Source organism: Oncorhynchus kisutch, linkage group LG28 (genome assembly GCF_002021735.2).
Source record: "Oncorhynchus kisutch isolate 150728-3 linkage group LG28, Okis_V2, whole genome shotgun sequence".
In the NCBI taxonomy this organism is placed as follows: Eukaryota; Metazoa; Chordata; class Actinopteri; order Salmoniformes; family Salmonidae; genus Oncorhynchus; species Oncorhynchus kisutch.
This window is the reverse complement of record NC_034201.2, coordinates 18,285,014-18,345,961: the sequence shown is the minus strand read 5'-3', so window position 1 is coordinate 18,345,961 and position 60,948 is coordinate 18,285,014. Positions and strand designations below refer to the sequence as shown.

At 45.4% G+C, this 60,948-nt stretch overlaps 2 protein-coding genes across 20 annotated transcripts; both read left to right on the top strand.

Moving 5' to 3' along the window:
* Positions 1-991: 991 nt before the first annotated feature.
* Positions 992-11,472, top strand: LOC109875673 (protein sprouty homolog 3). The gene is made up of 2 exons (XM_020468091.2): positions 992-1,763; positions 10,333-11,472. The coding sequence occupies exon 2, from the start codon at positions 10,422-10,424 to the stop codon at positions 11,376-11,378; it is 957 nt and encodes a 318-aa protein (XP_020323680.1). The 5' UTR covers positions 992-1,763; positions 10,333-10,421; the 3' UTR covers positions 11,379-11,472.
* A 576-nt stretch (positions 11,473-12,048) lies between these two features.
* On the top strand, positions 12,049-19,250 carry LOC116358119 (uncharacterized). 19 transcript variants are annotated; one of them, XM_031807997.1, is made up of 5 exons: positions 13,227-13,312; positions 13,714-13,809; positions 13,875-14,068; positions 14,135-14,264; positions 14,338-19,250. In XM_031807997.1, exons 1-5 carry the CDS (start codon positions 13,229-13,231, stop codon positions 14,803-14,805), a joined length of 972 nt encoding a protein of 323 aa, XP_031663857.1. In that variant the 5' UTR covers positions 13,227-13,228; the 3' UTR covers positions 14,806-19,250. The 19 variants fall into 19 exon arrangements, with proteins under 19 accessions (XP_031663852.1, XP_031663861.1, XP_031663862.1 ...); XM_031807996.1 differs by having other exon boundaries at positions 13,875-14,264; positions 14,338-14,491; positions 14,558-19,250; XM_031808005.1 differs by having other exon boundaries at positions 13,875-14,264; positions 14,338-14,540; positions 14,575-19,250.
* The last annotated feature ends 41,698 nt before the right edge of the window (positions 19,251-60,948 follow it).

The following is a 60,948-nucleotide window of genomic DNA, read 5'->3' as shown; positions in this document are numbered from 1 at the left end:
TTTCCAGAATGACACCGGACGTTATCAAATACTGAAGTTTTCAAAATAAAGCAACTTAGAGCAACCATTTTGTCTTGAGGGTGTTTTAGGCTCTCGGGGCAGTGTCTGTGGGTGAGAGGACTCAGAGAGGCACAGAACCAATGACGTCTTGTAGAGTGGCACAGAACCAATGACATCTTGTATAAAGGTTGAGTGACAGCTTTGTGACAGGAGTGTCTGACCTGTGTGTCTTATGAGGGCTTTTGATAGTTCCTGTGGCTCCCCAACACCACTAACCTCTCTCTTTCCTGCTCACTCTCTTTCTCTCACTCTCTCTCTCTCTTCCCCTCTCTCCCTCCCTCTCCCTCCCTATCTCTCTCTCTCTCTCTCTCTCTCTCTCTCTCTCTCTCTCTCTCTCTCTCTCTCTCTCTCTCTCTCTCTCTCTCTCTTTCTCTTCCTCTCTCTAATACGGTCAGCCTAGTGAGGCTTTTTATGACTTAACCCCACTCAGTGCATTCCCCTCCAACCTCCTTATTTTCCTTTTTCTCCCTTGCTCACCCCTTGCTCACCCCTTGCTCACTCCTTGCTCACTCCTTGCCCACCCCTTGCTCACCCCTTGCCCACCCCTTGCCCACCCCTTGCCCACCCCTTGCTCACCCCTTGCTCACCCCTTGCCCACCCCTTGCTCATCGCATGCTCTTTTGGTCTCCCCTCTCTGTCTTCCTCGCTGTCTCCCTTTTTCTCCCACTCTCACTTCCTCTGTCTTTTCTCTCCCTCTCTTTTCTCTCTCTTTCTTGTGCTCACTCTCCCTTTTTCTCCCCTTCTCTATGTTATCTCTCTCTCTCTCTCTCTCTCTCTTTCGACAGGCTCTGCTCATAGACTCATATGGAACAGTACCTGAGGGAGAACAAATGAGAGATTCAGTTTCAGCCTGATGATGCCACTTAGCCATTAACTATCTGCAGCAAACATGTAACCTCCACGCTGAACAGAAGCCTCCCCTGCTTCCCTCTACCATTCATGTCCAACCCCCTCCCGTCCTCCCTCCCTCCATCTCTCCCTCTCTCTCTGTGTCTCTCATGCACTCACTTACACACACTCTCAGCTCGCAGCGAATGAGAGGATAAACGCACAGACAGGAAGGACTGACCCGAGAGAGTTAGAGTGAGAGACAGAGCTAGAGAGAGAGAGAGAGGGAGCAAGAGAGCAAGGGGGAGAGGAACAGAGAGAGTGAGAGAGACTATCCAGCATTCAGTCTTTATGCTTTCAGCGAGAGGAGAGAGAAACTACAGAGCCATACTACTGCAATCTCCCTGACTGCTGGGATATTGGAACTCCTTCACTTTTATTTGTTAACTTTTTTCACAAGCTTTCCTTATTTTTTAAGATTACAATTATTTGTTAATTCTGAAGCGGAGGACCTGGCTGTTACTTTTTCTTGTGTTCTCTGGGATATTTCTCACGACACTCTGCCCTCTGGTCTCCACACTGTGGACCAGAGACCTCTCTGCCCCTGCTGTGCCCCTGACAAGGCATTGTCGAACGGCTGCTTGTCATTTGGGCAATTGGTTGATTGTCGTCAGGGCTGGGTTGTTGCTTCTTCATCTTTGCGGGGAATGACCCTAGGAGGCGTGGGATTGGTTGCACTCCAGGGACGCTCCTGAAAAGACTGTGGAGGGGACTCAAGGCGCTGTGGCCCCACGGAACTGAGAGAGCCGCCCCTCCCCCTCATCAATCCCAAGACGCCCCATTTCACTGCAGCATGGATCTCCCCCCATTTAGAGGTAGGTACAAAACAACCCCCCTCCCAAAATACTGTACCAACCCACCCATCTCTATTTTATGAGAAAAACACTAAAAGCAGGTGATCAAAGAGCTTTTACCAGACTCTTACATGTATTCTTTATATTAAATGTAACTCTGTGTTGAAGTGGCCTACTTTCTGTAGGTTCTTTGCTATCCCTACTGTTTAAAGCTTTATATTGCTGGGATAGTGGTGTGGTTTGGTGTGTTTAACTGGGAGAGTGGTGTGGTGTGGTGTGGTGTGTCTAACTGGGAGAGTGGTGTGTTGTGTCTAACTGGTAGAGTGGTGTGGTGTGGTTTGGTCCGGTATGTTGTGTAACTGGTTAATTTTGCTGTGTCTAACTGGGAGAGTGGTTTGGTGTGGTGTGTCTAACTGGGAGAGTGGTTTGGTGTGCTGTGTCTAACTGGGAGAGTGGTTTGGTGTGTTTAACTGATGTGGTGTGTGTAAGTGGGATGGTGTGTAAACTGTAACTGGGATAGTTTAGTGTTGTGTGTTTAACTGGTGTGGTGTGTGTGTGTGTGTGTAAGTGGGATAGGGACATGTGGGGTTGCCATTGATTGTTCTCAAGGTCGGATACTGTATGTCAATACCCATCTCCGCTGTGCCTGACTGGAGGGGTGGATGGATGAACGAGGGATAGAGGGATGGCATGAGTGGAGAGGGTTTTTTCTAACACCAGGCCAGAGGAGTGGCTGTTTGAAAGAATACTCTTGTGGAAAGTATTGAATTTGACAATTATGTATAAGTTTGGTTGTAAAATGCATACATATGTATCTCTTCATGTTCCAAGGTTTAATGTTTGGAAATAGGGGCTGATATAAGCGAAATACGTACATACAAAATTATTAGGTCGATTTAAATAACTAATACGCTTTTAAGAATCTGCAAATTGAGTTTGATTTTTGTTTCTGCCTATTTTATAATGTTGCTGAAAACATCATTTTTTTAGAGAAGTGAAGTATCATAAGTGTGTGTATAAGTTGTGAGAGAGAGAGGATGTTGCGTGGCATGACTGGTATTACTGTTTGGAACCATTGGCCCACAGTGGAAAGGGGAAATCACTCACTGTGTCAGACAGGGTGATGTGAGGGGTGACTTATCTTTCTTACTCCTACTTACACAAGATGGTGGGTTACACACATACATACATGCATGTGGACGCACACACACGCACAAACGCATGGTTTCTCTCTATGCCTCAACTCCTTCGGTCTTTCTTATCTCTTACTGTCTCCAACTACTTCCAGTCTCTCCCACATTCCACGTTTTGTTCACGTTCACTATCTGCTACTTTATCTTTATTAGTATCACCCTCTCTCTCTCTCTCTCTCTCTCTCTCTCTCACTCACTCACTCACTCTCTCTCGCTCTCTCTCGCTCTCGCTCTCTCTCTTTCTCGCTCTCGCTCTCTCTCTGACGTGGTCTTCCTATCTCTCTGTGTGCCTCCCTCCCTCTCACCTCCCTTTCTCTCTCTCCCTCTCTCTCCTGCCCGGACTTGCTGGTCTGCAGTGTCTATTTCAGTCCTTCCTGGGGGTCGGATTCGGGCACATCCGGAATCTCATACAGTTTATTGTCATTCAATCCTGCTGCACTCCCGGAGGGGCCAGAGGGTGGCCCCTGGGTCCCGCTGCCTGACAGCTCACGCACAGTGGAACCAGACACACACACACAGACACACACACACAGGCAGACAAATAGCAAGGGCCCCCATTCAAATGTAGGTGGGTTGTTTTCGTGTCTGCGACCCATCAAGTGCCAACCCAAATGAAGGCCTCAACTGCAAATATGCAAATCTGGAGGGGAGGAACGAAAGAGGGAGAGGGAGAAGCTGTGTGTGTGTGTGTGTGTGTGTGTGTGTGTGTGTGTGTGTGTGTGTGTGTGTGTGTGTGTGTGTGTGTGTGTGTGTGTGTGTGTGTGTGTGAGAAGAGAGAGAGAGAGAGGATTGGAAAATGGATATATCTAATGACATATTCCCTGTAGGAAGCTGTGGGCTGAGAGGAGGAGGGGAGAGAAGAGAAGAGAGACGAGGAAGCGAGAAGAGGAGAGAAAGGAGGGGGGGAAGAGAAGAGATGAGGGGAGAGAAGGAGGAGGGGAGCGAGGAGAGGATAGATGAGGGGAGAGAAGAAGAGAACTGTTCCACTGTTATCAGCAATACCATCAGATCAGATCGGAGTATAAAGAGAGGAGGGCCAGGGGAGGGCCAAGGGAGGGCCAGGGGAGGGCCAGGGGAGGGCCAAGGGAGGGCCAGGGCGACGGGCAAAAATAGCTCAACATCATGTTGTCATCTGCCATGCCACCCTCAGCCATTCACATCACCATGAACACCATGATACCACACTGGTCCAGCAGTCGAACCAGTATTTTGACTCACTGTGTGTGGGGGCTTTGTGTGTGTGTGAGAGACACACAGTAAATGAACACTAGGCCATCACTCTCTCTTTCTGTTTTGCACTCCAGATGTTGCTTTGGAGTCCCTCTCCCTCCCTCTCTAACTGAGCTGAGCTGAGAGGAGCAGGGTCCTATGTGGCGATTGTTGTGAGTAATATGTGCTGTGCAGCTCTCTCTAGTCCTCATCCTGTTCCTGCCACAGATTGGATTACTGTGCCAGGGAGGGCAGGGGAGCAGGGGAGCAGGGGAGCAGGCCCTGGCTGCAGAGAGAGAGCCCCAGGGCAGAGCAGCGAGGCAGGGCTAACTCACCACTGATACTCCCCTAGCGCACGGCCCTGTCTTCAGGTTACCTCTGACGGCAGACTGGCCCAGTAAACATCAGCCCTGAGCTCTCTCGCTTATCCTCTCTCTCTCTCTCTCTAAATACACTGAGTGCACAAAACATAAAGAACACCTTCCTAATATTGAGTTGAACCCATTTTGCCATCAGAACAGCCTCAATTCATCTGGGCATGGACTCTACAAGGTGTCAAAAGCATTCCACAGGGACGCTGGCCCATGTTGACTCCAATGCTTCCCACAGTTGTGTCAAGTTGGCTGGATGTTCTTTGGGTGATGGACCATTGTTGATACACACAGGAAACTGTTGAGAGTGAAAGACCCAGCAGCGTTGCAGTTCTTGACACAAACCAATATGCTTAAAAATACTTATTTAAACTGTCTCCTCCCCTCATCTACACTGATTGAAGTGGATTTAACAAGAGACATCAATAAGGGACCATACCTTTCACCTGGATTCCACTGCTCAGTCTATCTCATGGAAATAGTTTTGTACAGAAGGTATATGTATATACAGTATCTCCCTTGCTTTCTTTCTCACTTTCTCATTCCCATTTGCCCTCTTGCTTACCGTCCCCCTCACTCTCTTTCTCTCTCTCTCTGTTCTGTGCCTTGCTCTCTCCCTCACTACTCTCTCTCTTTCTCTCTCTCTGTTCTGTGCCTTGCTCTCTCCCTCACTACTCTCTCTCTTTCTCTCTCTCTCTGTTCTGTGCCTTGCTCTCTCCCTCACTACTCTCTCTTTCTCTCTCTCTGTTCTGTGCCTTGCTCTCTCCCTCACTACTCTCTCTCTAGTCATGTAATTGTTTCACTCTCTTCTTTCTCAATCCCCTTGTCTTTTTTACTCTCCTTTGTTTCTCTCTCTCTCTCTCTCTCTCTCTCTCTTTATCTGACTCTTTCTCTCTCTCTATCTATCCTGCATCCCCTGTATCGATGTGCCTCCTGCCCAGACCTGAAAGGCGAAGTCTTGAATTCCTTCTCCTAATTATTATTATTATTATTTTATTTTTTTACATCTGAGGGCCTGAAAGTTGTGTGAGGGGCACACACAGAACGACAGAGTAAGGAGGAGGTGAAGGGATGAACAGATGAGCGAGAGGGAGGAGTGTGAATGCTGTTGATATCATGGAAGGAGTGAGTGTTGTGTCCCTCTGGGTTTGCATCCGACCCAGATGAAAAAAGCAGGAGCAGACACATAAAACAGACCTCCCAGAGCCAGGCAGATACAGCAGGCAGAAATAACTCAGCCAAGTATAGGAGAGGAGCCATGTCTTGGCTAGATGCTGTATTGTAGAAACAGATCTGGGCTGTTCTACCTTTCCTCATGTTGCTGTATCTATGCTTTCTCACTATGTACTGACACCATGTGCCCCAGCTGCCCTAACCCTAACCCTAACCCCAGCCCCTGCCCTAACCCTAACCCTAACCCTAACCCCAGCCCCTACCCTAACCCTAACCCTAACCCCAGCCCCTAATCCTAACCCTAACCCTGATCCTAACCCCATCCCTTTCCCTAACCCTAACCCCAGCCCCTAACCCTAACCCTAACCCCAGCCCTAACCCTAATCCTAACCCCAACCCTAACCCTAACCCCAACCCCAACTCTAACCCTAACCCAAGCCCCTAACCCTAACCCCCTGCCCTAACCCTAACCCCTTCCCTAACCCTAACCCCAGCCCCTTCCCTAACCCTAACCCCAACCCCAACCCCTGCCCCTGCCCTAACCCCAGTCCTGTCCCTAACCCTAACCCCAACCCCTGCCCTAACCCCAGTCCTGTCCCCAACCCCTGCCCTAACCCCAGTCCTGTCCCTAACCCCAACCCCAACCCCAGCCCCTGCCTTAACCCCAGTCCTGTCCCTAACCCCAACCCCTGCCCTAACCCTAACCCCTTCCCTAATCCCAACCCCAACCCCTGCCCTAACCCCAACCCCTGCCCTAACCCCAGCCCCTGTCGTTATCCCAGTCCCTGCCTTATAACCCCCTTCCCTAACCCCCTGCTCTATCCCCAGCCACTGTACTGAGCCTGGCCCCAATACGCTGCTCCTGCCACAATCCTATTCCCCATCGACATCCCCACCCACAGCCTGTGAGTGTCAGTTATCGATCCTCTGGCATCCACACTGGTTAGATGAGAGAAGGGGATGAACATGGCTGGCTGCATTCTCTCTTACATCTCACTTTACAGAGCAGTCGGCCTGCTCAGCTGGTGGCGTTAGGGTGGGACGGAGCCTGGTGGGTAGGTGGAGGGGGAGAGGGAAGGATTCTGGGTAGTGGGAGTTGACTTCCCAAACATGGTTTCCAGGGCAACAGCTCCCACAAGGACAGGGCTTCCGACCCCTTAAGTGGGGGGAAAGAACAGCCAAGGATTCTAATGCTGCTCCAAATGCAACATGTAAGCATTGCCGTACTGAATGAGTCAATAGTATTCACGCACAGCTGTCGCTCTCAGAAAGCATATCTGTTCTGTTATAAAGTGTTATAAATGTGTAATGCAGAAACAAATGAAACAGTAAAATGGAAAGTTTAACACTTGAGATAAAATGTCTGTGTGATTGACATTGTTGCAGATGCTCCTATCCAGAGCGACTTACAGTAGTGAGTGCATACATTTTCATACTTGTTCATACTGGTCGCCCGTGGGAATCAAACCTGGTGTTGGAAGTGCCATGCTCTACCAACTGAGCCACACGGGACTGTGTGTGATCAGAGCAGATTGAGTCATGTATCCAACAGGAAGTAAAGCAGATGTCAGTCTAGAGCAACAACAGGGCTAGCCCATCTTACTCCTCAGGGGATACTCCCCTGGCTGCAAGGTTTGGTTCCAACCCAACTATAATACACCTTATGCTAATCAGCTGCTCCTCAGGACTCTGATTAGCCCTAGAGTCAGGTGAGTTATAGTAGGGTTGGAACAAAAGCCTGCACTCTATCCTCTTGTGACGCAGACCTAGACCGGTTTATGAGATCTGTGAGGAGACCAAGACCAGCTGAAATGTTTTTAGTTGTATTTTATCGGGAGTGGTCCAAGCCAGAGAAGGGCCCATCTCTTGCTCAGCGGTGAAGGGCTTGGTCACACGTTTATAGCCTGAACCCTGCCCTGGTCCGGACGACTCTACATGATGAGGTCATGGAAAGAGTCAAGCAGCCGGCTTCTCTTAACAATTAGATGGTCTGATAGCTGTGTAGTGGATGGGTGCTGCTTCATTTGAAGTGGTTACTCTGAAGGACTTCCCTTCCCTCCTCCATCTAATTTGGAAATGCATTCTGAGCTTCCGGCCTTATCTTCACTGTATGGCTGCGGGGGGGTGGTGTGTCTGGGAGTGTGTAGATATATATGTGTATCTCTGCACTTTTGTGTGTCTGTCTCAGTCTATCGACGTGTGTCTGTCTCAGTCTATCTACGTGTGTCTGTCTCAGTCTATCTACGTGTGTCTGTCTCAGTGTGTGAAGACATGTGTACGTGTAATCTGTCTTTGTCTACAGTATGTGTGTGTGAGGTTGGATTTTATCGTACCTTTTGCGAGAGCATTGTTGCCAGAAATTCTGACGGCAGATCCCCGGAAGGCTGGTTCATGTACAATATATACATTCTGTGGGCTGCCACAATTTTTTTTTTTTTTTTTTAAAATAAGTTCATAAGTACAAAGTATTTAATAATTTTACATTGGAAACTGTAAAAATTTGCACCAACCTCTCATCCCATTCCACCACCCCCACCTATCCAACATGTCTCCATCAACCACATCCAACCGCCCTTCACTCTGCTATTCTTAATGGCTGTTTCTGACTATGGATTTCCGTTCCTGGCTATGTCCGTCCGTCCTTCCATCCCTCCATCTGTCCTCTCCCGTCTCTCTCCTCCATCTAATCTGTTTCTGACTATGGATTTCCGTTCCTGGCTATGTCCGTCCGTCCTTCCATCCCTCCATCTGTCCTCTCCCGTCTCTCTCCTCCATCTAATCTGTTTCTGACTATGGATTTCCGTTCCTGGCTATGTCCGTCCGTCCTTCCATCCCTCCATCTGTCCTCTCCCGTCTCTCTCCTCCATCTAATCTGTTTCTGACTATGGATTTCCGTTCCTGGCTATGTCCGTCCGTCCTTCCATCCCTCCATCTGTCCTCTCCCGTCTCTCTCCTCCATCTAATCTGTTTCTGACTATGGATTTCCGTTCCTGGCTATGTCCGTCCGTCCTTCCATCCCTCCATCTGTCCTCTCCCGTCTCTCTCCTCCATCTAATCTGCTCATCTGGCTTTCTGCTTTAAATGCTTCTCCATTTGGCCTGATTACTCTGATTACGCTCCTGTCTCCCTCCCTCCCTCTCTCTTTGTCTGTCTCTCTCTCTCTCTCTCTTTGTTTGTCTCATTCTCTGCGAGGGCTTGCTGGCCTCTCACAGGGAAATGAAGGGAACTATCCCCTCAGGCCATTTGGCACGGGTGCAACAAGAGGAGAGGAGGAAAAGGACCTAAAAATCAGAACCAGATGTATCAGGGTATCGAATAAAGCACGTAACAGCCTGTTGAACACATAACAGAAGATTCTGCTGCATCTGTTGTCGTTAGGATTTGTAGCAGATATTCAGAGGGTATTTTTGTAGGTGCAACATCATCTTTACTAAAACTCACATACTGTATTATTCAAATAAAATATGAAAAACGTTATTGTCCACAGAATGTGGAGTCGTTCCCTGCTACATTATGTCCCTGTGATGAAACAAGCCAATGTGTTTCTGTGTTAATCCCAGGATACTAATGTTTTCCATCTACATTCCAATATCCACGTTGTTCTAGTTTGTGGAGGATAAGGCTGAAACAAAAGGCAATTTCTCTCTCCCTTCCACACCCCAGATTGGGTTACTACAATGACAACCTAGGACCTTGGTGACACTCATAGCAACTAACACACTGCAACGTTTTCCCCAATTCATCTCTGTATATCTTCAGATAGGCGGACGGACAGGCAGGCGGATCCAATGCCCTTCCTTTCTTCAGAGTTAGTGTGTGAGTGAGTGGGTGTGAGTGGGTGTGAGTGTGTGTGTGTGGGTGTGAGTGGGTGTGTGAGTGAGTGTGAGTATGGCTGAGTTTACAGAGAGGCTGAGTTTACACACCCAGCCCAATTCTGATCTTTTTTCACTAATTTGACTTTTGACCAATCACATCAGATCTTTTTTAGGGCTGATGTGATTGGTCAAAGACCTATTAGTGAAATAAATATCAGAATTGGGCTACGTATCTCAATGCAGCCAGAGAGTGAGCTGTGTAGGGGAACAGATGCTAAATTACAGGCCAGACTAATTACTTTATCTCTTTGGCCCTGCTTGGATAATAATAGTTATACTCTCAGCACTAGAGAATTTCAAAATCAAATCAAACTTTAATTGCCCCATGCGCCAAATACAACAAGTGTAGACTTTACAGTGAAATGCTGACTTACAAGCCCTTAACCAACAGTGCAGTTCAATGTTCATAATGATGTTGATAATATTGCCTATGTGGATATTGGGTCTATTTGTGTCCAGTTTAAATAACTCAGTCACGTTGCTCGGGTCAGGTCTGCTGAACTGCAGTATAGGTTCACTCTACTGCATGTACACTTTTACCAAACATGGGAAGTGGAATATTGAAGCTGTCTGCATAAATTAGTTGTGAGAAAGTGAAAAGTACATTGACTTCCGGCTTTCCAGATGTGTTGTAAGTGGTAAAGAGTAAGGAAGAGTGATGAGCTGTTTGATGTGGTTTCTTTTAGGGGTAAAGAGGTGTGAGTTTCCTTAACGTGTTCTGGGATGAAATGTAACAGTTCTAAAATGTCTATCTCTCCTTCTGTTCCAGGTCTCTCTGATGTGCCGTGAGAGGTGTGACTCCCCCGTCCCTGCCCCAGTCCCGACCCCATCCCCTTCCCTCGTGCCCCTCCTTCAAGGATGGACCCTCCCCCGGGTCGTGGCCCTGCCCCAGTCAGGATGGACCTGGATGGGCTGGACCTCCAGCAGGTGCCTGTCCTCTCCCTGGACCAGATTCGCTCCATCCGGGCCAGCAATGACTATGTGGAACGCCCCGTGGCCCTGGACCACACCTCACATTCTGGCTTCTTTTACACCCACGACGACCGCTACCCCATCACCCATGGGTACCCCCCTCAAGGTTACCTTCATGGTTACTCTCAGGGGTACCCGTCCCACGCCCCTCTCCCCCGGAGCCAGAGCCAGCAGCAACACGCCCACCTGACCCATCTGAGTCGCTCCAGTACAGCCAGCTCAGCCATGTCCCGGACCAGCGCTGCCTCCGACCAGAGACTCCTGGCGGGTCTGACGCCCTCCCACTCTGGCCTGGCCTCAGTGGTGCGCTCCCAGCCTAAAGGAGAACTCAAGCCTGAGGCTTCCCAAGGTAAAGGCCTGGAGGAGGGAGAGGACCTGGGCTTGCACCTGTTTATCTGTGAGCGCTGTGGGAGGTGTAAGTGTCAGGAGTGCTGCGCTCCGCGGAGCCTGCCGTCCTACTGGGTCTGTAGGCAGCGCTGCCTCTGCTCTGCTCAGAGTGCTGTGGAGTACGGCACCTGTCTGTGCTGCGTTAAGGGCCTGTTCTACCACTGTTCCGCTCAGGATGACGAGGACAACTGTGCCGACCGGCCCTGTGCTTGCACGCCCGCCCACGCCTGCGCTCGCTGGGGTACCATTGGCCTTCTGGCGCTGTGCCTGCCCTGTCTCTGCTGCTACCCACCTGCCAGACTGTGCCTCGCCCTGTGCCAGCAGGCCCACGACCGAGCCACCCGCCCCGGCTGCCGCTGCAGCAACACCAACACCGTGTGCCGCAAGATCTCCACCTCCAACCCCAACCCCGGGCACGCCCCCTTCCGCAGCAAGTCCCTGGAGAAGCCTGTATGACAGTGGTGCATCTGGAGTCAGTCGTCGCCTGGACAACACAGTCTTTGACAACATTGCCATGACAATGCAATCGCCCCGCCCAGCCCGTCGTGATCTACCTACTGTGACCTTTCACCTTCTTCTTCTTTTCCTCCTGCCTGAAGAGAAATGACCAAAAGCCTTACTGTACTTTACTGTGACTGTATTGTACGTGTGGAAACTCGAGACGAAACCTGAAACCGCCTGGTGCTTTTTGCTGAACTGACTGCCAAACCTTACTGTGTTACTGTGTGGGCATATGTCTCTACCTTCCCCTTACTGTGTTACTGTGTGGGCATATGTCTCTACCTTCCCCTTACTGTGTTACTGTGTGGGCATATGTCTCTACCTTCCCCTTACTGTGTTACTGTGTGGGCATATGTCTCTACCTTCCCCTTACTGTGTTACTGTGTGGGCATATGTCTCTACCTTCCCCTTACTGTGTTACTGTGTGGGCATATGTCTCTACCTTCCCCTTACTGTGTTACTGTGTGGGCATATGTCTCTACCTTCCCCTTACTGTGTTACTGTGTGGGCATATGTCTCTACCTTCCCCTTACTGTGTTACTGTGTGGGCATATGTCTCTACCTTCCCCTTACTGTGTTACTGTGTGGGCATATGTCTCTACCTTCCCCTTACTGTGTGGGCATATGTCTCTACCTTCCCCTTACTGTGTTACTGTGTGGGCATACTGTCTCTACCTTCCCCTTACTGTGTTACTGTGTGGGCATATGTCTCTACCTTCCCCTTACTGTGTTACTGTGTGGGCATATGTCTCTACCTTCCCCTTACTGTGTTACTGTGTGGGCATATGTCTCTACCTTCCCCTTACTGTGTGGGCATATGTCTCTACCTTCCCCTTACTGTGTTACTGTGTGGGCATATGTCTCTACCTTCCCCTTACTGTGTTACTGTGTGGGCATACTGTCTCTACCTTCCCCTTACTGTGTTACTGTGTGGGCATATGTCTCTACCTTCCCCTTACTGTGTTACTGTGTGGGCATACTGTCTCTACCTTCCCCTTACTGTGTTACTGTGTGGGCATATGTCTCTACCTTCCCCTTACTGTGTGGGCATACTGTCTCTACCTTCCCCTTACTGTGTTACTGTGTGGGCATATGTCTCTACCTTCCCCTTACTGTGTTACTGTGTGGGCATACTGTCTCTACCTTCCCCTTACTGTGTGGGCATACTGTCTCTACCTTCCCCTTACTGTGTGGGCATATGTCTCTACCTTCCCCTTACTGTGTTACTGTGTGGGCATACTGTCTCTACCTTCCCCTTACTGTGTGGGCATACTGTCTCTACCTTCCCCTTACTGTGTGGGCATACTGTCTCTACCTTCCCCTTACTGTGTTACCGTGTGGGCATACTGTCTCTACCTTCCCCTTACTGTGTGGGCATACTGTCTCTACCTTCCCCTTACTGTGTGGGCATATGTCTCTACCTTCCCCTTACTGTGTTACTGTGTGGGCATACTGTCTCTACCTTCCCCTTACTGTGTGGGCATATGTCTCTACCTTCCCCTTACTGTGTTACTGTGTGGGCATATGTCTCTACCTTCCCCTTACTGTGTTACTGTGTGGGCATATGTCTCTACCTTCCCCTTACTGTGTTACTGTGTGGACATATGTCTCTACCTTCCCCTTACTGTGTTACTGTGTGGGCATATGTCTCTACCTTCCCCTTACTGTGTTACTGTGTGGGCATATGTCTCTACCTTCCCCTTACTGTGTTTACTGTGTGGGCATATGTCTCTACCTTCCCCTTACTGTGTTACTGTGTGGGCATATGTCTCTACCTTCCCCTTACTGTGTTACTGTGTGGGCATATGTCTCTACCTTCCCCTTACTGTGTTACTGTGTGGGCATACTGTCTCTACCTTCCCCTTACTGTGTTACTGTGTGGGCATACTGTCTCTACCTTCCCCTTACTGTGTTACTGTGTGGGCATATGTCTCTACCTTCCCCTTACTGTGTTACTGTGTGGGCATACTGTCTCTACCTTCCCCTTACTGTGTTACTGTGTGGGCATACTGTCTCTACCTTCCCCTTACTGTGTTACTGTGTGGGCATATGTCTCTACCTTCCCCTTACTGTGTTACTGTGTGGGTCATACTACTGTCTCTACCGCCTTACTGTGTTACTGTGTGGGCATACTGTCTCTACCTTCCCCTTACTGTGTTACTGTGTGGGGCATACTGTCTCTACCTTCCCCTTACTGTGTTACTGTGTGGGCATACTGTCTCTACCTTCCCCTTACTGTGTGGGCATACTGTCTCTACCTTTCCCTTACTGTGTTACTGTGTGGGCATATGTCTCTACCTTCCCCTTACTGTGTTACTGTGTGGGCATATGTCTCTACCTTCCCCTTACTGTGTGGGCATACTGTCTCTACCTTCCCCTTACTGTGTTACTGTGTGGGCATACTGTCTCTACCTTTCCCTTACTGTGTGGGCATGCAGTCTCTACCTTTCCTTACTGTGTGGGCATACTGTCTCTACCTTCCCCTTACTGTGTTACTGTGTGGGCATATGTCTCTACCTTCCCCTTACTGTGTTACTGTGTGGGCATATGTCTCTACCTTCCCCTTACTGTGTGGGCATACTGTCTCTACCTTCCCCTTACTGTGTTACTGTGTGGGCATATGTCTCTACCTTCCCCTTACTGTGTGGGCATACTGTCTCTACCTTTCCCTTACTGTGTGGGCATACTGTCTCTACCTTCCCCTTACTGTATTACTGTGTGGGCATATGTCTCTACCTTCCCCTTACTGTGTGGGCATACTGTCTCTACCTTCCCCTTACTGTGTTACTGTGTGGGCATATGTCTCTACCTTCCCCTTACTGTGTTACTGTGTGGGCATATGTCTCTACCTTCCCCTTACTGTGTGGGCATACTGTCTCTACCTTCCCCTTACTGTGTTACTGTGTGGGCATATGTCTCTACCTTCCCCTTACTGTGTGGGCATACTGTCTCTACCTTTCCCTTACTGTGTGGGCATACTGTCTCTACCTTCCCCTTACTGTGTGGGCATGCAGTCTCTACCTTCCCCTTACTGTGTGGGCATATGTCTCTACCTTCCCCTTACTGTGTGGGCATACTGTCTCTACCTTTCCCTTACTGTGTTACTGTGTGGGCATACTGTCTCTACCTTCCCCTTACTGTGTGGGCATACTGTCTCTACCTTTCCCTTACTGTGTTACTGTGTGGGCATATGTCTCTACCTTCCCCTTACTGTGTGGGCATACTGTCTCTACCTTTCCCTTACTGTGTGGGCATGCAGTCTCTACCTTCCCCTTACTGTGTGGGCCACTCTACTGTAGATAGTACTGTGGCTATTCTCTGTGTGCGCCTGCCTGGCCGACCAGACCGTTACTCAACAGACCAACCTCACTGTGCTGTGTGATGGGCTGGGGGTTGCTCTGTTAGACTTTACCTATTTCTTTATTGGACTTCCTCTTCAGTGAGGTAGAGCGATAGAGAGAGAGACACAGGTAGAGAGGTAGAGAGAGAGACACAGGTAGAGAGGTAGAGAGAGAGTGAGGTAGAGCGATAGAGACACAGGTAGAGAGGTAGAGAGAGAGTGAGGTAGAGCGATAGAGAGAGACACAGGTAGAGAGGTAGAGAGAGAGTGAGGTAGAGAGATAGAGAGAGACACAGGTAGAGAGGTAGAGAGAGAGTGAGGTAGAGCGATAGAGAGAGACACAGGTAGAGAGGTAGAGAGAGTGAGGTAGAGCGATAGAGAGAGAAACAGGTAGAGAGGTAGAGAGAGAGTGAGGTAGAGAGAGCGGACCATGTGTTACATGTGAGTACAGTGAGCAAGCTACTAGTACAAATCCTAACACGGCCATTAAATAAAAGGGGTCTCTAGCAAATGTGTATTCCAGGCATGACAGAGACAGAGACAGGGTGGTCTACAGGGAGTCTACAGGTGTGGGCCTCCTTCCCTCCCCTCCCTCTCTGAAGATGCATCCTGGAGCCGACAGACTGAATGGACATACAAGATGTGGCAACGAGCGGCCATGGCAGACATTTTGTCTGAGGCTGATGCAAAGACCCTTTCCTAATGGTGGATCAATTACACAAACTCTGAAACACAAACATGTATTACTGTTTGACACACCAAAAAGGGACCATGATGTACCCGGAGAATCTAAAGTGATTAAGCTCATTTAATATGGAAAGCACTGTGAGATATAGAGGTGAATTGTCTGTAGTGTTGCCCAGCTGTCTAACTAACAGACTAACCTGGGGGGCCTCCCTTATGACCAGGCAGTGTGTGTGTGTGTGTGTGTGCGCGCACGTGTGTGTGTGTCTGTGTGTGTGTGTGTGCTTGCTTGCTTGCACGAGCATGTGTATGTGCACAAATCTTTGTGTGTAAGTGTGTGTTCTTACCTGTGTATGTACAGTATACACTATATATATATACAAAGTATGTGGACAACACTTCAAATATGTGGATTTGGCTATTTCAGGCACACCCGTTGCTGACAGGTGTGTATAATGGAGCACACAGCCATGCAATCTCCATAGAGAAACATTGGCAGTAGAATGGCCTTACTGAAGAGCTCAGTGACTTTCAACATTGGATGCCACCTTTCCAACATGCCAGTTTGTAACATTTTTGCCCAACTACAGCTGCCCTGGTCAACTGTAAGTCCTGTTATTGTGAAGTGGAAAAGTCTAGGAGCAACAACGGCTCAGCCGCAAAGTGGTAGGCCACACAAGCTCACAGAACAGGACCGTCAAGTGCTGAAGCACGTAGCGCATAAAAAAGTGTCTGTCCTCGGTTGCAACACTCACTACCAAGTTCCAAACTGCTTCTGGAACAAGAACTGTTCATTAGGAACTTATGAAGTGGGTTTCCATGGCCGAGCAGCCGCACACAAGCCTAAGATCACCATGCGCAATGCCAAGAGTTGGTTGGAGTGGTGTAAAGCTTGCCGCCATTGTACTCTGGAACAGTGGAATGCGTTCTCTGGAATGATGAATCACGCTTCTCATCTGTCAGTCTGATGGACGAATGTGGTTTGGCGCATTCCAGGAGAACGCTACCTGTCCCAATGCATAGTGCCAACTGTGAAGTTTGGTAGAGGAGGAATAATGGTCTGGGGCTGATTTTCATGGTTTGAGCCCCTTAGTTCCAGTGAAGGGAAATCATAACGCTACAGCATACAATGACATTCTAGATGATTCTGTGCTTCCAACTTTGTGGCAACAGTTTGGCGAAGGTCCTTTCCTGGTTCAGTATGACAATGCCCTCCATGCACAAAGCGAGGTCCATACATAAATGGTTTGTCGAGATCGTGTGGAAGAACTTGACTGGCCTGCACAGAGCCCTGACCTCAACCCCAATGAACACCTTTGGGATTAATTAAAATTCCGACTGCTAGCCAGGCCTAATCACCCAACTTCAGTACCCGACCTCACTAATGCTCTTGTGTCTGAATGGAAGGAAGTCCCTGCATGGGGGACCATCTCCATATTAATGCCCATGATTTTGAATGAAATATTCGACGAGCAGGTAGTCACATACTTTTGGTCATGTAGTGTATGTGTGAGTATGTGTGTGTGGGTGTCCCCTCCTGTGTTAGTGTGTGTCGGGCCTGTGTATGTTTGCTGTCAGCAGAAGCCTCCTGTTTTATTTTTAGGTTTCCTCTCCGCGGCAGGCTGACGCCAGACTTCCCTGACCCCTCACCGCCTGTCTCTCTCCTCCTCACCTCCCCTGCCTGTACCCATCCCTCAGCCTCCCCTAACCCATTCCTTCCTCCCCTCTCCTCTATTCCTCCCTCCATCCTGATAGCGTTGCTGTCTACCGTGCACCAAAGAGATGGAGCTACCCCAAACTCCCAATACAGAGGGATATCATAGGGCATGGACAGTAAGCCAGATAAGGCTTAGGAAAGGGAGCCAGATAAGAAATGTTACCTCCGTTATAGATCCTTACCACTGCGGCCACAACACATTATGCATTTTGCATGGTCAGGGCTTTCCTCTTCTTGACAGATTCCTCTGGCCAGTTTGATCAACCTCAGGCAAGTCCTCCCCCCGACCCCACTGGGGGGTGGAGGGGGGCTAGCTAACACCTTCCAGCATCACATCTTAGCACCCCTTCCCTCCCAGTTACATTCCTACTAACTGTATGGACTAAGTAACGGTGTCAGTGTGCTTCAGGTTGGCAGTTCAGCAGGTCAAACTGAACAAGTGCGCTCACATACTCTATTAGAAGACCATCACTTGATAAATGAGAAAGAAGCAGCAATAGTACTGTTTGTCCATTCTGAGACGCTGTAGCCAGAATACACAAACAATCCTTACTGTTGTCCAATCACCAATGAAGAGGCCTAGACTTCGGGTACCGATTTCTGCTTGTCTCGAGAAAAAGTTTAGTGTGCCCGAACAACCGATAATACCCTTGCCGAAGACCAAAACGAACAAAAACATCAAAAAATGTTGTCATAATATATTCAGTCACTATTCCAAACTGTTTCAGCTGGGAAGCATGCAGACGCTTAATAGGTTCCAGTCCTCCTTCTCTGAGAGTTGATCATCTCTGAGAGGAGGCAATTAGCTGTTTGATAGCTTCTAATGGGGAAGGAGGGAGGGATGGAGGTGAATGGAGGAAAGTCGAGTGTGGGAGAGAGCTGTGGAAGTGGAGAATGGAGGAAAGAAAAGGAAGGGAAGGAGGAGGTTGTGGACAGGGTGACTGTCCGTTAGAAGGACTGATGTTGGAGTGAGTGAAGCTGTGGGAGTGAGGTCATACCATTCCAACATTGGGAGATGAAGAACAGGCGAGGAGGGACTGAGGGACTGAGGGACTTAGTCTGGGGGGGTCTGGTTGTCTTCTGTACTGATATCCAAACCGGATGTGAAAAGTAACACGCTGTGTCAAGTGTGTGTGTGTGTGTGTGATTGTATGTGCGTGCACGTGTGTGCTTGTATTCACCTATGAACACACACACTCATCCTATTTGTTGAAGTTACTTTGCTATATTTTTATATGTACATACAGACTGTTATTGTATACATGTATGTATTGTATTCCTCTTTGTATTATGATTGATGTTGCTATGATTATTTTCTATTATAGTGAACATTTACCTTGAGTCACAGACCTGGTCAATACTTCTAACAATTCTTCTAGAGGTTTTGCACTGTGGAGGAGAAGTTCATTTACTATGTGCCACACCTTTTATGATGTACCTCAACTTCACTATTTGCTCCGTGATTCATTTCACAAATACACACACACAAACACAAATACACACGCAAACAAATACACACCCATACACTTCATGGCCAATGTGTAAGGCCCAGGTGTATGTCCTCTCCTCTACAGTCCTTCCCCTGAAGAGCTCTATCTCCCAGGTGGTCAGGTGTGGAGGGGAAGGGCTCCGTGTGTAGGTAGGTACTGTACTATACATGCATTTCTGCAGGATAACAACCAACCAACCCTCTCGGGTGCTGTATGCAGGCTACAAGTTAACCACTAAACTTCCCCATGTTGTATTAGTAAGTATTGCTTTGGTACAATTGGCATCTTGTATGTTGTAAAATCATTTAAGGAGAATATATGGACATATATATACATATATATATATATAGAAATCTATCTAAATGAATATATTATATATATTAAATATACATTTCACACTTATTTTTTTCCGTTGCTGATATTACCGATGCGTCACAGATATTTATTTAATGGTTGCGATGAGAGAAAAGTATTTATTTGACTGCGGAAGTTGCGAGGATGATATTTTAGGCTTTTTGGTTTGGTTTCTCTTGGAGTGGTGTGGTGGCTGCAGCCCTCATGGCTAAAGATAACCAATAAAAGGTGTTTCCAAACGGCCTGTGTCTGGCTGCCTCTTCTCTGGTGTGTGTGTGTGTGTGTGCGTGTGTGGCTGTTTGCATCACTGTGTGTTTGTGTGTTAGTGAGATGCTCATAGTGTGTTAACCCTAGTGTTGTAGACTGTCAGGTTTGATGACCAGAGTAGTCACGTCCATATCCCGTTAGTCAAAAAGACTGGTGAGGCCTTTCCTTGCCCTGCCCATTTGCAATGCAGAAAATGTGTGTGTGTGTGTGTGTGTGTGTGTGTGTGTGTGTGTGTGTGTGTGTGTGTGTGTGTGTGTGTGTGTGTGTGTGTGTGTGTGTGTGTGTGTGTGTGTGTGTGTGTGTGTGTGTGTGTGTGTGGTGTGTGTGTGTGTGTGTATTTGTGCTGTATAGACTGCTATATGTTCATAATGTTGCAGTGGTCAGGGGGAGCCTTTGTCCGTAGTTCTTCACTCCACTCCTCGACGGCCCCATAAATAAGTAATCAAGGCCAGCTCACACTAATGGCTTCTTAGAGGAGTGAATACAGATGTGTAAGTGTGTGAGTGAGTGACCGTGTGTGTGACCGTCTGTGTTTTTGTGTGTGTGACCGTGTGTGTGACCGTCTGTGTTTTTGTGTGTGTGACCTTGTGTGTGTGTATATGTCTTCCCACTGGGCAAAAACTGGTTGCATCAATGATATTTCAACCTCATTTCAACAACAAAAGTCAATCTGATGTTGACTCAACGTGGAAAACGGATTGTATTTTGGTCTTTTTTTTCACTTAACCAACCTAAATCCAATGACATGTTGAATGTTTTTGTTGATTTCATGTTGAATTCATAGTAGTTGACATCTCAATCAAATGTCAATCAAAACTAGAAGTTGAAATGACGTCTGTGCCCAGTGGGTTAGCATGCATGCACTTGAGAAAACCCACCCTTTCTGCTCATCATCAAAAACTGAAGTGCATTAAAGCAGACCTCTTACCCTCTCTCACTCTCCTGCCTACCCCTGGAGAGAGAAAAGAGAGAGGACAGTTTACAAGGAGGGAGGAAATCACCCATCTCTCCCTGTTTTCCTCTTTCCCATTGTCTCCCTACACACACACACACACACACACACACACACACACACACACACACACACACACACACACACACACACACACACACACACACACACACAGTGCTCAGAATACCTTTATACCCCCCCATACCCCCGGTGATGTGTTGGACCGACCGCACCACCCTCCACCCATAACCACAGGGCTCTTCAGAGGGTGTGGCAGCCGGCCCAAAGCATCACCGGGGATACACCTACAGCACCCGATATCACAGTGAGGCCAAAAAGATAATCAAGGACATCAACCACCCGAGCCACGGCCTGTCCACCCCGCTATCATCCAGAAGGTGAGGTCAGTACAGGTGCATCAAAGCTGGGACCGAGAGACTAAAAAACAGCTTCTATCTCAATGCCATCAGACTGTTACATAGTCATCACTAGCCGGCTACCACCCGGTTACTCAACCCTGCACCTTAGAATCACTGGTCACTTCAATAATGGAACACTAGTCACTTTAATAATGTTTACAAACTGCTTTACTCATTTCATATGTACAATTGAAGTCAGAAGTTTACATACACTTTAGCCAAATACATTTAAACTCAGTTTTCACAATTCCTGATATTTAATCCCAGTAAAAATTCCCTGTCTTAGGTCAGGTAGGATCACCACTTTATTTTAAGAATGTGAAATGTCAGAATAATAGTAGAGAGAATTATTTATTTCAGCTTTTATTTATTTTATCACATTCCCAGTGGGTCAGAAGTTTATATACACTCAATTAGTATTTGGGATCATTGCCTTTAAATTGTTTAACTTCGGTCAAACGTTTCAGGTAGCCTTCCACAAGCTTCCCACAATAAGTTGGGTGAATTTTGGCTCATTCCTCCTGACAGTGCTGGTGTAACTGAGTCAGGTTTGTAGGCCTTCTTGCTCGCACATGCTTTTTCAGTTCTGCCCACAAATTTTCTATGTGAATGAGGTCATTGGTATTGGCCACTCCAATACCACTCCAGAACCTGCCCCAGTCCCACAACTTTGGAAGTATGCTTGGGGTCATTGTCCATTTGGAAGACCCATTTGGGACCAAGCTTTAACTTCCTGACTGATGTCTTGAGATGTTGCTTCAATATATCCACATCATTTTCCTCCCTCACGATGCCATCAATTTTGTGAAGTGCACCAATCCCTCCTGCAGCAAAGCACCCCAACAACATGATGCTGCCACCCCTGTGCTTCACGACTGGGATGGTGTTCTTCGGCTGGCAAGCCTCCCCCTTCTTCCTTGCAAGCCTCCCCCTTTTTTTCACTGTATCACAATTCCAGTGGTCAGACGTTTACATACACTAAGTTGACTGTGCCTTTAAACTCCAGAAATTCCAGAAAATTATGTCATGGCTTTACAAGCTTCTGATTGGCTAATTGACATCATTTGAGTCAATTGGAGGTGTACCTGTGGATGTCTTTCAAGGCCTACCTTCGAACTCAGTGCCTCTGCTTGATATCAAGCAAAATCTAAAGAAAATTCAACCAATATATTATGGGGAGCTTGTGGAAGGCTACCCGAAACGTTTGACCCAAGTAAAAAAAATGTAAAGGCAATGCTACCAAATACTAATTGAGTGTATGTAAACTTCTGACCCACTGGGAATGTGATAAAATAAATACTAGCTGAAATGAATCATTCTCTCTACAATTATTCTGACATTTATCATTCTTAAAATAAAGTGGTGAACCTAACTAACCTAAGACAGTGAATTTTTACTCAGATTAAATATCAGGAATTGTGAAAAACGGAGTTTAATGTATTTGGCTAAGGTGTACGTAAACTTCCGACTTCAACTGTAGGTTGTAATCTCATTGCTAAACCTCTCAACCATATATTAGCCAATTATCCACATTGAAATAAAGTGGTGTGCCCAGTGGGAAGCTCATGAGTGATACTACTCCCACCCTTAACCTTTAACCACTGTGTTAAAGCAATAGGCGTTAGGGGTTAGGCGCGTTCCTCTCCCTGCTCGACCCCCTACCCCGGCTGCCTTGTGCATCTCCTATGTGGCCCTTGTTGTTTCTATACAGGCACTGTCCTGGATGCCTGGGGAGTCAGTCTCAAAGGCCTAGAGGAACAAAAGCACCTGTCTGTCAAGTTTCCATACAGCTGTCAGTCACAATGAATGCATTCCTAGAGCCCAAACAGAACATTCACACAGTATACTACACCAGTGTGTGTGTGTGTGTGTGTGTGTGTGTGTGTGTGTGTGTGTGTGTGTGTGTGTGTGTGTGTGTGTGTGTGTGTGTGTGTGTGTGTGTGTGTGTGCGTGCGTGCGTGTTTGCAGTTAGCGGTTAGCAGTTACCAAACAGGTTATGAGAGCAGAGCAGGCCGTGGCCCCTAGCTCAGCCTTATCGGTGTGTTGGTGAGTGGCCCGGACTGTGAATCCTGAGCCTGGGATGTGGTTGGAGCTGAGGCTTCCAAGATGGACATACACATTATCTCTATTGGAACTGTTGTGAGTAGACTGTCTTCTTTATGTATACAATATTGCTTACAATAATACATGCTTTGTTTACTATCCCTTTAATGTCTGTCTATTCATGCAGGCCTGTACACTTTTTGTAAAGTATGTAAAGAGAAACATTAGCCTATTATTGTTGGTTCTTGTTGGTTGTCTGCATTGTCACACTCAGTAGCCAATGGGGATAAATAATGTATAGGGAATTGAATTGAATGGAATAACCCTCCACCCCCACCTATACCACTCCAGCATTCCGACCCGCTGCTTGGGGCCTTCACGGCGGGCTCCTGAGCCTGGCGTCCTGGGCATGTGTGTGTGTGTCAGCTGCAGCCTGGAGCTGTTGACAGGTGGAGGTGTCGTGGAGGGGCAGGCGCCAGAGAGGACCCAGTGGGGCCAGAGGGGCCGGGGTCCTGGGGTACGCTGGAGCCATCCCGAGAAGTGCCTGACTATGTACTGCTAGACACAACACAGAGAGGAGAATGAGTGGAGAGGGGGAGGGGGAGGGGGAGGGGGGAGAAGAAAGACTACTCTCCTCCACTATAATAGTACTACTAAATGAGTAAACCACATCCTTTCTCATTCACACGTTTCTTCAAGTCAGGACTGTCAGGACTGTTCCCCCTCAGAATATTGAGAAGTGCTTCACACATGGGAGTCATCTGGCAACCAGAATCACTGGATAATCGTTCCAATTAGGGTCAGTGAAATGGGACTAAAGTATGGGCCTGGGCACAGTGGCTAACCAGACTCCTTCCACACAGCACCACCATTAGCATGGATACCATGGGAATCAAGCAGGATAAACGTTGAGAAGTTTCCGTGTGTGTGTGTTGGTGTGTGTTAGTGTGTGTTTGTGGGGGAGAAAGAGGCTTCTCTGCTGTGGCTGGTAGTTGCAGTGTGTGGAATGTGTGTCAGGGAGGGAGGAATGGTGGGAGGAAGGGAGGGAAGGAGGGAGGGAGGGACGGAGGGAGGGATGGAAGGAGGGAAGGATGGAAGGAGGGAGGGATGGAAGAAGGAAGGGATGGAAGGAGGAAGGGATGGTGGGAGCGTTGGTAAACAGACAATAATTTGCCGCACATCTGCGGATCCTTCTCGTGTGTGTGTGTGTGTGTGTGTGTGTAGGGAGACAATGGGAAAGAGGAAGAGAGGGAGAGATGGGTGATTTCCTCCCTCCTTGTAAACTGTTCTCTCTCTTTCTCTGCCTCCCTCCCTTCCTCCTCTGCTCTGTGCCAGTGCTGTGATTAGAGCCACAGGAACTATATACTATAGAGCAGCCCAGACCTTTATCTTAATCAATTCATTCAGACATTTCTGAAGTCAGGAGAAACAACAACCCAGCTTCCCTTACATATCTTCTGTGTGTGTGTGTGTGTGTGTGTGTGTGTGTGTGTGTGTGTGTGTGTGTGTGTGTGTGTGTGTGTGTGTGTGTGTGTAAAGACAAAGGGATCATTTTTCAGAGAAATAACAAAAACAGAATAACATAATAGATAGTTGGAGAGAGTTGATTGCAGTGTAAAATCTGTACAATGATCATTATTACAATGACTTTGATGAATAGTTATGCTAATTTTTAGGACTTGAATAGAAAGGAGTGGAGTGGACAGGCTGTGTAGTCAGGAACAGGAAGTCATGTAAGGATGGAGAGAAGAGAGTGGAGAGAAAAGAAAGAAAGAAACAGATTGTTTTAACTGGGATGCCAAAGGATAGCATTTGAGAGGGGGAAGGGAGAGAGTTGGAAGCTATTCCGAAAACAAGTATAGATGTGTTTTTTTGCCAATAACTGAGAGAGAGAGCGCAAGGGAGAGAAGAGAGAAGATTGTGTGTGTGCGTGTGTGTGTGTTTGAGTGTGTGAGTGTAGACAGCTGGAGGAGGAGATGATGGGAATGGTATCTCAGAGGTCGGGGGTCAGCAAAGAGGTTTAACACACTTCCTCTCGCTGCTGCTGCCTGGATGACAACACTCCTCTCCTCCTTAACACAGCTAACAACTCCTCCCCCTATCTCCTTCTCCCTCCCTCCCTATCTCCTTCTCCCTCCCTGTCTCCTTCTCCCTCCCTGTCTCCTTCTCCCTCCCTGTCTCCTTCTCCCTCCCTGTCTCCTTCCCCCTCCCTGTCTCCTTCTCCCTCCCTATATCCTTCTCCCTCCCTGTGTCCTTCTCCCTCCCTGTCTCCATACCCCTCCCTGTCTCCTTCTCCCTCCCAGTCTCCTTCTCCATCCCTATCTCCTTCTCCCTCCATGTCTCCATATCCCTCCCTGTCTCCTTCTCCCTCCCTGTCTCCTTCTCCATCCCTATCTCCTTCTCCCTCCCTGTCTCCTTCTCCCTCCCTGTCTCCTTCTCCATCCCTATCTCCTTCTCCCTCCATGTCTCCATATCCCTCCCTGTCTCCTTCTCCCTCCCTGTCTCCTTCTCCCTCCCTGTCTCCTTCTCCCTCCCTGTCTCCTTCTCCCTCCCTGTCTCCTTCTCCCTCCCTGTGTCCTTCTCCCTCCCTGTCTCCATATCCCTCCCTGTCTCCTTCTCCCTCCCTATCTACTTCTCCCTCCCCCCCTGTCTCCTTCTCCCTCCCTGTCTCCTTCTCCCTCCATGTCTCCTTCTCCCTCGCTTTCTCCTTCTCCCTCCCTGTCTCCTTCTCCCTGTCTCCTTCTCCCTCCCTATCTCCTTCTCCCTCCCTTTCTCCTTCTCCCTCCCTATCTCCTTCTCCCTCCCTTTCTCCTTCTCCCTCCCTATCTCCTTCACCCTCCCTTTCTCCTTCTCCCTCCCATCTCCTTCTCCCTCCCTATCTCCTTCTCCCTCCCTGTCTCCTTCTCCCTCCCTTTCGCCTTCTCCCTCCCTGTCTCCTTCTCCCTGTCTCCTTCTCCCTCCCTATCTCCTTCTCCCTCCCTTTCTCCTTCTCCCTCCCTTTCTCCTTCTCCCTCCCTATCTCCTTCTCCCTCCCTTTCTCCTTCTCCCTCCCTATCTCCTTCACCCTCCCTTTCTCCTTCTCCCTCCCATCTCCTTCTCCCTCCCTATCTCCTTCTCCCTCCCTGTCTCCTTCTCCCTCCCTTTCGCCTTCTCCCTCCCTTTCTCCTTCTCCCTCCCATCTCCTTCTCCCTCCCATCTCCTTCTCCCTCCCATCTCCTTCTCCCTCCCTGTCTCCTTCTCCCTCCCTGTCTCCTTCTCCCTCCCTTTCTCCTTCTCCCTCCCTATCTCCTTCTCCCTCCCTATCTCCTTCTCCCTCCCATCTCCTTCTCCCTCCCTGTCTCCTTCTCCCTCCCTATCTCCTTCTCCCTCCCTGTCTCCTTCTCCCTCCCTGTCTCCTTCTCCCTCCCTTTCTCCTTCTCCCTCCCTATCTCCTTCTCCCTCCCATCTCCTTCTCCCTCCCTTTCTCCTTCTCCCTCCCATCTCCTTCTCCCTCCCATCTCCTTCTCCCTCCCTGTCTCCTTCTCCCTCCCTATCTCCTTCTCCCTCCCATCTCCTTCTCCCTCCCTTTCTCCTTCTCCCTCCCTTTCTCCTTCTCCCTCCCATCTCCTTCTCCCTCCCATCTCCTTCTCCCTCCCTGTCTCCTTCTCCCTCCCTATCTCCTTCTCCCTCCCTATCTCCTTCTCCCTCCCATCTCCTTCTCCCTCCCTGTCTCCTTCTCCCCTCCCTCCCTATCTCCTTCTCCCTACCTGTCTCCTTCTCCCTCCCTCCCTATTTCCTTCTCCCTCCCTGTCTCCTTCTCCCTCCCTTTCTCCTTCTCCCTCCCTATCTCCTTCTCCCTCCCTATCTCCTTCTCCCTACCTGTCTCCTTCTCCCTCCCTCCCTATCTCCTTCTCCCTCCCTGTCTCCTTCTCTCTCCCTGTCTCTTTCTCTTTCTTTTCCGCCATTCACACCTCCCTTCTGTTCTATCATACATGCCATTTCTGCATCTTTGCTTGCTGCTGGCCTTGATCTTTCATCTCTCTCTCCTCTCTCTTATTGTTGTCCTATATCGGTCATATCTCTTGTTATTTCTCATCTCTATAGAGTTTAGTATCCTTCTACTATCACACTCACATGCTTCTTTATGCAGCTTAAAGTACAATATTCCTCTCCCCCTCTCTCTCATTCTCTCTGCCCATAATGCACCTCCGTGCCCTCAGTTAATCAATGAGCAGCATCGAGGTCCATCCTGCTCTGTCTATAGATCTGTCCTGTCGATCCATGCTGCCTGGCCCAGCAGGCCTCTCCACAGCGGAACAATTACAGGGAGCGCACAGGGATCACACCCCAGTCCAGCGCTGTATCGAGTGGGTGCCTTAGTCAAATGTTACCAGGACTAGCTCTACAGTATATTGTATTGAATTGGTGCCATAGTGAAACACTTCATGAGTTTCCCCAGCTCTACACTATGTTACAGGGAGGTCTATCTAACTCATAGTGTATTGAGTAGGGGCCAGAGTCCCAATCACAGTCCCAGTGCCAGCCCTAGCCCCAGTCCCTGACCCGGCCTCATCCCGAGCCTCAGTCCCTGCTCCAGCCTCTTCCCGAGCCTCAGTCCCTGCCACAGCCTCATCCCGAGCCTCAGTCTCTGCCACAGCCTCAGCCCGATCCTCAGTCCCTGCCACAGCCACAGCCTCAGCCCGAGCCTCAGTCCCTGCCCCAGTCCCAGCCCTAGCCCCAGTCCCTGCCCCAGTCTCAAGCCCAGCACCAGTCCCATTCCTAGCCGCAGAACCTGCCCCAGTCCCAGCCCCAGCCTTATCCTGAGCCTCAGACCCTGCAACAGTCCCTGCCCCAGTCCCAGCCCTAGCACCAGTGCCTGCCCCAGCATCATCCTGAGCCTCAGTCCCTGCCACAGCCCCAGTCCCAGTCCCAGTCCCAGCCTCATCCCTAGCCCCAGGCCCTGCCCCAGTCCCAGCCCTAGTCCCAGTCCCAGTTCTAGCCTCAGTCCCTGCCACAGCATCATCCTTAGCCCCAGTCCCAGCCTCATCCCTAGCCTAAACCCTTAGCTTCAGCTCCAGCTTCAGCTCCAGTCCCAGTCCCAGCCTCATCCCTAGCCTAAACCCTTAGCTTCAGCTCCAGTCCCAGTCCCAGCCTCATCCCTAGCCTAAACCCTTAGCTTCAGCTCCAGCTTCAGCTCCAGTCCCAGTCCCAGTCTCAGCCCTAGCCTCATCTCTAGCCTAATCCCTAGTCCCATGTTCAATCCCAGGCCCAGTCCCAGCCCCAGCCTCATCCCTAGCCTAATCCCAGTCCCAGCCCTAGTCCCAGCCCAAGTCCCAGGCCCAGTACCAACCTCATCCTTAGCCCCAGTCCCAGTCTCAGCCCTAGCCTAATCCCCAGTCCCAGCCCCAGTCCCAGTCCAGCAGTGAATGTATTGAGCGTGTGCCACCATGAGCTCCAGAGACAGTACAGGTGAGTCAGGCAGAGAGGCTACACAGCCATGTGGATAATATCCTGTGGAACATATGTGGGATTCACTTGAACAGAATGTAAATCTGGACTGCTGTTAAAGGGTGTTTTGTGTGTGTGTGCGTGCGTGTGTGTGTGCATGTGTGTGTGTGTGTGTGTGCGTGTGTGTGTGCGCGTGTGTGTGTGTGCGTGTGTGTGTGTGTGTGTGTGTGTGTGCGCGTGTGTGTGTGTGCCTGTGTGTGTGTGCCAGTGGCGGTCAGTGCCGTTTAAGATGAGGGAGGATCATTTTTTGTTCATGAGCATGGCCTTATTTCTATTACAGCATATTGGATGATCCTCATTCATATTCCATTCACCCAGCTCAGTGTAACAGCAATAGGTTTAGGCTATAACATGATACTTGAATTTTTCCTATACCCATCATGAGGTTGCTACAACCTACAGTAGCCTATGATTTAAAGTTTACAATGTTTATTTTATTTTTTTAAATTTTATTTCACCTTTATTTAACCAGGTAGGCTAGTTGAGAACACCTTTATTTAACCAGGTAGGCTAGTTGAGAACACCTTTATTTAACCAGGTAGGCTAGTTGAGAACACCTTTATTTAACCAGGTAGGCTAGTTGAGAACACCTTTATTTAACCAGGTAGGCTAGTTGAGAACAAGTTCTCATTTGCAACTGCGACCTGGCCAAGATAAAGCATAGCAGTGTGAGCAGACAACAAAGAGTTACACATGGAGTAAACAATTAACAAGTCAATAACACAGTAGAAACCAAAGGGGGAGTCTATATACAATGTGTGCAAAAGGCATGAGGAGGTAGGCAAATAATTACAATTTTGCAGATTAACACTGGAGTGATGAATGATCAGATGGTCATGTACAGGTAGAGATATTGGTGTGCAAAAGAGCAGAAAAGTAAATAAATAAAAACAGTATGGGGATGAGGTAGGTGAGAAAGGGTGGGCTATTTACCAATTTACCACCAAATGTAGGTGCACACAGGTCGAGAGACAAATTTGAGGTGACAGACAGTGACATTCAATACTGCCTATGCACACTCTTGCCTGCATCTAGCTGACATAGGGTGTAATCGTTAGTCCAGCAGTTGCAAACAAGTTTCTATTTGACAAATTCAGGTACCTTTATCCCTGTTTTGTTCCGTTTGCTTCCATTTAAGAAATGTTTTTCAACAGAATTGGCGGAATGAAAACACCCCTGATTTTGCCTAAACACAGTTCACTTTCATAGCAGCCACATTGTATTCCTTCTCACATCTATGCACTCTCCTCCTCTCACCTTTTCCCTTCGCTTGTGGACTTCAATGCATAACACATCAGCTGAATGTGACCAGGCGAAAAAACCTTTCCAAACCATGTCATAACCGCTACACACAGCCTACATAGTTATCACCATATTAGCTAAAGTAACGTCGTAGTCAGCATAGCTAATAGAACTAATGCGTTAGTAAACCCGCTACAATCATGCAGTAATGTTACAGTAACAGTCAGTTGGCAGTTACACTGGCAAGCACCGGTAGCAATAAATTAGCTAACTTTGACTTTGAAGAGTTCCAGTGTTGTGTTGGAAAATCATAGCCAGCTAGCTAACATAGCATCCCTCTGTTTGAGCAGGGTGTTTCAGTAGGCTAAAATAGCTGTCTGCATTTGCTAGCTAAGTAAGTGAAACTGAAAGTGAAAAATATATGATGATATCTCTCTGTCTATCTATATCTCTCTGTCTATCTATGTCTCTCTTGCTTGTCCTTCATTTTAGAAGAAATATATTTGTTCAACTATTGTCTTTCTCTTTGAGTCAACTACTTACCACATTTTATACACTACAGTGCTAGCTAGCTGTATCTTATGCTTTCAGTATTAGATTAATTATCTGATCCTTTGATTGGGTGGACATAATGTCAGTTCCTGCTGAAAGAGCTCTGATAGGCTGGAGGGCATCCTCCAGAAGTTGTCATTACTGTGTAAGTCTATGGAAGAGGGTGAGAACCATGAGCATCCTAGGTTTTGTATTGAAGTCAATGTACCCAGAGGAGTACGGAAGCTAGCTGTCCTCCGGCTACACCATGGTGCTACCCTACAGAGTGCTGTTGAGGCTACTGTAGACGTTCATTGCAAAATAGTGTGTTTTAATCAATTATTTGGTGACATGTGATTACATTTAGTATAGTTGTATCTATATATATATATCAAATTCATTGGGGAGGATGGTCCTCCCCTTTCTCCTCTGAAGAGCATCCACTGGTGTGTGTTTGTGTAGCTTGTGTGTGTGTGTAGTGTGTGTGTGTGTGTTTGTGTATCTGTAAGAGGAAGTGTTTGTGTGTATCATTATGTATACACTCTTCACAGATGTTCTCCAATACCCTCCTTGACTCTGACCAAAACCACCCTGAAAGGTTCCTCTGTCGTGGGGGCATGTGGAGGGCTGGGGTGACCCGAGGAATAGGAAGCAGATCTGCGTTCATTTTATTTTCTTTCACATAATTTATCTGCATTTGATCAAGCTTGCCTGGTGCAACAGAACCAATGGAATGGTCCCAAGCAGTCTCAATCAAAAGCTCAACTTAAATTGAAATAAAACAACTACTATTTGAATCCAGGATAGGATAGGGAGAGGGAGAGCTAGCTGGAGGTGGGATGATTCTCACGGTGATGGAGCTGATCTGGGGGTCTGGTCCACTGAGGGTTCCTGCAGTATTTCTGTACCAGTATGTTTTGCTTAGTGCCTGGCCTGTTTCCATCTCCCTGGGTTCTGGCCACTGTCTTGAGCAGGGTCTGTATCTGGAGGCCTGAGATGTTATGAGAGACCCAGATGTTCCTGTTGTTCCATGGAACTGTGTTATGTTCGTCCACGGCTGGGCTGTACTCTGCTCTGCTGTTCTCTCTGGGGGCATTTATTGGATGCACTGAGGATGTGGAAATACCCACAGAAGGGTGCAGGCACTGTGTGTGTGTGTGTGTGTGTGTGTGTGTGTGTGTGTGTGTGTGTGTGTGTGTGTGTGTGTGTGTGTGTGTGTGTGTGTGTGTGTGTGTGTGTGTGTGTGTGTGTGTGTGTGTGTGTGTGTGTGATTGTTGCTCGTGTAATATTTTGTGTGTGTTTTCTTGTGTAAGAATGTTTATTTTTTGTGTGTGTCTATTTGTGAGTTTTTTACATTTGAAAGTTTGTGTATGTGTTTCAGCGCGAGTATGTGATCTCTAATCCTGTGTGGTTTGTCGGCTGGAAACAGGAAACGCTGATGCATTCCTTGCATTTTTCAAAATGTTACAAATTGCTGAGTGCATCGATTCAACCGGACACCGCCACTGACCTGGAAGGGAGAGAGAAAGAGGGAGCGAGAGAGGGAGGGGGAGAGTGAGGTAGGAAGGGAGGGAGGGCTAGGATGTGGGTGCGAGTGGTGGTGTTGGAGTCATTGCTGCAGTGATGGGAGCTGGGTTGTGATAATCACTGCTTGTTAGCCATTATTCGTGTCAGATGTTTACTACTGTCTCTCTCTCTGTGTGTGTGTGTGTGTGTGTGTGTGTGTGTGTGTGTGTGTGTGTGTGTGTGTGTGTGTGTGTGTGTGTGTGTGTGTGTGTGTGTGTGTGTGTGTGTGTGTGTGTGTGTGTGTGTGTGTGTGCGTGTGTGTGCGCGTGCTTGGGTACATGTGTAAGCCTGGGGTTTAGTCACCAGAGCCCCAGATGATTACTCATCAGAAGACTCAGTGAGCATCCTTTATTCTGTGAATGGGAGAGACAGAGACGGAGATGGATATGGGCTATTTGTGGCAAAACAGACCATTGACGTATAGAGAGGTTTATCTGAATGGACCCAGTCATCTCTGTGAGAAAGGAAAGAGAGGTCCGGTAGAGATACAATAGATGTCGAGATAACACAGGGAGACAGATCAAATGACTGACAAATGATTAGATGTTGTCCGCCAACCAGGATCACATCTCTCTCTCTCTCTCTCTCTCTCTTTCTCACACACACATTCACTCTGTCTGTAATGTTTGAGATTCCACCCTGAGGAATGGTTAGAGTCAATGATTTAATAACTTCTCCTTTACTACCATCCCATGGTCTTCACCTCTCCTCCATTCCCCTACTCTATGGCTCTACAGTATGTTCAGTTCAATGGCCCAGTTATAGCTAGTGGGCTAAAAGGAAAACGGAAGAGGAACTGTGGTTATTTGTTCACCCATGTGAGTGTAAGTGTGCATGTATAATGGTGTGTGTGCATGCATATGTGATTGTGTAATGGTGTGTGTGTGTTTCTAGCTTGAACCCCATTTTTAGCCCTAACACCAGATAATCTGGCTGTGACCTACCTACAGTGTGAATGTTCTGACCCAAGATTTAGAAAACTACCGTGGACCTTGTCTGGTCTTAGACGGACAGGAAAGTCAAGCGGCTCAAAATCCTAATCATTCAGGTTAACACCATTGAGCTCACTCAGTCATGTTGATATAACGTCTTTGGATTATTCATTCTTCGTTAATGCAAATCACAAGTGGTTTGAAAAAGTCTTAGTCCAAATCAGAACTCAATTCACCAGGTCAATGACCTCTCTGCTCTCGGTTTCCACCTCAACAAGACATCCTATTTCTCAGCCCAGACAGCTCCCCTAACCCTCTACCACTGTGCCTCCCTAACCCATCTTCCACAGGGCATCTCCTCTCCTCTCCATGCAGGAAAACAGTCCTCTGTGCCAGTCAGGGAAGAGTGTCAGCATCCGATAGGCCGGTGGGAGGAACTTGGAAAGAACATGTTTGATGTCAGCGGCGGTGGCAGCATATTTTGGGAAGCGCGGGGAACAAAAGGCTTGGGTATATTTAGCTTCCCAACAGGAAGCAGGATGAGAGGGAGGCTAGAGGGATAGAGCAGTGCTCCTGACTTTCCCACAGTCCAGGCCGGAAAAGCCAGGACACAGGGTCTGACAGCTGCTCCGCAGAGAGCCCGGGGTCGCCTGTTTCAGGACCGCTGAGGCCTCAGAGGAAGGAAAGTTCACACTGCACTCCCCCCTCCTCTTTCTCTTCCAGAGAAGGACAAGCATTTGCGAGCACACAAAAACACACACACACACAGGCCAGCTAAGGAGTTTTCTTCCCAGACTGCATCACTGAGAGAGCAGAGGAGGACTGTGGGAATCGCTGTCTGTCCCACACTGATTAGACTTTGGACCTGCAAGGCATATGTTGCAATTCTTACAATAAGTTTCAAATTAGTATGATATGTTACGAATTCCAATTTGTTGTGGCTAACGTTAGCTAGGTGGCTAATGCTACGAATTTCAGTTTATTGTGGCTAATGTTAACTAGGTGGCTAACACTAACCTGTCCAGGTCTTAGAAAGAGAAATAAAGGGGAGGCCCTTTTAGACTGATGACATGCAGCCTTGATCAGGAAGTGAAGTTGTTCTGTAGCTCTCAGCTCATGTATAGGGAGCGTTTTCAGTTGGATGTGACTCCCCTTTGTGGTAGCGTTGAGACATTGCTGTCTAAACGGAACTGCCCCAAACTGCTGATCCAGACACAGTTTTCATCATCTTAATCCTGGACTTCAGAATCAGGAACTAAACAAAAAAATGGTAACACTTTATGGCTATCATTTATGAGTTTTCCTCGAAGGTAAAAGTTGGACATCATTGCACACGCGATAACACGCGATAGAACAGCAGGGTACTACCATTTTTTTCTTCTCCATTTAATAAACAAAATAACAAATATTCCTTGGGCAGCCAGTTACACTGTTTCCCCTAATGCGGATCTCAGCTTTAAAACCTCTTAGATGTAATGTCACCTGTTTTGGGGACCTGTGTGGTTCTGGTACCAGTTCCTGTATTCCACATAAGGCATCCAGACCTTATGAAAGTTGCCCAGTATATCCTTAATCTTGTAATAAATCAAATCTAGTGATACATAACTTGACATTGTGGGAGGATAACCAACCTTCAATTCATGGCAATACATTTCTTAGCCGTTATAAATGCTTGGTTACACAGTTTGTCGTTTTGATAACTATTAAATCTCTTTAATCGATATATTCAGGCAGATCACCTTTGTCAGGCCTTTCAAAGTGTGTTACATTATGTAACCTCTATTTATTTAACTAGGCAAGTAAGTAATGAACAAACTCTCTTTTACAATGACAGCCTACACCAGACAAACCCGGAAGACACTGGGCCAATTGTGTGCCGCCCTATGGGACTCCCAAACACGGCCTGTTTTGATACAGCCTAGATTTGAACCAGGGTTGTCTGTAGTGACTCTTCTAGCACTGACATGCAGTGCCTTAGACTGCTGCGCCACCTGAGAGAGCCATTATGGGGATGAAAACTGTCACCCAATTAATCAGTTTGGCCAGGTGACCAGCTCTCGGAAGAGTCTTGGTGGTTCCATTCTTCTTCCATTTAAGAATGAAAGTGGCCACTGTGTTCTTGGGGACCTTCAATGCTGCAGAAATGTTTTGGTACCCTTCCCCAGATATGTGCCTCAACACAATCCTGTCTCGTAGCTCTACGGACAATTTCTTCGACCTTATGGCTTGGTTTTTGCTCTGACATGCACTGTCAATGCACCTTATGTGTGTGTGCCTTTCCAAATCATGTTCAATAAATTGAATTTACCACAGGTGGACTTCAATCAAGTTGTAGAAACATCTCAAGGAGGATCAATGGAATCAGGATGCACCTGAGCTCAATTTCGAGTCCCATAACAAAGGGTGCTTATGTAAATAAGGTATTTTTATTTTTCATTTTGAATACATTTGCAAACATTTATAAAAACCTGTTTTCGCGTTTCCATTATGGAGTATTGTGTGTAGATTGATCAGGAAAAACATGAATCAATTTTAGAACAAGGCTGTAATGTAACAAAATGTGGAAAAAGTCAATGGGTCTGAGTACTTTTCCGAATGCACTGTATATTTTCAGTTTGTGAATACGTGATATGGGGGTTGGAGACCTGTATATTTCGACATTGTTGCACTGAGCCTGGCTGATGGAAAACCACATTAGTGTCTGACATCCAGCTGTTTCAGATGCCCCTCCCACAACTTCACTCTTGCTTTTGCCTTACCATTCAAACAAGCCCTCTCACTGGAGTCACTAGATGGCCATAACAGGAAGGAAGAGAGTGGTAATACTGTCAGAACTAATCAAGACATAGGCTTGCATTGGATTTTGTTAATATGTAGTTAAGAAAAAAACACATCTAATTGTGGTTTTCTCTCTAAAGCCCGGAATATGTCAAGTCCATCCTCTCTAGCTTAGTCATGTTTGATTGTGACTGGGTTTGAGTGGGTATAGTACTTCAGACGACCACAGGGTGGCAGTGCTGCAGCACTTAACAAGCAGCTCATCAAGCAGTAGTAGGCTTTGTTGCCCTTTTTATAAATAGGTTGCACTTTATAGAGATGTACAATCAGTAGTGGAAACGTAATATAAATCATTTATATTTAGTCTCCAATTAGAGTGTTAGCTTAGCATGAGGTTGTCATTGATACACATAAACACATCTGTAATGTATAATTTATCTATTTACTATCTTTATATGCAAAATAAAAATATTAAAACTGACAGTATTGATATGCCAGAATAGTGTTTATTAACGTGGCCATGTCTGTGCGTGACATTGTGTCAAAATGGGACTTGTTTGTGTATGTGAAATTCTCAATGAGTAAGGTCTGTCTCTGACCTATAGTACTCGTGAAGTTGATGTTGCCCTAAGGGAACTGCAGTGTGCTGTCCTACACTGCCCCTGTTGGCCCTGCTAGGGTATCGCAGGCTGTACCCCCTCCTCAGCTGATATCAGACAACTTATTGATCAGGCACCTGAAAGCAGATGCCACCTCCCAGAGAGAGTGTGTGTGTGTGTGTGTGTGTGTGTGTGTGTGTGTGTGTGTGTGTGTGTGTGTGTGTGTGTGTGTGTGTGTGTGTGTGTGTGTGTGTGTGTGTGTGTGTGTGTAAGGGCAAAACAGAGACGGAAAGTACCACAGAGGGTGTTATATGTCTATTGTCCCCAGGGAGAGTTTGCATACAGGAGGAGTTCAGGCCCTTCTGGTAGAGTCACCGACAGCCAGACCACGGGTTCGCTATTATCTAATTCTACATTTCTATCACCAAAGATAGCTTCTAATGCTGTGGCTAGAGAGCACTACTTCTTATAGGAATGGCAGAAAGCATGTGTGCACACACATGTACTCTACCTGTTCTCAATCAAGCATCACTCCTGCCTCTCTCTGACATGTGTAAGCTCCAGTAGCTCAGGCACTCAGTATGTTGATGTTGTGGAGAGATGAGCCTCCATGAAGCACGACAGAGTTCCTCTAACCTCCCGGTGCTGTGTTGTCAGCATCCACATCAATTCAGCAGACCTTTGCAGTGTGTTGGTTTAAAGGTTCAATCTGCATTGGCTACATCCATTTTCAGACGCAAGTTGTAGTGTCAAACCCAAGAGGTTGTAGTGTCAAACCCAAGAGGTTGTAGTGTCAAACCCAAGAGGTTGTAGTGTCAAACCCAAGAGGTTGTAGTGTCAAACCCAAGAGGTTGTAGTGTCAAACCCAAGAGGTTGTAGTGTCATACCCAAGAGGTTGTAGTGTCATACCCAAGAGGTTGTAGTGTCATACCCAAGAGGTTGTAGTGTCATACGCATGAGGTTGTAGTGTCATACCCAAGAGGTTGTAGTGTCATACCCAAGAGGTTGTAGTGTCAAACCCAAGAGGTTGTAGTGTCAAACCCAAGAGGTTGTAGTGTCATACCCAAGAGGTTGTAGTGTCATACCCAAGAGGTTGTAGTGTCATACCCAAGAGGTTGTAGTGTCATACCCAAGAGGTTGTAGTGTCATACCCAAGAGGTTGTAGTGTCATACCCAAGAGGTTGTAGTGTCATACCCAAGAGGTTGTAGTGTCATACCCAAGAGGTTGTAGTGTCATACCCAAGAGGTTGTAGTGTCATACCCAAGAGGTTGTAGTGTCATACCCAAGAGGTTGTAGTGTCATACCCAAGAGGTTGTAGTGTCATACCCAAGAGGTTGTAGTGTCATACCCAAGAGGTTGTAGTGTCATACCCAAGAGGTTGTAGTGTCATACCCAAGAGGTTGTAGTGTCATACCCAAGAGGTTGTAGTGTCAAACCCAAGAGGTTGTAGTGTCATACCCAAGAGGTTGTAGTGTCATACCCAAGAGGACTCGAGTCTGTAATCACTGCCAAAGGTACTTCAACAAAGTACAGAATATAAGCTTGTTTTACTCCAATGTTTTTAAACAATGTACATGTAAACAAACACTGTATAGCCTCAAAACGTGGTTAAAACTCTACTTTTGATATCATGGATGGTCAGTCCTTGCATCCATAGGGCTGTCTATGAATTTGACAGTTGTTACAGTTGATCTCTTGCCCAATCCATCAGCTTGAATTTGATAGTGGTTGCATTTATCCAGTCCAATCCCTCAGCTTTTTACCAAAACAATGGAGGGTAGTACACTTTATTATCGTTTGAAGTGCTGATTGACGCTTTAAAGGGACATTTCTAAAAAATGTCAGCTTCATCATCATCATCATCATCCTCACCCCAACATCAACATACCCTTTGTGAAAATGGCACATTTCTATGTTTTGTGGAAAAAGATAGAGAAAGATAAGTGTTTCCAATGACATCATCGGTTTGCATCATGTGATTTTAACCAATTATGAGTAGGCCTAATTGTCTACTAATTGGTTTATGATGTCCCTGGAACACTTCTCTTCCTCTTTATTTTTTACTACAAAACATAGAAATTGCTGCATTTTCACATATGTTGATGTTAGGTGGTGCTGGAAGTGAGGAATATAAAGTTGAACATTTTAGAAATGTTCCTTAAAGGAAGGTTTTGAAGCCTACTCACTCTTCCACAGACACAGATGAATTGATAGCTTCCTGATAGCAAACATATTTTTGATAAGTTACTATTACCGTACGAGTTACTATTGCAATGTATAACAAGTGATTTTTAAATGAAACGTGCATTACTATCATCACCATTGTTATCATTCCTAATGCCCATGCTAACGTTATGTAGCTGCAGCCACATTGACACTCAACCTTAATGGATGTTCTTTGTGGAAGTTGAAAATGAAAATCAAGTTGTTTTCTGCCCCTGTGAGTCTGGTTCTGTTGGGATTAGACACTCAGACAAACAGATATGGTTCTCTTTGATGGACAGGTAACTCAGTCATGTCCAGTGTTGTCAAGGGGCCTTAATCATTACATCAGAGCTGCAACACTTTTGATGACTTACGTTTTTGGAGACATCCGTCTGACAACTGAGAGGATCTCTGTCACCCTCTAACTGTGAAGAGATACAGTACAGGCCACAAACAGAGATACAGTACAGGCCACAAACAGAGATACAGTACAGGCCACACACAGAGATACAGTACAGGCCACAAACAGAGATACAGTACAGGCCACAAACAGAGATACAGTACAGGCCACAAACAGAGATACAGTACAGGCCACAAACAGAGATACGATACAGGCCACAAACAGAGATACAGTACTGGCTACAAACAGAGATACAGTACAGGCCACAAACAGAGATACAGTACAGGCCACAAACAGAGATACAGTACAGGCCACAAACAGAGATACAGTACAGGCCACACACAGAGATACAGTACAGGCCACAAACAGAGATACAGTACAGGCCACAAACAGAGATACAGTACAGGCCACAAACAGAGATACAGTACAGGCCACAAACAGAGATACAGTACAGGCCACACACAGAGATACAGTACAGGCCACAAACAGAGATACAGTACAGGCCACAAACAGAGATACAGTACAGGCCACAAACAGAGATACAGTACAGGCCACAAACAGAGATACAGTACAGGCCACAAACAGAGATACAGTACAGGCCACAAACAGAGATACAGTACAGGCTACAAACAGAGATACAGTACAGGCCACACACAGAGATACAGTACAGGCCACAAACAGAGATATGGTTCAAGTGCATACGTAATCATACATTTAACACCCATCAAAGAGCTGTGTGTTATATATTGGCTTATTGCAGTGTTGGTGATAGTAGATGAAACAGTACAGAACACGGACTAACACTTGGAATCCTCTCATCGAGTTGTTTTTCTGTAATTGCAGTCTTTGTCCTCCTGACTCTGTTCTGATGAGGACCTTCTCACTACCCCATCACACCACAAGACATGAAGGAGAAGAACAAGACGTGTGTGTTTGTCAGTGGAGGAGTTTCTGTTTAAGAGAGATCAGAAAACCTTGGAGACAGAGGAGATGGAGTAGAGTGTGATAAAGAGGTGTCTGAAATATAATATCAGAAGGATTTATTTATTTTCCGACAAGGGAGAGGGGGGAGGAATTGTTTGGGGTGTTTAAGCATTGAGGTACTGAGGGAGTTCAAGGCCAATGAATTTAGAAAGCACATGATCAATCCTCAAAACGAAGTCGATAATTTTTTTTATTTTTGGGGGGGAATAGTTGATTTCTCTCTTTTTATTTGATTTTATTTTCTCCTTATTTTTCAACAGATCTAGAAATGATTGAATCCCCAGCTGGCCTCATTATCTGGGTTCTCCTGAGGCGGGGGAGGGGGGGATCTGGAGGTCTTAAAGTAACGATTCAAACATGATTTGTGTTAAAGCCAACAATCTCCCTCGCTAGAGCATCAAATTACTGAAAACCTTGGGTATAAAAAAGTATAATATAATTGTTTCTGACGCTATAAATCACAGCGAAGATCATATATACACCAAGGAAGATGCAAGTAAAAATCACATAAAAATGTAGCATTTTATCATCACTGTTTTCTAAGAGAGAAGCATTCATATGTGGTTTTGAATGTTTTGACACTGCACAGAAAGTACAAAGCATTCTGGTCCTTTTCTGGTGTCTTAAGTCTCCCAACAAACATTATTCCCAGTGTTATCACAACCCTGATTGGCTGTCAACACTAATTTACACAAACAATGAAAAAGGGTTGCAGTTGATTTGAATGGAGAACATGATTTTAAAACATGGCTCTGTCATACACCACTATCATTAGTGTAGGTGCTGCCCTTTGGAGATATGCATTAAGTCAATTATTAGTGAATATGTTGTGTTGTGTAGTAGTCCTAAGTTGTAACTAATGCACACAAAGTTCCTTTGATGACTGAGCCTATTCCTAAGGGAAGCCGTACAGTGGTGTGTGAATGTGAATAATGAGGGCTTTGTTTTGCCTGTTTGTTAATGGTTATGGTTTAACCTTTCAAATCCATCTTCAGTAGCATCACATATATCCCTGTTTCCTCTGCTCCGTCTGGTGTATTTCCTCTCTCCTCTCATCCCTGAGAGAGACAGCTCTCAAACAGCCGAATGAAAACATTAAACTGACATGACACGAGGCTTCCGCTGCCATCCGCGCCTCGCCACTCCTCTTTGATCCAAACACCACTTCTCTGGCAGAGAAACAGAGAAGAGGGAGAGAGACAGATCGAGTGTTAGGGTGGAAGAGAGGGGGGAAAGGGCCTGTGTCTCGTTCCAGCACATATAGTAGAGGTGAAAGAATCCCCTGGCTTAAAAAACAGGGAGGAGGAAAGGAGGAGGAGGGTAAATTACTGTAATATACTCACATCCCTCTCCTTCCTCCTCCTCCCCTGTCCCTCTCTCTCCCTTCTCTTTCTCTCCCACCTCACGTCTCAACCTCTCCTGTTTGTTTCTGTGAATAAAGAACTTTGAAGAGGAGAAAAGGAGCATATCGATTGGCCCCCTGAAAGATGCAGGCCTAGCCCAGCCAGCCCAGCCGCATTGTGAGTGCGGCCCCTCAACGATCAATACCCCTTGCTCCGAGCTCGCCGGGAGGAAGAGAAGAGGGGAGGAGAGAGGGAGAGGAGGAGAGGTTCATGAACCTGGGGTTTACAGAGACCTCCAGAGGAAGGCTGAGATAATGAGGGAAAAGGCAGAGGGTAAATGGATTGATTGACAGGGAGAGAGATAAAAAGATTGGATGGAGGGATGGATGAGGGAGAGAGAAAGAGAAAAACAGAAAGAAAGAGAGATAGAAAAATGGAAAGAACAATTTTAACAAAGAGAAAAATCATATTAATCCAGTGTATCTGGACTGGTGACATTTGCCTTTTCTGCAGAACCCATCAGAGTAAGTGTCTAAGTGGACGAGTCACAGCAGGATGTGAGGTATCACCATGAAAGGAGAACCCCCTAAAGGAGCAGAGTGTGGAACAGGAATGACCCCCGGTTGGAGGATTATGACTTTATCCCCCAGCTAATGAGAGAGGATCAGCAGTGAATCCCTCTCCAAATCAATAAACAGACAGATAATAAGGCCCAGGCCTTTACAGGCTTAGCAAAGCATCACAGCAGAGAGAGGAAGGCCAGGCTTTCATGAAGGCAGGCCCAAGCTGGTGGACATTATCTGGGATAAGAGGAAGAGAGGGTCCCCTGGGAGCATGGGGCTCTGAAGGCCCTCAGTCCTCTTTTATGCCACATGCACTCACATACTCTCACATACTCTCACACACACGCACGTACGCACGCATGCACACACACACACACACACACACACACACACACACACACACACACACACACACACACACACACACACACACACACACACACACACACACACACACACACACAGACACACACACACACACACACACACACAAACCTGGTTTAATATATCCAAAGTCTTCTATATGATGATTCCTATATTCAGTGTATGGGCATAACAGAGCTGCGTGGTATAAAATCACAGCAGGTATTCAGATTTGATGTGTGCATACGCTAAGTATTGCTAGCTAAGTGTGTTAGAGCGTCAACATCCCCTGACTGTACCTGTCTTTGTTGTCTGTGTGGATAGATGTGTCCATCCCTGTCCTTCTCAGGAGCCCTGCTCCTTGATGAAGCCTTAATCCAGCCAGCCAGCCACACGGCCAGCCCTGAGACTCGGCAAACACCATCTCCTCTCCTTATCCCCAACCTGGAGAGGGTGAGAGAGAAATAGAGATAGAGGGCCCCGCAGGAAGACAGGCAGCACAAGGTTAAATTCTTTCAGATCATGTACACATAATAGGCCTTGTTAATATTCATGGTTTTTCAGGTACAGCGAAGGTTCAGTTTTTTACTTACTTTTCAAATCTCATTACTAATACATGACGCCAATAAGAATATTCAAAGCTGCTGGGTGACCAAAGGTTGATGAGATCCCTACCTTTCCACTGACATTTAAACACATTACCATTTTAGCCCCTTCCTCTCAATCGCAGCCACAGAATAAATTGATGGCTAATCACAGCTCACCCCAGGTTTTTCTGACGGTCCGAGCGTTCTGAGAGGAATGATGATATTCCAGACAAAGGGGCCATTAGGACTCTCATTATGTGGAGTCTTTCCACGGAGAGAAAGAAAGGAGGAAGAGGAAATTGTGAGGAGAGTTAGAAATGTGAAATGTGAAATCCACCCAACAATTCCCTCTTAATCTGTCCTCAAAGAGCTTGGGACGTTTCAGTTCACTTCTCAATCTGATCAGCATCTATTGGTCCCATTTTGTTCCAACTACATCTGATTGGTTTATTAAACTACGGGAGAACCAGTGTTCAGATCTGTTTAGTTGTATTATATTCACCTATGATTAACATTCCTTCCTTTGATTGTCACAGCAACACGTATCAGTGAAACTGCTACGAAACTTCTAGTATCTACAGTATACAGTTGAAGTCGGAAGTTTACATACACCTTAGCCAAGTACATTTAAACTCAGTTTTTCACAATTCCTGACATTTAATCCTAGTAAAGATTCCCTGTCTTAGGTCAGTTAGGATCACCACTTTATTTTAAGAATGTGAAATGTCAGGATAATAGTAGACAGAATGATTTATTTCAGCTTTAATTTCTTTCATCACATTCCCAGTGGGTCAGAAGTTTACATACACTCAATTAGTATTTTGTAGAATTGCCTTTAAATTGTTTAACTTGGGTCAAACGTTTCGGGTAGCCTTCCACAAACTTCCCACAATAAATTGGGTGAATTTCAGCCCATTCCTCCGGACAGAGCTGGTGTAACTGAGTCAGGATTGTAGGCATCCTTGCTTGCACACGCTTTTTCAGTTCTGCCCACACGTTTTCTATGGGATTGAGGTCAGGGCATTGTGATGGCCACTCCAATACCTTGAATTTATTGTCCTTAAGCCATTTTGCCACAACTTTGGAAGTATGCTTGGGGTCATTGTCCATTTGGAAGACCCATTTGCGACCAAGCTTTAACTTCCTGATTGATATCTTGAGATGTTGGTTCAATATATCCACATAATTTTCCTCCTTCATGATGCCATCTATTTTGTGAAGTGCACCAGTCCCTCCTGCAGCAAAGCACCCCCACAACATGATGCTGCCACCCCGTGCTTCACGGTTGGGATGGCCAGTTCTATTTTCTTTCATCAGAAAAGAGGACTTTTCTCCAAAAGTACGATCTTCGTCCCCGTGTGCAGTTACAAACCGTAATCTGGCTTTTTATGGTTGTTTTGGAGCAATGGCTTCTTCCTTGCGCAGCGGCCTTTCAGGTTATGATGATGTATGACTCGTTTGACTGTGGATATAGATACTTTTGTACCTGTTTCCTCCAGCATCTTCACAAGGTCCTTTGTTGTTGTTCTGGGATTGATTTGCACTTTTCACACCAAAGTACGTTCATCTCGAGGAGACAGAACGCATCTCCTTCCTGAGCAGTATGATGGCTGCGTGGTCCCATGGTGTTTATACTTGCGTACTATTGTTTGTACAGATGAACGTGGTACCTTCAGGCGTTTGGAAATTACTCCCAAGGATGAACCAGACTTGTGGAGGTCTACAATTTATTTTCTGAGGTCTTGGTTGATTTCTTTTGATTTTCCCATGATGTCAAGCAAAGAGGCACTGAGTTGGAAGGTAGGCCTACAAATACATCCACAGATACACCTCCAATTGACTCAAATGATGTCAATTAGCCTATCAGAAGCTTCTAAAGCCATGACATAATTTTCTGGAATTTTCCAAGCTGTTTAAAGGCTCAGTCATTGTGATACAGTGAATTATAAGCAAAATAATCTGTCTGTAAACAATTGTTGGAACAATTACTTGTGTCATGCACAAAGTAAATGTCCTAACCGACTTGCCAAAACTATAGTTTATCAAGAAATTTGTGGAGTGGTTGAAAAATGAGTTTTAACGACTCCAACCTAACTGTATGTAAACTTCTGACTTCAAATGGATATTTAGCAGTCCTCTTTCAGCTCGTATGCACCTTGTATTTGATCATAAATAATATGATATCAATGCATACTTTTTTGTCATTTTTTGTCCAAAGAATTCAACATCTGTCCAGTAACTGTATTTCCTCTTCCTAGCAGTGTCTAGGTGTGAACACCTGCAGAGCTCATCAGGTCTGTGTGTGTCTGTGTATGTCTGGTCACTCCCAGGTGGTTGTGAGTGACGCTCCAGTGGTTTAGGTGAACAAACAGAGACAAAGCTCTCCCCATCAGCCTCTATCAGGATCACAGGCAGCTGACAATGAGCTGTCTGTAGCCCTCGGGCACACAGCAGCACGACAGGGAGGAGAGGAGATAGGGAAGAGAGAGGGAAGAGAGGAGAGGAGAGGAGAGAGGGAGAGAGGGGGAGAGAGAGGAGAGAGAGGTGACATATGCCAGGAGAAACACACAATGAAAAGGTACTATGACTTGAGAAATAAAGACACAGAAGCAGGCATGCATGCACAGCTGTGTATGTACACACAAACATGTATGCACACAAATTATTTTGATTGGTCGTATGCAGTGGTGGAAAAAGTACCAAATTCTCATATTTGAAGTAAAGATACCCTTAACAGATAATTTTTTTTTAAAATCTTTATTTAACTAGGCAAAACAGTTAAAGAAAGAAATCGTATTATTTTCAACAGTGAGTTAACTGCCTTCTTCAGATTTTACTTCAGATTTTACTTTTTTACTTTGTCAGCTCAGGGATTTGATCTTCCAACCTTTTGGTTACTAGTCCAGCGCTCTAACCACTAGGTTACCTGCCACTCCCCCCAGAAAATTACTCAAGTAAAAGTGAAAGTCACCCAGTAAAACACTACTTGAGTAAAAGTCTAAAAGTATTTGGTAAAAAATACTTAAGTATCAAAAATAAAAGTAAAAATATAATTAATTTCAAATTCCTTATATTAAGCAAACCAGACAGCACAATTTTCTTCTTCTTTTTTTCCATTTGCGGCTAGCCAGGGGCTAGCTAACACTCCAACACTCACACACAATTTACAATGAAGCATTTGTGTTCATTGAGTCTGCCAGATCAGAGGCAGCAGGGATGACCAGGGATGTTCTCTTGGTAAGTGTGTGAATTGGACCCCTTTGCTGTACTGCTAAGCATTCCAAATGTAACAAGTACTTTTGGGTGTCAGGGAAAATATATGGAGTAAAATGTACATTATTTTCTTTAGTAATGTAGTGAAGTAAAAGTTGTCAACGATTTCATTATTAAAGTAAAGTACAGATACCCCCAAAACGACTTAAATATTACAGTACTTAAACATATTTTTACTTAGTTACTTTACACCACTGGTCTTGTGTACTGGATCAACATGACATACATCGTCCAATGAAAAGCTTACTTGCAAGTTCAGACATGCACACACTCACAAAGTGGAGTTTGTAAACGTGGCAGTATTAGTTTACTTCTGTACAATACTTATTTGCTCCCAATGCTCTTCTTAGGTTATCTATGGGCATTTAGAATGTGCTCACAAAACAAGACATTTCTTCAAACTTCAATGACGCGTCTTGTGTGTGTGTGTGTGTGTGTGTGTGTGTGTGTGTGTGTGTGTGTGTGTGTGTGTGTGTGTGTGTGTGTGTGTGTGTGTGTGTGTGTGTGTGTGTGTGTGTGTGTGTGTGTGTGTGTGTGTGTGTGTGTGTGTGTGTGGATTTGGGGAGAACATCACAATTCTCTTGAGTCAATATGTCTCAGTTCAGACCACTTTAAACAGATCAAAGTGAAACCAACATCACATCAAAAGTTCTGAAGAGAAAGAAGTTTAGGGAGGGGATGCCTTCCTGTCCATAACGTCCATCTACTCCCCTCTCCATCACTCCATTCCTCTACCCCTTCTCTCATCTTCTTCGGTCCCTCTTTGGCTGTTTGTCACTAAACAACACCCACAAACTGACAGCCCAGTATTGAAGTCTTGAAAATGACTACCAGCAAATAAATGTTTAATCCTTTCTTATCTGTAAATGATAGGCTATGGGTCCTCCCAGACCCAGTTCTCTCCCTGCTGGCAACTCCCAGACCCAGTTCTCTCCCTGCGGGCAACTCCCAGACCCAGTTCTCTCTCTGCTGGCAACTCCCAGACCCAGTTCTCTCCCTGCGGGCAACTCCCAGACCCAGTTCTCTCCCTGCGGGCAACTCCTGCAGCCCAGTCCTTGGTTTCATCCTAAATGCTGGTAAATGGCTCGCTGCACAAATAATGCATAAACAGCTGTTTTGCCCAAGTAAGTTATCCTCTTAAAAGATTTAGAGGCCTCTCCCACACTTTCCTAGTCTCTCTCTCTCTCTCTCTCTCTCTCTCAGTTATTTCATCAATTTCTTATGATAGCAACAGTTCTACTCAGCGCTGCTCAGCTCAGGGTGTTTAAGTACCAATTAGGACCCTGGTTCCCCTGGTCCTTTCAGCCACACCTCTCCTCCCCCTCATCCTCCTCCTCCTCTTCCTCCCCCTCCTCCTCATCCTCCTCCTCCTCCACTCTGTCCATCTCCCAAAACACACTCTAACTGCCACCCTTCCTTCACCTTTATCCATCTGTCAATCACGCTTTCCTCTTCACAGAAGCCTGGTCTCAAATGGAAGGATTTCTTAGATATTATTCTTTATTAACTTTTTAGTACTTTAAATTATTTATCTCAGATAATCACTGATCAAGAGAAAGAAAACACACATTAATCTAGAGGACCTCTTCTCGGAGGCAGGCGGTATGTCCCCAGACCAGGGACACTTTTACAGGACGTGTGGTAAACAGCATTGCCAGGAGCCAGTCCAGCTGTGTCCCGAGCTGACTCCGCGTGTGCCGGGATGACCCCGCAGGGTTTCCAGACCGGGCTCTCCCAAAACCTGATCTGATCAGAAACCCCTAAACCCAGAGCTGGATCCACTCTGATCCTGCTTCAAAACCACCCAGCCACCTGCTCTAACCACTGCCCCTATAGAACCAGATGGTGCTGCTCCTTCACATGTCAGAAGATCTTAGGTCCTCCAGGGAGACGGGGGAGATGGGGGAAGATGGGGAAGAGACAGAGGGAGACAGCAGAATGTGGTTTATAATTAGCTGATAGTGGGGTGGATCACCATTTTGATTCTGAAGTACTGCCACTAGTTGGAAGCGGGTTCAAACTCGACATTTTTGGACTCCTCTGCCATCTCTGTCTCAGTCATGCTGTGAGCCAGACTGTGGTCTTTTCTTACTGAGTAGTCTCAGATGTCTCAGCCGAAGCCTGTGCCATTCCCTCGTAGTACAGAGACTGTGTACCAGAAATCACACCACAAATATCCTCCTCAGCTCACACTATCAACAGAATCAGAATCACAGTGGTACAAGAGCATTCTAAAGCTGAATGAGTGAATGGGCTCTTTGTCATCCATACAACACTCAGCGAAAACAACTGGATGTGAGTGAATTCTAAATTCTATTTTTTTTATTTTAATTTTAAAGAACAGTCTATGTAAACAGACTTCGTGGTTCAGGCTTCTTGTTGCTGACTTCCTGCCTCTTCTCTCATTAAATTGAGTTTTCCAAGTGGCCAGGAGTGACATTGCATCTTCACCTGAGAAAGCTGCTGTCCACTGTCCTGTGGTGCTGAACTGCCACTGGCAATGGTGCTGAATCCCTGTTTATTAGCTTGTTTGTTTACATTTCTGTAGCGTAGGACATTTTCCATGTGACAAAGTCAACACACTCCTCCCCTCCTATTCTCTGACGAGACGCCCTTTGAGCAAAACTTTGTCTTTTTATTTCTCTTCACAATTATTTATTTTACCATACTTTGATCTAAGTTTCTCACCATTGTGGAAGCTATGTTTTTTCAAATGCATCTGCACAAACAAACTTTTCTCAGTTCTTGTAAGCAGAAAAGGCGTTCTATTTTCCTTTGTGATCAAGGAAAGTCAGAGCAACAGCTCTCTTCACACAGGGCCTAGAAGTGTTCAATATGAGAAATATGAAGAATAAAAGTCAATTTTTGAAATTGTCCCCAGATTCTCTTTCCTAGATACTCTTTCATGTGGCCTATCTAGATCAATTAATTCATCTTTAATGTAAAACATTTGGTTTCATCATTGCAATTAGCTGGTTCATCTCCAAACCAATTATTCCATTAAATGAATGACTCTCCTCAGATTATAACCCAGCCTAATTGATTTATCTGGGTACCACTGTTCCTTTATTCTAAACACAGCTTCTCATCTCTCTGTGTTGTTTTACCTCATTTGAGCCTCCTCTGCTCCTCTGTCTCCTGCTCATTAATTGTAGCTGATTGAATGCATAGTGGGTTAGGGAGGATAGGAACGTGGTTGCTGCTACTGTGTGGATGTATTCTCCCCACTACCAAATCAACAGCAGAGCATTGTAAAGTCATTTGTCAAACATTTTCTTTAATAGGATACACGGAGGAGCAGTGACATTAATGGGCTGTTTCTTCCTCCTTTGTTGTTTATTTGTTTCATCTCCCCTTCTTTTTTCTGGAAGGCAGACCCTCCTAAAACAAATGGAGAAAAAAAGTGTCAGGAGGGTGAATGGAGAGGTGGAGGGGTGGAGGAAGGGGGTTAGGATGAATGATTCATGAGGTCCACGGAGAAAGGGAGCGGAGAAAGGGAGAGACAGAGGAGGAGACGGCTTCAAAGAGAAGCGCTGTTGATTTTTCTTGCCCATCTTGAGAGCTGGGAGGTCGGGCAGAGGAGCCCAGGGGAGAAGCAGCTCGGCAGAGCAATGGGCGCCAAGCCCCCCCCCCCCCCCCCCCCCCCGCCCCCCTTCCCCCTGCCCCGCGCCCCACGGCAGACGGGGTCAGCCTCTAGCTTCCTCTAATGAAGCCCTTGGCCCCCTCGCCGGACGACTGAGTGGCAAGTGTTGGGAGCGCCTCAACCCCCCTCCATGCTCACACCCCCATCACGTCCCCCGGTGCCCTGCTTGAGCCGAGCACAGTGAGAGCGAACAAAACTCCCCCTACACAGACTCTCTCTCCTCTCGCTTTCTCTCTCTCTCTCAGACACACACACCAAGCCTTTGATTTGTGCATTCCTAAGCAGCCAGCCGCCACCCAAGAGCCCTGGTGCCAGGCTGCCCTGTCATGTGACACAGTATGCAAATGGCTGCTCTTCATTATTGTCACTAATATCATTATTACAATTATCTCCCCATGAATCAGACTGGTTGTATGATCTGGAATGGTGATGGTAAATGCAATCAGACAATAAGAACTTCAATTTATTTATGATTGTTTTGCATTGTAATAACAATGTGGGTGCCGCTGAATTATATGTAATTCTCTCAAATAGCTGTAGTAGTAGGCAATAGCTGTGTTTGCAACACTTTGCTGAAGTGTGTAGATCCATGGATCTTTTAATTGACTCCAACCAGGGACTTGGGGAGTTAATGCATGTCTTCAAGTCTCAGGCAAGGTTAATCATCAGGCAAGCGTGGTTCATCCACCAAATCACCACCATTATCCTACACACACATTGATATCTCCTCAAATAGAAAAACCTGAAAGTGCTCAGTAGTGATTGTGAAGAAGGTTCCTTTTCTGCATGCAAAACCCTCCTCCCTCTTCTTTTTGAAATTACTTCAGGGAGGCTGTTGGGCGTCACAGCAGCCAATTAGATTAGCAGCTAAATGAAAACTTGATTATTCCCTGGATGGCTTCTGGAAATATATTTACACAGTAGCATTTATCTTTTAAAACAAGCTGCTCTTCTTGCTCTTTCAGCCGCGTTATTGCGCTAGCTAGAGGCTGGGTCTTAGGGGAGTGTCTGGAGGACTGTGTGTTGTGTGTGTGTGTGTGTGCGTGTGTGTGTGTGTGTGTGTGTGCGTGTGCGTGTGCGTGTGTGCGTGCGTGCGTGTGTGTGTGCGTGTGTGCGTGCGTGCGTGTGTGTGTGTATGTGCATGCGTGTGCGTGTGTGTGTGCGTGTGTGCGTGTGCGTGCGTGTGTGTGTGTGTGTGTGTGCGTGCGTGTGTGTGTGTGTGTATGTGCATGCGTGTGTGTGTGTGTGTGCGTGTGTGCGTGTGCGTGCGTGTGTGCGTGTGTGCGTGTGTGCGTGCGTGTGTGTGTGTGTGTGTGTGTGTGCGTGCGTGTGTGTGTGTGTGTGTGTGTGCGTGTGTGTGTGTATGTGTGTGTGTGTGTGTGTGTGTGTGTGTGTGTGTGTGTGTGTGTGTGTGTGTGTGTGTGTGTGTGTGTATGTGTGTATGTGCATGCGTGTGCTGCAGCAGGGGTTGGTAGCGATGGTGCCGTCTAGTGTAAATTAAGATAATATAAACACTTTGAAAATCCTTCTAACGAGGCTAATTATTTCTCCAGCTCATCGTTAGCATCGTTAGCACTGTGGAGGGCATCATAAACTCAGTTGTAATAGGATGACAACAGGGAAAGTAATGCAAGCGCTGTGTTCTGTCTGGGTATAAGGGGATTCATCTCTCTTCTTTTTTCTCTTCTCTCTTTCTCTCCCTCTCTCTGTCTCACTCATCCTGTCTCTCTGTCTGTCCCTGTCTCTTTATCTTCCTCCTAACTCTCTTTCTGTCTCTCTGTCCTTCTCTCTCCCTCTTTCTTTCCTTCTTACTGTCTACTGTCACTATAATATTGTCTCTCAAGGTTAAGTGATTGATCCATTGGATGTTGATCTCTTCCCCAAAACAGACTACTAACCTCAGAGATGTTGTCAGTGTCGGTGTGATGCGATCGTTAAACACAATGGGACTTCTCTTATAGTAAAGGATACTGTCTCATCCAACACCCTTCATTAACAATTGAATTCACATGGACAACATACAGTAACATGACAATTAGCAGTGAGAAACATTTAATTGCTGCAAAGACCAATGCTGGAGTAAACTCGGCCAAATGTATAGTACCAGTCAAAAGTTTGAACACACTCCTACTCATTCCAGAGATTTTCTTTATTTTATTATTTTCTATATTGTAGAATAATAGTGAAGACATCGAAACTATGAAATAACACATATGGAATCATGTAGTAACCAAAAAAGTTTTAAACAAATCAAAATATATTTGATATTTGAGATCCTTCAAAGTAGCCAGTCTTTGCCTTGATGACAGCTTTTCACACTCTTGGCATTCTCTCAACCAGCTTTGTGTGGTAGTCACCTGGAATGCATTTAAATTAACAGGTGTGCCTTGTTAAAAGTTATTTTGTGGAATTTCTTTCCTTCTTAATGCATTTGAGTCAATCAGTTGTGTTGTGACAAGGTAGGGGGGATATTCAGAAGATTTGGTAAAAGACCAAGTCCATATTATGGCAAGAACAGCTCAGATAAACAAAAAGAAACGACAGTCCATCATTACTTTAAGACTGAAGGTCAGTCAATGTTGAATATTTCAAGTGCAGTCGCAAAAACCCTCAGGTGCTATGATGAAACTGGCTCTCATGAGGACCGCCACAGGAAAGGAAGACCCAGAGTTACCTCTGCTGCAGAGGACAAGTTCATTAGAGTTAACTGAATCTCAGATTGCAGCCCCAATAAATGCTTTACAGAGTTCAAGTAAAAGACACATCTCAACATCAACTGTTCAGAGGAGACTGTGTGAATTAGGCCTTCATGATCAAATTGCTGCAAAGAAACCACTACTAAATCAAATCCAATTTTATTTGTCAAATACACGTGTTTAGCAGAAGTTATTGCGGTTCTAGGCAAAGGCTTGTGTTTCTACCTCTGACAGTGCAGTAATATCTAACAAGAAATATCTAACAATTTCATAATGTATACCCAATACACACAAATCTAAGTGGATTTGGAATGGAATTAATATAAATATATGGACGAGCAATGTCAGAGCGGCATAGACTAAGATACAGTAGAATAGAATACAGTATATACAGTATACTACCTTTCAAAAGTTTGGGGTCACTTAGAAATGTCCTTGTTTTTGAAAGAAAGGCACATTTTTTGGCTATTAAAATAACATAAATTGATCTGAAATACAGTGTAGACATTGTTAATGTTGTAAATGACTATTGCAGCTGGAAACAGCAGATTTTTTTATGGAATATCTACATAGCCATACAGAGGCCCATTTTCAGCAACCATCACTCCTGTGTTCCAATGGCACGTTGTGTTAGCTAATCCAGGTTTAGCATTTTAAAAAGGCTAGTTGATCATCAGAAAACCATTTTGCAATTATGTTAGCACAGCTGAAAACTGTTGTTCTGATTAAAGAAGCAATAAAACCGGCCTTCTTTAGACTAGTTGAGTATCTGGAGCATCAGCATTTGTGGGTTTGATTACAGTCTCAAAATGGCCAGAAACAAAGAACTTTCTTCTGAAACTCATCAGTCTATTCCTGTTCTGAGACAGGAAGGCTATTCAAAAGAAAAAACTTGTAGAAATGTTAAAATAATGTAGGAGAATATAACACAATAGATATGGTAGGAGAAAATCCAAAGAAAAACCAACCAGAATTTTGTTTTGAGAGACCATCCTCTTAGAAAGGCAAGTAAAAGATGCACAATCGAGAGCATCCTGTCGGGCTGTATCACCGCCTGGTACGGCAACTGCTCCGCCCACAACCGTAAGGCTCTCCAGAGGGTAGTGAGGTCTGCACAACGCATCACCGGGGGCAAACCTGCCCTCCAGGACACCTACACCACCCGATGTCACAGGAAGGCCATAAAGATCATCAAGGACAACAACCACCCGAGCCACTGCCTGTTCACCCCGCTATCATCCAGAAGGCGAGGTCAGTACAGGTGCATCAAAGCTGGGACCGAGAGACTGAAAAACAGCTTCTATCAGACTGTTAAACAGCCACCACTAACATTGAGTGGCTGCTGCCAACACACTGACTCAACTCCAGCCACTTTAATAATGGGAATTGATGGGAAATGATGTCAAATATATCACTAGCCACTTTAAACAATGCTACCTAATATAATGTTTACATACCCTACATTATTCATCTCATATGTATACGTATATACTGGACTCTATATCATCTACTGCATCTTTATGTAATACATGTATCACTAGCCACTTTAACTATGCCATTTTGTTTACATACTCATCTCATGTGTATATACTGTACTCAATACCATCTACTGTATCTTGCCTATGCCGCTCTGTACCATCACTCATTCATATATCTTTATGTACATATTCTTTATCCCCTTACACTTGTGTCTATAAGGTAGTAGTTTTGGAATTGTTAGCTAGATTACTTGTTGGTTATTACTGCATTGTCGGAACTAGAAGCACAAGCATTTCGCTACACTTGCATTAACATCTGCTAACCATGTGTATGTGACACATAAAATTGGATTTGATTTGATTTGATTTGAAAATGTCATATTGAAAATTAGCTCCCTGGGTGCAATTCCTATGGCTTCTACAGGGTGTCAGCAGTCTATGTTCAAGGTTTCAGGCGTGTAACTTCAAAAACGAATAAGAAAGATACATTTTTTAGTACAGGGACACAGTCTTGGAAATTCGTGTTTGAGCGCGCCATGAAGACAGGACACACCTGCTAAAATCAGTTTCCTATTGAACATACTTCTTTCCGTAAGAAATATTATAGTTTGATTACATTTTAGGGTATCTGAGGAGTTAATAGAAATGTATTTTGACTTGTTGAAACAAAGTTTAGGGGTAGATTTTCTGATTCCTTTCTCTGCATGTTGAACGAGTGGATTACTCAAATCGATGGCGCCAACTATACAGACTTTTTGGGATATAAAGAAGGATTTTATCTAACAAAACGACACTACATGTTATAGCTGGGAACCTTTGGATGACAAATCAGAGGAATATTTTCAAAAAGTACATGGATATTTAATCGTTATTTGTGAATGTATGAAACCTGTGCCGGTGGAAAAATATTTTGTTCTGGGGCGCCGTCCTCAAACAATCACATGGCAAGTTTTCGCTGTAATGGCTACTGTAAATCGGACAGTGCAGTTAGATTAACAAGAATTTAAGTTTTCAGCCGATAAAGACACTTATATGTACCTAAATGTTTAACATCCATAATTTTTATGATTGTTTATTTGAATTGCACGCCCTCCAGTTCCACTGGAAGTTGTCCTGCTAGCGGGATGCCTAGTAGTCAGTGATTTCAAGTCTATGTATATAGGCAGCAGCCTCTAATGTGCTAGTGGTGGCTGTTTAACAGTCTGATGGCCTTGAAATAGAAAATATTTTTCAGTCTCTCAATCCCAGCTTTGATGCACCTGTACTGACCTCGCCTTCTGGATGATAATGGGGTGAACAGGCAGTGGCTCGGGTGGTTGTTGTCCTTGATGATCTTTTTGGCATCCCTGTGATATCGGGAGCTGACGGTGTACTGAAGGGCAGATAGTTTTCCCCTGGGTATGTGTTGGGCAGATTGCACCACCCTCTGGAGAGCCCTAGGGTTGTAGACGGTGCAGTTTCCGTACTAGGTGGTGATACAGCCCGACAGGATGCTCTTAATTGTGCATCTGTAAAAGTTTGTGAGGGGTATGGGTGCCAAGCCAAATTTCTTCAGCCTCCTGAGGCGCTGTTGCACCTTCTTCACCACACTGTCTATGGGTGGACCATTTCAGTTTGTCTGTGATGTGGACACCGAGGAACTTGAAGCTTTTCACCATCTCCACTACAGTCCCATTGATGTGGATAGGGCGGTGCTCCCTATGCTGTTTCCTGAAGTCCACAATAATCTCCTTTGTTTTGATGGTGTTGAGTGAGAGGTTATTTTCCTGGCACCACACTCCCAGAGCCCTCACCTCCTCCCTGTTGGCTGTCTCGTCATTGTTGGTAATCAAGCCTGCTACTGTTGTGTCGTCTGCAAACTTGATGATTGAGTTGGAGGCATGCATGGCCATGCAGTCATGGGTGAACAGGAAGTGCAGGAGGGGGCTGAGCAATGTTCCAACATCTAGTGGAAAGCCTTCCCAGAAGATTGGAGGCTGTTATAGTAGCAAAGGGTTGGACCAAATCCATATTAATGCCCATGATTTTGGAATGAGATTTTCGACGATCAGATGTCCACATACTTTTGGTTATGTAGTGTATTTCTTGCTTATTACTGCATATTAGCATATGAGTTAATATGCATCTACTGGTGTAGTGTGGCAATCTTTGAATGCATCAATGATATTTAAAATCCAAAGACCACATTTGCAGAAGATTTTGTAGGATTATTTTAAGCATTTGCATTACATAGTCAAAAAGTGAATTGTTAATACTTTCCTTATTTTCTAAGATAGCAATGCCAAGCATAACATGGTTTATCATGGTAATGTATTTGATAACCCAACATGGATTTAAATAAACACATAAAGTCTGATTTCCTGACATATCAATAACTCAACCATCTCTTAACCAATCCCTTAGCGTTTCTCAGACTAAGTTAAAACCTCTTATGGATCCCTTCATGCGCCAATCCCTTTAGCAGGATCGATTTGACAACATCCAATGAAATTGCAGAGCGCCAAATTCAAACTACAGGAATACCAATATTCAACACACACAAAAATATATGTGTAATATGTCAAAATAAAGCTTAACTTCTTGTTAATCCAGCCTCTGTGTCAGATTTCAAAAAGGCTTTACGGTGAAAGCAGACCATGCGATTATCTGAGGACAGCGCCCCGCATACAAACACATAGAAAATACATTTTCACCAGGCAGGTGCGACACAAAAGTCAGAAATAGCCATATAATAAATTCCTTACCTTTGAAGATCTTCTTCTTTTTGCAATCCCAAATGTCTCATTGATACAATGAATGGTTGTTTTGTTCGATACATTCCCTCTTTATATCCCCAAAATGTCCATTTATTTGGCGCGTTTGATTCAGAAATACACCGGTTCCAACTCGCCTACAAATTATCTAATAAGTTACCTGTAAACTTGGTCCAAACATTTCAAACAACGTTCCTAATCCAACCTCAGGTATCCTAAAGTGTAAATAATCGATAACATATAAGACGGAATAAACTGTTTCTAATACCGGATGAAAACAACGTGAAGCGCGTTCCTGTTCACATGCACCAAAATAGTAGGGACCTTCACAGTGACACATGGAATGAATAGCACTACTTCTTCATTTCTCAAAAGAAAAACATCGACAAATTTCTAAAGACTGTTGACATCTAGTGGAAGCCCTAATAAATCAGGATTCCCATAGAAACCCATTGAAAAACACAATGACCTCAAAAACTTTTTCTCTGGATGGATTGTGCTCGGGGTTTGGCTTGCCAAATCAGTTCTGTTATACTCACAGACATTATTCTAACAGTTTTAGAAACTTCAGAGTGTTTTCTATCCAAATCCACTAATTAAATGCATATCCTAGCTTCTGGACCTGAGTAACAGGCGGTTTACTTTGGGCACGCTTTTAATCCGGACGTGAAAATACTGCCCCCTATTCCTAAGAAGTTTTAAGATATGTACCATCGATCTACATACCGAATTTGGACATTGTTCATGAGAAGTTTTTCAAAAGTTTTCAAAAATATCCAAGATGGAGAAAAATCTATCTTGATGGACTTGATGGGTCCTTGAGGCAAATTTGTTCTAAGTGAGAAAAATCACCTAAGTACAAAGTTTCAAGCCTCTAGGTCAAACAGGGCTGCGATTATGATGGTTTAAGTGAGACTGCTTATAACAGCACCACCTATTGGCCAATCGGTGGCATTCTTTTTGACCAAGTTAATCATGGACTCTAGTTTCCGTGTGCCAAAATAGAAAAACGGATACCAAACTATGCTGCAGGTTCCCTGTGAAACCCTAATAAGAGGGTTTTTTGTAGAACTTGTATTGCCTTCCAAATAATCCTTCTTGCCTCCCAAAAAATTATGAAATTACCCTTTCTTTCAAAAACGGTTCTTAGGATGTTCAAGGTTCTAGGTACAACCCTTTGCCTTACAAATAACCTTTGTCTTCCAAGAAATGGTTCTTCAGATGAAAATGATTCTTGGTTAAACCCTATCCCTCCACAAATAGCCCTTTCTGAACTTTTTTTCTAAGAGTATACTTGAATACATTGTTTTTTTCTAAGAGTATACTTGAATACATTGTTTTTTTCTAAGAGTATACTTGAATACATTGTGAATTTTCCCAAATACTTATGACTTCTTCAAATTGGGGGACTACTGTAGATTTTTTTTTTAAGTGCTTTATTTCTAAACAGTAAAACAGAAATGAATGAAAATACCCTCAAATAACAGCCGACATGTACTGTCGCCTCGTATAAAACATTCTATCTCAAATCTAAACTGTTGGAGTATAGAGCCCAATTAAAGAATTTAGCTTCACTGTCCAAATACGTATGGAGGGAAGTGTGGGTATTTCTATACTATTACTATGGTATTAGGTCTAAAGAAAACTAAATACAGACAGTAGCTAATAGCAGACCCTCTCAGAAGTCCAGACAACCTGAACTCACTCACATACAGCCCACAGTGGGTGAACACAGGCAGACACACAGACAAAGCCGACAGATATATAGACATACAGACAAAGAGAAGGGGGTCCCTGAAGCCATATCTCCTTAAATGGCTGCATGTCCAGCATCTCTGGACCAGAATACCCCATTAATGGAGCAGCTAGCCAGGCTACAGCTCTACTCTGGTCTAGTGAATAATGAATGGTATCGGGGTCCTGTTTTCCTGCTGCAAGCCTGCTGATTTCCACCCACTCACAACACAGTACATACAGTACAGTACACAGCATGGGATAGGATAGGGTGGCCCACAAAGGAATGGGATCAAGTCAGAAACAATGGGGAGTTTAGAGAGAGCGTCTTCAGTCTTGGGCGTCCCACTAAAATGCAGTGTTTGATTGGGAAACATTGTTGTGCGGTAGGGAGACCTAAAGGGGATGTATAATGATACAGCATGTTATTATTATTATAGATTTTTTTTTTAACCTTTATTTTACTAGGCAAGTCAGTTAAGAACAAATTCTTATTTTCAATGACGGCCTAGGAACAGTGGGTTAACTGCCTGTTCAGGGGCAGAACGACAGATTTGTACCTTGTCAGCTCAGGGATTCAATCTTGCACCCTTTTGGTTACTAGTCCAACGCTCTAACCACTAGGCTACCCTGCCTAGTGTATTATGATACAGCATGCTTCAGTATAACTGTTCACATACATTACCAGTCAAAAGTTTGGACACACCTACTCATTCAAGGGTTTTTCATTTATTTAAAGTAGCCATCCTTTGCCTTGACGACAGCTTTGCACACTCTTGGCATTCTCTCAAACAGCTTCACCTGGAATGCTTTTCCAACAATCAACAATTCCTTCACTCTGCGGTGCAACTCATCCTAAACCATCTCAATTGGGTTGATGTCGGGTGATGGAGGCCAGGTCATCTGATGCAGCACTCCATCACTCTCCTTGGTCAAATACACCTTACACAGCCTGTAGGTGTGTTTTGGGTCATTGTCCTGTTGAAAGACAAATGATAGTGCAAACCAGATGGGATGGCGTATCACTGCAGAATGCTGTGGTAGCCATGCTGGTTAAGTGTGCCTTGAATTCTAAATAACTCACAAACAGTGTTACTTGGAACCACACACGCGGAGATTATCCGTTCACCTACTCTGTGTCTTACAAATACACGGCGGTTGGAACCAAAAATCTCCCATTTGGACTCATCAGACCAAAGAACAGGTTTCCTGTCTAACGTCTATTGCCGGTGTTTCTTAACCCAAGCAAGTCTCTTCTTATTATTCGTGTCCTTTAGTAGTGGCTTCTTTGCAGCAATTCAACCATGAAGGCCTGATTCACACAGTCTGCTCTGATCAGTTGAGGTTGAGATGTGTCATTATTGGTGAAAAATGACGCCGACAGAGAGAGCTGCCATCATTTTAAGAAACTTTGCAGTATTCTTTTTGTTTTAATGTATTATTTCTTACATTATGAGCCCAGAATTTTTTTGTGTTATTACATACAGGAAGAAATATTGGATATCAGAGCGGCGGTATCTCACCAGCACTACCAGCATTATGACCAGGAATACGACTTTCCTGAAGGGGATCTTTTGTTCGCACCCCCCAGAGCAATTGAACTGATTCCAGAGTCCAACCCAAAACAAAAAGGCTGTAATTTAGCAAAATGTGGAAAAAGTCAAGGGGTCTGAATACTTCCCGAATGCACCGTTGATAAGGGAATTATATGCTTAAAGGTAATGATTAAAATAAACCATATAACTGTATGAAATGTATTAGAATCATAAAACTATAATCTGATGACGTGTGTAGTTTTAGTCAGAATTAGAACAAGGACCTTTTGCTCCTTTTTAGTATGTAAGCAGGGTGCAAGTGTGAAACAAATGATAAGAGGAGCTATCAACAGACAAGTTGTACTACTGTATTCCTTACCGGTCATTCTGTCCCCACCCGTGGAGTGGAGAAACTGTTAGGTTTGCAGAAGATTATGAAGCATGTTGCAGATTATTAAAGAAACAACGTATCTGTGTGGAAAAACACTGACTGTCTGAGCAAGGTGTAGCTTAAGATTTGAACTTGTTTGTGTGTGTGTTATAAAGACCGTTTGCATTCTTGACTTTAGAGCACTCTCGTGAATAAACTGTACTAACCTTTTGCATAAGCTGAGTCTTTGCCTAATTATTATTAAACCCAGGGTCTATTGAACCTCTGGGATTAGTCAAAGTTTTTTGATTGTTAGTTATGATCATTGTGATTGAAAATTCTCGTGACAGCTTGGTCCTTCGAGCCGGATTTCAATAGCCGTTTTCTGTCGTCCCATGGGAGCGCCGAAAACCGTGCACGGACAGAACAGAGATCCGTAAGTTAAAGACCTGACCTCTGGAAATTGAGGTTCCATTTCAGACTGGTGGCAAACTGGTACGCGACAGAAAACGGTGACAAAATCCAACCAACATTGAAACCTCAGCTGCAAAAAATAAGGTCAGTGCTTTTTATTCACGGATATATATTGGATAATATCTCTGTGATTGCATTAAATGAGGTAAAGGATTTTAAGGGAATGCCGTAATTAACCCGGAGATGAGTAAAGGATTTTAATGTATTCTTTGTGTTATTCGCTAAAATATCTGAAGGAGTTTATATCTGGTGACCTGTCTTTAGAATTTTGTGTGGAGAAAAATGTTTTAAAGTGAACCTATGCAAATGGCAGACAGGAATCAGTTGTAAATTCAATGAAGCAGGGTCCGTAATGACCCTGGGCAACTGTGGCCACTGCCGATTTAAAATAGCTAATGGTGAGACCTAAAATGTATAGTAGGGTCAAAAGACGTAGGCAGAACAACGTAAATTGGAGGCGAAATATAATAATCTAATTATAAGAGCGGAGGTCAGAGACATTATTATATTAATATACTGCAGGTCGCCTGTCTAAATACGTTTAAATAGATGAAAGGGATAGTCAGATCTTCCAGAGGCACACATCTAGGTCTGATTATCCAATGAAGAAGGGAAACCTAATATAGCGGGGTGAGATACGAGATATTAATGAGTCAAAATCACAAGGAACAACAAAAAATAGGCTGTTAACTAGGACTTTAAAAACCCTGGGCTATAGCTTA

Excerpts from the sequence above, each read along its gene's own strand:
- LOC109875673 (XM_020468091.2), top strand. The coding sequence starts at position 10,422 with ATGGACCCTCCCCCGGGTCGTGGCCCTGCCCCAGTCAGGATGGACCTG.
- LOC116358119 (XM_031807988.1), top strand. The coding sequence starts at position 13,229 with ATGTCTCTACCTTCCCCTTACTGTGTTACTGTGTGGGCATACTGTCTC. Across the intron at positions 13,313-13,713 it reads TGTTACTGTGTGGGCATACT|GTCTCTACCTTCCCCTTACT; the intron begins GTCTCTACCTTC and ends GTGTGGGCATAT. Across the intron at positions 13,810-13,874 it reads TCTACCTTCCCCTTACTGTG|TTACTGTGTGGGCATACTGT; the intron begins TTACTGTGTGGG and ends CTCTACCTTTCC.